This window comes from Ambystoma mexicanum, chromosome 9 (genome assembly GCF_040938575.1).
Source record: "Ambystoma mexicanum isolate Mex_15411 chromosome 9, UKY_AmexF1_1, whole genome shotgun sequence".
In the NCBI taxonomy this organism is placed as follows: domain Eukaryota; kingdom Metazoa; phylum Chordata; class Amphibia; order Caudata; family Ambystomatidae; genus Ambystoma; species Ambystoma mexicanum.
Genome location: NC_090931.1, coordinates 540241176 through 540313264, shown reverse-complemented (window position 1 = coordinate 540313264; position 72089 = coordinate 540241176).

Below are 72089 nucleotides of genomic sequence, written 5' to 3'. Positions count from 1 at the left end.
GTCTAGAGCATTGATACTGTCCAGATTACTCTCTTCCTAGGCTCTACTAATCACAACCTGAAGAGACTTCAGGTCTTACAGAACAATGGCCTTAGATGTGCCCTTAACCTTCCTCGCAAGGCCCACATCTCTACCTTCAGTAAGGAAGTTCACTGGCTCTCTATCCGGGATAGAAGCAAACTAAGATCGCTAGTCATCACACACAAATACCTCTCACTGACTGCTCCACATTACCTATCAAGTAAATATTACGGCGCCTGGCGGTGCCCTGACATACCCAGGTGGGTACACATGTAAATATAAAAAAAGTCAGGATGAGAGATCCTATAAGCGGTTGTGTGGTTCTGAACATATACATTTATTTCAAAACACACATTTTGTTGAAGATGAATTCTCAATTATTTTACAAAACGTTCGATAAGCACGAAAGTGAGTGACAACGGACAGGTATGATTATATACAGTGGAAATACAGGGTAAGTATCAACCTCTATGATGTTGAGGTACAAACTCCACAAAGGGCATAGTCACCTATGACAGGATAGCAGTGGTGATGTTGTGTGTAGACAATCCTTGATCGGATGCTGGATTGTAGGTGCGAAATGCACTCTGGGTTAGCCGTGGGTTCCTGATGGCTGAATCTTTCTCAGGATCCCGGGGGATGGAAGTGGGCCTGAATAGGTCCCAGATCGCGATCCGCAGGGTACAAGCGTCACCGAGGGATCCACAGCATGCTCGGTGAAGGTAAAAACTTGGCTCACATCTCAGTAAGAATATGATACTTACATGCAGATACTGCAATCTGTAACCGTGTTGCGGACCACATTGTAACCCGGTCCTCGTACTACTTAATGTATTATCCTCTTATGTATTTCGTATGTGCAACCTTCTGTAACCTATGTTGCTCCTCAAGTGTAATGCACCCAGTTACCCCAGGGTTTGGCTGCGCTATATAAATAAACAAACTAAACTAAACTAAATCAATAACTTTGATTTTGCGCCATTCATTAATAGAATATTGTACACAGCATACTCCATTTTTTTTCTGAAGACCTAGTGGGTGTGGTCAAAAAGAAGCAAATCATCTGCATATGTCAGCCAGTATAGTTTCAGGCTAGCCCCACCTTACTGGGAGAGCTCCTGAATTGGCCCACAATGTGTCTATGTCTGATAAATAACGATTAAAGAGCATTGGTGCTAATATACATCCTGTCTTGGTCCCAGGGATGTATTAATTGCTCTTGTGACATGACCTTCCGCGGATAACCTGACTCTGTTTTTTCTGTCAGAGTATTTGTATGATCAAGCCAATTAATGTCTCTGGTAAGCCCCATGATCTGATTTTTTGCTACAGTCTTTGCAAAACTGCTCTATCGAATGCACTAGAGAGATCGAAACTCACCATGTAGATTGGAAATGCACCAGGGCGTTTAGTTTGTGCATTCAAATGTGTTAAAATAATACTGTTTAAAGATGTTCCTAATCCCTTGCAAATTCCCACCTGGAATCTTGATATCATTTTTAAGTCTGTCACCCAATTATCCAGTTGTTCAAGGATAATTGCGGCAAAGACCTTACTAGGAGCGTCCAGGATCTAAAGGGGACAATCATTAGCTGGGACAGATCAATCCCCTTTTTTACATATTGGTATTATCAATGACTCATGCCACGTAGGCGGGAGGAGATGTTTTGCAACTATTTCAAGCAACAGACCATGTAATAGGTTCGACCATGGAGTGGGATTATACTTCAATGTAACAGGTGCTAATTTATCAGGTACAGGGGCCCTTGAGGGATTCAATTCCTTGATCACCTCATACACCTTTGATGTCGAAAAGAGATCATCCCAGTTAAAATCACGTGCAGATCCTCGGGTAGAATCACAAATGGACACTTGATTCAAAGTATATATTGAGTGTAATAGTCCATCCATTCTTCCTCGGTTATCACGTTCGTGTGGGCGTTGTTAATATTTACTTTAGCGTTTGTCAGATCCCAGAACCTGTGCGTGTTGTTACTACTCAATGATATGATAGGTTATTTATAACATGCTTAATACCCAGAGGTTTCTAAGCGCGGACCCGGGGATCGAACCTGTGTTGCTCTGTTTCGCCGCTGAGCTATCCTCCTTTCCACATGTTCTGGCTATCAGCATAATAAAATTCACCTTTAAAGCATTTTATGAGGTTTTTGTATGTTTGATGAATCTTTCTCTTTTTAAATGTATATGTATCTGCATTACAAGTATAAGCCTTTACCAAAAGTCTAATAAGGGTTCTCTTCTCTTTTTTCACTTGCGCAATCTTAGTACTATACATATGTCGCATGTAATTATGCGTATTGGTTTGTCCTTTACCAGCTATTGAACAGAAAGATTGACTTATCAGATCAGACTACCCAAAAATGGTAAACCCGGATTGCAGAAGTACACCTTCTTTCCCCTTGCGCATTCGCACAAATGTCTTTGTGACCTTCACAATCAGCATATTCCATTTAACGGCATTCCGACTGTTATTCAGAGATACCAAGCCAGTAGAGGTTTTTGTAATTTATATTAAACTTGTGCGCTATGTGATGAATCCTCCTGAGTTCTCACAAAAACCCTATCTAAAGTCTCCTCCCAGATGGCCAGGGGAAGGCAGCCGCTACCTGATCCTGACCCTCGGGGTGGTATTAGCTGGGGGGGGGGGGGATCACCTGGTAGGAGAAGGTCTCCACGGGAACGGAAGGACTCAGTTGGGAGGGACGCAGTATTTGTCTCCCTTAGAGGAGGAAGTATCAGTGATACCGGAGTCCCTAATGGCTGGTTGTCAGAAGGAGCTTTTCCTTCTTAAAGCTAATTATTTTGAAGATAGTGTCTTTGTGACCTTCACAATCAGCATATTCCATTTAACGGCATTCCGACTGTTATTCAGAGATACCAAGCCAGTAGAGGTTTTTGTAATTTATATTAAACTTGTGCGCTATGTGATGAATCCTCCTGAGTTCTCACAAAAACCCTATCTAAAGTCTCCTCCCAGATGGCCAGGGGAAGGCAGCCGCTACCTGATCCTGACCCTCGGGGTGGTATTAGCTGGGGGGGGGGGGATCACCTGGTAGGAGAAGGTCTCCACGGGAACGGAAGGACTCAGTTGGGAGGGACGCAGTATTTGTCTCCCTTAGAGGAGGAAGTATCAGTGATACCGGAGTCCCTAATGGCTGGTTGTCAGAAGGAGCTTTTCCTTCTTAAAGCTAATTATTTTGAAGATAGTGAAAACTGTGACAAGTCATGTGTTGGAAATGCAAATCCTCCTTCCAAAATCATGTCCATGAATAAAGGTGAAAGCTTGTATGACCAACAGGAGAAGGGTAACAATGAATCTCTAAATATTAACAACTTAGATTCTGAAAACTCTAAATTTCCTTCAAAACAAAACCCTTCATTGGATCCTTATAAAAATCCTTTAGAAAAGATAGTTAAGGATAGAAAGGAATGTTTTTGTAACCCTATTTCCATTAATAAAAGTAAGATGAACATTGGGGACTTCAATGCCCAAAGTACTGGGATGAAGAAAAGGGAGACATAGGCACTGATCTGCAAATTGCAGGTTAATACGGTTATTGACCCATACTTAAGGAGACTCGGAGGCATAAAAGGCCCCCTCAGGTGCAGGCCATAGAGAGTTACAGAGTGAGCCGAAGTGGGAGGTGGAGTGGCTCCACATTGCAGCTGTAACTGAAGGAGAAGAGAGACGCTGGAGTTGCCGGAGTTTGCAGTGCGGATGCCGGCTCTGTGAGGGTCTGTAGAGGAGGAGCCAAGTGCCTCTACTGCAAGTCCCGCCCCCATTTTGCCTACATGTTGTCAACCAGAAATTGCGACATGTATAAAGCCAAAAATGGTACCTATACCGCGAAGAGTCCTTGAAACAAGGCATCCATTGAGAAAACCCTACATGATGTACCCGAGAAAGAAATTAGTCTTCTGAAGGAAATTCCAGAAGAAGTGTGAAGATGAGTGAAAGAGAAGACTGGTGAGGTGACATGAAGCAGAAATGACGCACCCAGACGAGATGCCCATGAAGAAAGTACATAGACCTTATAAAATCTGATGGCGAAGTAAAGGATTGAGCAACATTCCATGAGCAAAATGAAGATTGCACGTGCGGAGAGCACTAGCGAAAATGCAAAGCCGTTTATAATTGTACAGATGCAGTAACGCAAGTAGACTAAGTAATCATAAGGATGGCTATACATAGTGAATAGACTCCAGGCGGTGCCGCCAATTACACGGCCTGCGGTAGCGGCCATGTAGTTATGGTTAAGTTGCTTAACCCATAGAAAAAATACTTTTTGGGCGGCTTATAACTTCGCTCTCCCTGGACGAATCCTCCCCAAACTTAGCAAATAAAGTATATGGCCCACGCTGAATGTCTTTGCAAAGTTTGGTGAGGTTTGGTCAAGGGGGGCAAAGTCATAGGAGGGGTCCCAAAATGTATTTTTTCCCATAGACATAATGGGAAAACATTTCCGTCGCGCCTACAGCCCAAACCGCTGGATGGATTTTCACCATTTGCGGCAGGAGCGGCGACTTGGTCCCGAAAGCGTGCTTTTGTTAATTTGGTGTAAATCCGCCCAGTACTTTTTATTTAAATGAACAAAACGTAAGGCAAAAGAAATTGTGATGTCTTTGTCCACACTGTGGACACACTTCCCTGTTCACTCCGCGGACAGGACACTGATTGGATAATCGGCTTGCGTCATGTCCGCGGACATGCAACGTTTTGTCTGATTGGCTGGTATGAGGCGTGAGGTGCGTCAAATCATTTCGATGCGCCCACCATATTGGATGCATGGACATGCGCTGGAAGTGAGCATAAATCCAATTTTGGGGAGTGTGTTGGTTTGTATGAGTGTTTGGAGAGGGTGGGGGAGTAAGAGATGGGTCAAATGCTGTATTTGTTTAGGTTAGAGAAGGCCGTGATTTGTTCGCAATGTCCGCGGTCACCGCGGTTTTCCGTTAATTGAAGTGGATAGATTTGAGGTGGATGTATTAAGTTTTTGAGTTGTGGTTATTTGGTAGGTGTTTGTTTCTATGGGTGTGTTATGCTGCAGTGGTTGTGGCCAAGGCCTAGAGTCTTGGGTGCATGGCCGAAGTGCCGTAGGCCTTCGGCCATGCAGTCAAGACTCTAGGCCCTGGCTACAACTACTGCAGCATAACACACCTATGTTACCAAAGATTTTGACTGTGGTATGTGGGCTGCTTAGGGGATATGTTTTGAAAAATGTGTGTACTGATTGGTAATAGTGTTTATAGGACAGTGACATGATGTGTCTTAGTTTGTTTGTTGGTTTGTGTTCAGAATGTTGCTATTGAAGACTCTAGGCATTTTGGGTTGTATTTATTGGTGAGGTGTTCGTTTGCATGGCTGTGTTATGTTGTGGTGGTGGTGAGTTTAATTATTATATACTTAGTTTCTTTTGGTGAGGCTGTATGAAGAGTTTTTGCCAGTCCATGCCATCAAGATTGTAGTGTTTGGCAAGAAGCGCTGCAGCATAAGATAGCCATGGAAGCAAACATTTTGGATTGTGGTGTATAGTGAGGTGTTTGCTTGAATGAGTGTGTTATGCTGTGGTGTTTGTGAGTCCACTAATTATATACTTACTGTTTGATTTTTTGTGGTTGTATGCAGGTTTTTCATGCAAATTACCAAGAGAGGTCCTAGGAGTCTCTCTGGTAGACATTAATCCTGGTTAAGAGAGAATTACCCAGAGTCTTTATCTACTATCTTCCACAGAGAAGAAATATCTCAAACATGGAAGTGTTTGTCCTGCCCTGGGGCAGTACAGCTCCGAAATGCTAAGGAATTCTCTTCTGAAGAAGAGTATCAATAGCAATCACAGGACACCCCTTGTTTTTTGCATATTTAAGTAACTTTGGGTCTTACCCTAAGTTACTAGGGGAATCCAGACGTGGACCCCTTGGTCACTATTCTTACAGATGGACAGCTCCACCCTACTGATGAGGTCCAATCAGACCGAAATACGTGTCTGGGGTTGCTGTTGGTACTCTTGTTGAGAGGAGAATTGCCTAGCATTTCGGTGCTGGGCTGCCCTTGGGCAGGACAAAGACTGATATGATTGGTATATTTCTCCTCTGTGAAAGATAGTGAGCTAAAGAATCTGGGTAAGGCACTCGTACCCAGGACTAATGTCTGGCAGAGAGACTCCCAGGAACCCCCTTGTTTTTTGCAGTTTTTTCATGACATGGGTAGTTCGAGCAGACATTTTTTTTCAATCACTGTGATAAAAGAAAAAAAACACGTTAGTGTAGGTAGTTTATAATGAGTATTGCATTGCATAGTAGATATTTCTGTATTTTGTAGACTCTCATAGTTAGCACTTTAGAAGTACTGTAGTTCAAAGTAGTGTACTGTGTAATTTCCGCTCCTTCCAACTCCTTGCCCCCTTACATTGGAACTCTCTCCCTTTCTCTATCCGCTCCATCTCCACTTATTCCTCTTTCCGTTCCTCCTTAAAAACACTCCTCCTTCACCCCCTCCCTGACTTCTCTCCCCTTCCTCCTCTTCTTTCTCCTCCCCACTCCATCTTCCTGTTCCTTTATCTCTTCCTGTCTTCCCCTTTGACTTCCACCCTCCCTTCTAATTCCTCTACTCCCTCTTCCCTTTCCCTTTCCTCCTTCCCATACCTCTCCTCTTCTCTTCCTTCCCAAATGCAAATTGTTCCACATGCTATTTTTCTGGTTTTAATCCTGTACATTTTATGGCTTCTATGTTCCATGTTTAATGTTTTCTGATTGTTATGCTGTAAAGCGCTTTGGTGTAAAGCGCTATATAAATAATAAAATACAAATACTCATACAGTATAACGTAAAAGTATTACTATTACGTATTTACTGTGTGTCTGTATTTGTAAGGTGGCAAGACCCCCACACAGTTCACCTCGCTAGTGACCCAAAGTGGGATAGTACAAAGACAGGTATGCAATTTATAGGCCTCTAACACATAACTACAGTTATGGGTTCAGGGGACAGCGGACTGGCCGGACGGGGTTGCAGCAGGGCTTCCTCAGACATTCTCGTACAAGCACATTTTGTCAGGGCTCGAGATTTGCTGCTTGCGAAAAATGTTCACATGCTTTGCCGTGTGAAGAGGAAATGGGCTGAGCTGAGAGGTGGTGTGGCCTGGCTGTGGGAGTTGCTGGGAGAGTGCGAAGTTCTCCAGGGGAACAAAGCAAATCCGTAGAAATGTGGCCCGCATTGGTAAATGGTAGCAAACAATTCACATTTTTTAAAAAAATATTTCTAATGCCACTATGGTCTGAAGGGCTATTGGCTGCCATTTTGAGTGAAGGTCAGCGACGTTGAAATTTTGTTTCCGAGCTTAGCAAACCCACGCATCGTACACAGTGTAAGGTTCAATTGTTGTTTGACCTTGAAACAAAGGGAGGATTCCAAAAGGAATGCTTGCAGGGAGGGATGTAACACTGTCAAATATGATAAGGTCACCATTCCAAAACTGGACAAAGGAACATGTAACTTCATTTTAAGAAAATTTGTTGACCTAAACAGAGTGTCTGCATTACGCTGAGAGAATGGAAATGCCAAATATTATGTAAGTTTTACTTTCGACGATTTTATAGAGCAATGTGTCAACTTATCATTCGACGACCGTTATTGCTGGGTTACATTGTATGCAGTGATGATTTTTTAGAGCAATGTGTCAATTTATCATTCGACGACTCTTATTGCTGGGTTACATTGTACGCGGTTGTTGTTTGTGTCATATTGGAACGACACGCAAATACAACCTGTGTGTGTACATGGCTTTGTCCCGGACTCCTGGGCAGTGCAGCATCGAGATTTGTGTACTCCACTAGTGGGTTGCCCCAGGTTCCACAAACGTGTAATTCAACGCTAATATTCTTACATTTGTGATGTCATCTTTGATGTCCTGGTTGTCAGTCTTAGCAGTGCACGGTGGTCGCGCGAGTTATGGTAGCTTAGCTTACCATAACTGGCGAATTTCAGGTTTTTTTTCAGTTTTACTTGGAACCATAACATTCATAGATTTTAGTAGTTCAACTTAACTATAACGTCCCTTTTAACAACATTTTTTTATTGAATTTCATAGGTTTTTAGTAGCACAACTTAACAATAACGTCCCTTTAACAAAGTTTTTTTTACTGAATATATATATTTCTGAGGCTTGTGGAATCTGCTTAGATCACATGCTGTGCATAGGCCGACATCTAGTGGAAGCTGCGGAGTATTACAGTTTGTTTTTCGAAACTCGAAAATGGGCGTCGACACAGGGCGTGCCAGTAATACTATCCCTAGTGTGACGTCCACTGTACCCAAGATCCCTCACGCGTCTAGGATCCTCAGATTGTTTTTTTCCGCCATACTGGTCGGAAGCATTTTGCGGAGTCCCCTGGCCTTAGCCATACTTTTGCTAGATTTTAAAATAATATTCTATTGACATCCTTTCCCACCCCAACGTCGAACTTCGACACTCGACGCTGGCTGGAGAAGAAATCGACCATCGGCTGCTGCACGACGGATTTGGGCCTCGGAAGGCCGCTGGCCTCGGCCCGGGCCTGGTAGGCCGCTGGCCTCGGCCCTGCAAGTAGGGAGAGTGGGGGGTGGTACATACTCTACACTCTTGGTATATAGGTACACCTTATACATTTCCTACACTTAACAGTCCGCTGCCTCAAGGTGCGTATGGAGGGTACCCCTTTTCAATTCTGCCCCAAGTGCAATCGCAAATACCCTTGGGTCGACAGGCACGCCACGTGCAATCTCTGCTTGCCGAGGGACCACCCCGAAGCGAACTGCAGAGCGTGTAGTAGGTTTAAACCTAAGACACTTAAGGACCGTTCGACGAAGCGTTGGGCCCACCACGCCAGGCAGGCGGCCATGGCAGCGGAGGGCGCCTTCAGCGATGGCAGCGACGCCATACTTTCGGACGGCGAGGGCATTACGGCGTCGAAAGACAGCCGAGCGCAGGTCCCCGACCTCGGAAGGTCGTCCGGCAGGGCGGCTATGGGGAAGACCCCCGGCGACACAAGCGCTTCACATACTACACACACTAAACACACTAAGTCCAACCGAGACTCGATGACGTCGAGTTCTCGGAAAGAGGCACAGACAGAACGGTCCGATTCAAGATCGCCGCATGACTCCAGGCAATCATCCACTCTTGCCAAGAGTGCCTTGCTCCCTAGGCTAACAGAAGTTCGATCGTCGGAAGACGAAGACGACTTCCACCCCCAGGCCGCGCTCCAGGAGTCAGAGCCCGCAATTAAAGCCAGCGAGGTCCCACGCTCGAAGGACAGGGACACCTCTCCCGATCCTCGACGCCAGGCGTCGAAAAACTCCAGAGCCACTAAGGGACAGGGAAAACATTTTTCTACGCACGGGGAGGGTGGAAAACAGCAGAAGAAACTACCTGTACATTCTTCCACACCTGTGAAACACTCCACCCCCCCTAAACGGACAGACAAGCCCAGGTCTGCTGATAGGTCCACAACCAGCAAAGCTACTCAAGATAAATCCCATACACTTGCTGAGAGAGTCATTCCCAGTTCCAAAAAATGGTCCAGTGAAGACATAGATAGGGTCATGTCAAGAATGCCTTTTTATGATAAAAATCCAGAACATTTCCTCTCGTATGATCCACAAGGGGCCACATCCTCAGGCTCTACTGATCCTATCCCCCCGAGTAAGAAGGCCCGGTTTGAAACTCCAATGAGGTCCGAACCCTTCGAGGTACAACCTTACGCAAGACCATACTTACGGTATCAAGGAGAGGCTTCCTTTTGTGAAGACCAAGAATTTGGGTTGATATAAGCGCAAACCGGGACGGGCTACTATGGGGATGATGAGGACCAGGAGGAAGAAGAGGATGACCCGGAAACATACAGAGTAGATTCCCCGGTAGAGAACGAAGCCCCGGTTACCGACTCCCCGGTCGATAACCAACCCCTCCTAAATGAGGTTCTCGCTCACGCAGCAGAACATTTCCACATTGACATCCACGGTGTACAGGAGGAAAGGGACTTCGCAGAAGAGTTAGTGGAAGAAAGGAGGCCTGTTGCCCAGACCATCCCTATCCTTAAATCCATTCAGCAGAGAATAGATCCATCCCTGGTGAACCCAAACCTCACCAGAGCAGTCAATCCCAGGGTTGAAAAACTTTTCAGGGCAGCTCAGTCTGACCCTCTCTATATAAGAGGACATCTGAAGCCAGACTCCCTAGTTGTCACCAACACTCGTAAGAGGCTGGGACACCCTTGTCTTCGTCAGAAGCTCCTCCCGACAAGGAGAGCAAAAAACTATACGGTTTCGGCAGGAAGGTAGCCTCAACGTCCGCCTATCAAGCAAGGATTGCTAACTCCACCACCCTGTTGGCCAGCTACAACTGCCATCAGTGGGAAGAAGTCGCGGCTCTCATAGCCTCTGCTCCTCAACCGTTAAAGGGCCAATTAGCTTGGATTTCCGCAGAGGGTAGAGCCGTGTCTGGTTGCATTTTGAAAGCAACCTTCGACGCCGCGGACAACGCAGGCAGATTGATAGCAGAAGGTACTGTTATCAAGAGACATGCGTGGTTACGGCAGTCTGGTTTTAAGGCAGAAACTCCGGCATCATTGTTAGACAAACCGGTGGAAGCCGATCTGTTGTTTGGTAAGGCGGTCGAAGACGCACTGAAAAATGCCAAGGACGAATACGAGACACTCAAATCCCTTGGCCAGTTAACCAATAAACCCCCTAACCAGAGAGGGAATAGTAATTTTCGTCGCCCACGCGGCCAAAATTCCCAGAGAGGATCTAACTATTCCCAGGGGCAGGGTACACAGTGGAACAACAACCAACAGTCTACCCAGGATTACGGCAGAGGTAATAGGAGAGGTCGTGGTAAAGGCAGAGGCAGCCCCAGCAAGGGAGGCGGCACGCCTCCACCAAAGCAGTGACGCTCAGTTCAGGGTCCCTTCTCACGCAACCCCAGTAGGGGGACGCATTTCAAACTTCACCCAGGCTTGGGAAGGGATCACATCAGACAGATGGGTGCTGTCAACAGTATCCACGGGCTATTGTATAGAGCTACTGCAGCGTCGCCGGAACCATCCTCCACGACAAAGAGTACACTCCTTAGAACATCAGAAGATTCTCCTCGAGGAGATTGCCATTCTTCTACAAAAGGACGCAATAGAACTCGTCCCGGGACACCAGGTAAACAAGGGTATTTATTCAACTTACTTCCTTGTGCCAAACAAAGGCTTGACAATGCGCCCAGTATTGGACTTACGGCCTGCCAACAAGTATGTCAAGCCCCAAAAATTTCGTATGACCACGCTACAAGAGGTAATCCCCGTCCTAAAAAAGGGGGATTACATGGCAACCTTGGATATGAAAGATGCTTATTTTCATATTTCCATGTTCCCAGCGCACAGAAAGTACTTGCGCTTCAAGGTGGACAGTCGGCACTACCAATTCAAGGTACTGCCCTTCGGGATAGCTTCAGCACCAAGGGTATTCACCAAGGTACTGGCGGTGGCGGCTGCACACCTACGCAGGGAGGCAATCCCAGTGTACCCTTATCTGGACGACTGGCTCATAACGGGGGAAACCCCAGGAATTTGCAGGACAAACATTCAAAGGACTATCGACCTCCTCCACGAGTTAGGCTTCTCAATCAACGAGAAGAAGTCAAGCCTGATGCCAAGCACCTCAAAAAATTCCTAGGAGCAATCCTGGATACCAAGGAGGGGTTGACCTTTCCTTCAGAAGAAAGAATTTGGAATATACTACTGCAAATTCCGCATTATCAGTCCGGTCAACAAATAACGGTACGCAAAGCAATGCGTTTACTGGGCATGATGGCGTCATGCATTTACCTGGTCCCCCACGCGCGCCTGCGCATGCGTCCCATGCAGGAATGGTTGGCGAAACAGTGGTCTCAGGCAAGTGGTCAGTGGTCGTTTCGCCAACACTGCTACAAAGCCTTCACTGGTGGACAAGAGAAAATCTCGCACAGGGGAAACCCTTTTACGATCCCGAAGTACAGGCAGTAGTCACTACAGATGCATGTCTGACGGGGTGGGGAGCTCACCATCTCCACCACACAGCTCAGGGTCTCAGGTCTCACTCAGTGGCCAAGAACCACATCAACCTGCTAGAGCTTCTGGCGGTATTCAGAGCGCTTCAGGCTTTCCAGCCCCACCTACTAAACATGTCAGCAGTGCAAATCCGGACGGACAGCACTACAGCCATGTTCTACCTGAACAAGCAAGGAGGGACTCGCTCGCCAAACCTGTCCAAGCTTGCCCAGAAAATCTGGATATGGGCACTCAGACGGAACATCTTCCTGTCATCACAACATGTTCCAGGGGAGCTCAATTCCCTAGCGGATGCTCTGAGCAGAGACTCCCTCCCAGAGGAACACGAATGGGTTCTTCACAGAGAGGTCGTAGAAGATCTCTTCTCTCAGTGGGGTTTCCCCACTATAGACTTATTCGCCACAAGCGAAAACAGACAATGCCCAGGATTTGCATCCAGGTTCCCCCAACCAGACTCCCAGGGGAACGCCTTGTGGATGAACTGGTCAGGGATGTTTGCGTACGCTTTTCCACCAACTCCTCTCATCAGGAAAGTGGTGAACAAGATGAACAGGGAGTCGATGACGTTCGTCCTAGTTGCTCCCATGTGGGCAAGACAACCGTGGTTCCCACACCTACGCAGGATGGCGGTGTGCGAGCCCATCAAACTTCCAGCCTGGTACAACCTACTGTCCCAGCACCAAGGTCAAACATGCACCAGCAACCCAACTCAATGAACCTGGCAGCATGGCTCCTGAGGTCATAGAGTTTGGACACCTCAATTTACCACAGAGGTGTATGGACATCCTAAAGGAATCTAGGAAACCAAGCACAAGGCACTGTTACTTTGACAAGTGGAAGAGGTTCGTTATCTGGTGCTAGAGTAGACAAATCAACCCAGTTGATTGCACTCCTTCCACTATTGTTACATACATGCTCCACCTGCTAGATGCAGGATTGGTTTTTAACTCACTGAAAGTACACCTGGCAGCCCTCTCAGCTTACACCACTTCCCATAGCAAGGTTTTGTGGTGGAAAGTACCAGTAGTTAAAGCCTTCATGGAAGGAGTAAAGAGACTTCACCCTCCTATTTCAAACCCACCACCAGGGTGGGACCTTAATGTGGTGCTAGCCAAGCTCATGGGCCCCCCTTTCGAACCCATGCATAAAAGCAGTCTCAAACACCTGACTTACAAAACGGCCTTCTTAGTAGCTATTACTTCTATAAGAAGGGTCAGTGAAATTCAGGCTCTGTCAGTGCAGGATCCCTTCTTTACTATCCATAAAGACAAACTGGTTTTATGCACACACCCTAGGTTCTCGCCTAAATTTATATCAAAATTCCATGTAAACCAGTCCATCGAGCTTCCGGCTTTCTTCCAGAACCCGCAAAGCTCGGCTGAGGTGAAACTACACACCCTAGATGTGCGTAGGGCGGTCCTCTACTATGTAAATAAAACCAGACCGCTAAGGAAAACAGATCAACTGTTTGTCTCCGTAGCTACAGGCAGAGAGGGGGATCGCGTCTCTAAAGGTGCCATCTCGAAGTGGATTATTAACTGTATCCAGCTGTGTTACTCACTCTCTGAAAAGACTCTGCCTTTTACGCCAAGGGCCCACTCTACTAGAGGCATTGGGGCCACTCTGGCTTTCATTGCAAATGTACCCCTTGACACCATTTGCAAAGCAGCTACTTGGAGCTCTATTCACACTTTTACTCAGCATTACTGCATTGACACCCATTCCAAGGCAGATACACAAGTGGGACAAGCGGTTCTAAGACACTTATTTGCTCATGACCCTTCTCACATCCCACCTCCTTCTTCTGGTACTGCTCGCTAATCTATGCACAGCATGTGATCTAAGCAGATTCCACAAGCCTCAGAAGGGATACATTACTCACCGTAATCGTATTTCTGATGCTTGTATCTGCTTAGATTCACATGCGACCCACCCTTCCTCCCCTCGGAGAGAAGGCGCATGATTGCTTGTAGTCTTACCTTTCTGTCTATCTGCCTGGATTATCTGTACTCACGCTACTCCTCATGCTACCTCATGTCAGAAAAAATACAATCTGAGGATCCTAGACGCGTGAGGGATCTTGGGTACAGTGGACGTCACACTAGGGATAGTATTACTGGCACACCCTGTGTCGACGCCCATTTTCGAGTTTCGAAAAACAAACTGTAATACTCCGCAGCTTCCACTAGATGTCGGCCTATGCACAGCATGTGAATCTAAGCAGATACAAGCATCAGAAATACGATTACGGTGAGTAATGTATCCCATATATATATATATGTGTGTGTATAGAATCTAGATGTTCCATGACGCATTTTAGCAAACTTAGACCCCATGAATAGAAGGGCTGAAAGTGTGGGGCAGTTGAAGAAAACAGCTGATGGTGAAGGAAGATTCAAGAAGGCTTGTCTGGCCCAGTGTCAAGGGTTGGGGCAGCCAAGAAACTGGTTATCTATTCGAGGTGATAAAATGAACGTGAGAAGCAAGACGGGCTCCTGTTGAGGTGTAATGGAAAAACACTAGAAGTGCTAGGTTTTATTCATTTAATAGTATTAAATACAACGAAGGAGCTTAAAACGTGGTCTGCTGTCACATGGTCAGATGAGAATAGACTTTGGGCAAGCTACACCGAGACCAGAAGATAAGGCCATGCTCACACTCCCTTTTATTCTCAGGCACAGTGATCCTTTGCAAGGCCGAGTTCAAAGGTCTAATTGAATGACAGACAGTAGGGAGTGATGATGGATGTTGGGCTAATTGGGTGGGGAGGTATGGTCAAGTACAACCCTCCAGCACCTGGGGTACGAGCTTGCATGCTGCTAGCGAGTGGAATATTCCAGAAGGGTACAAGAGTGCCAACCAATTGTAGAAGGCCACGTAGCAAAGAGCCCTATAATTTGAAAGCCAATGAAACGTGTATTAGTATGACACAGAAGATGACTTGCACCAGGGGTGGGCTTAGCTTTCCACCTGACTGTAGAGATCCAATCACAATCCGTCCATATATAGAAAGTTTACTTAGATGTTCCCCCTAAGCCTATCACAATTCCAAGTGGGATTTCTTACTTTGCCATGTAGTGTGGCGTCAATGATAATGAGTTTTTGCTATAAAGCTGTATTTTTTCATGTGAATCATTGAGAGAATGCTTGTGTGGCCTCTGTTGATGCCCATTGTACTCCCTATTTTAGATAATTGTTAATAGAACAGCGACAGTTTTGCCAACTTCCTGAGTCGGTCTGATTATTGGTGCGAGAGTAAGAGCTGCATCCCCATCCATCCATAGAGTGCTACCTCGATTTAAAGGGTCTACGGGTTCAGGTCTCTTCCTTCACAGTCTTTGGTTGCAGAGATTGTGCAGCGGGAAGAGAGCCTTCGCACTGAGGATCATTGTTGCAGAGTTAGCACGATGGGAAGCATAAAAGTGAGAAGCTTTCCGCCTGTTAAGGCGGGCTCTGGTGTTATGCAAGTATAAGAGAGCCTTTGAAACAAGCAACGCTCCTTTTCTGACCAGCACAGGCCAAGGAAGACAGAACAAAACAGTTTTCTGTGTTGCCTGAGCAGAAGAAGCAGACAATCCAAAGGCAGCAAAGTCAGTGGACGTGCATGCCAAACCCGTGAGTTCGCTAGTATACTGTAACCCCTGAGCACTCCATAACTGCCCAGTGGGCAAGACCAGCCAAGTAGTAGTTTTGCTACTCTTGGCAGGTGACTACACCAGAACAAGGGGCCTTGGAGTATAGGCCTGACAGGTGAGTGGACCAGGCAGAAGTAATTGGATTCCTAAGGGACAGAGAAATACCATATCTCTTAGTCCCAAAATATAATTCCCCCTTTGGCCAATATTCCCCCTGACAAACAAAAGACCCTTGAAGTAGAAGGGGAAGAGCAGAGAATCCTTTGATAGAAAAGGAGAGTGAAGATTAACTTGATCCCTCATGGCAGGAATTGTGATTCCCTGTTGGATACCGACCCCCAGAACAGGCAGAGGGACACCTGTAACCAAGCTTCATATTACCATTTTAGGAAAGGCGATATCAGGATTAGTGGCAGTAATACCCAAACTTCCCACTCCAATTATCCTGGGTAGTGAGGTTCCCCCATTTTGATGAGTGGATTTTTTGAGTGGCACAGGTTAAGATGAAACCTGTTACACATCTTGATAAACAATCTAGGAAAATGCCTCCTTTTTATTCGCCACAGGAATCCTGGGTACAAAAGAAAACACTCTCAGAAGATCCAGTATGGGAATGGAAAATAGATGTACCTTCTATAGATGCAGGGAAGACTGGTGGTGTAGGAAGTGGAAAAGAACCTGGACAGGGAGGTCAGGTCTTTAGGAGATGGGTATATGATGAAACCTACAGAGTCTTCACAAAAACTCTACCTAAAGTCTCTACCTAAGTGGTATGGGGAAGGCAGCCACTACCTGATCCTGACCTTGCGGGTGGTATTAGCCAGGAGGTTCACCTGGGAGGAGAAGGTCTCCAGGGGAAGGGGAGGACTCCATTGGTAGAGACGTAGTATTTATCTTCCTCAGAAGGGAGGAAGTATCAATGAGCTTTTTTTCTTAAAGCTAATTATCTTGAAGATAGTGAAAACTATTACAAGTCATATGTTGGGAATAACAATTACAGAAGTATCCTGACAGAAGTGTTTTTGTTGATTTTGATGAACTGAGGAAGTATACTTATTTTGTGAAGACAGGTTGTGTAGAACTCTTTGCTCCAAGTGGAGGGACCAAAGATGTGTTGAACATATTGAACTGTTGGTTAATTGCAATTGAGAGACTGATTGGAACTATATTGGAACTTTGTTGCAAGACAGGATTTCCTTATTCTTTTGAACTGTTATTTGAAATCCTGATTGATACGGGGAAGGGAGACTCGGCCAGGTTACAAGGAGAAACAGTTAACTGGTCATTAATATAACTGTTAATTTTGTTGCATCTGAATTGCCATATATAACCTTGTTGAGATTATTGAATGGACACGTGATGGACAGAATCCTTTTGTTAAAGTGTTTCCTTTAGTTTATTTTAGGTAGGGAAATCCTCGTCAGGGTAAGGATAGTGAGGTGTTTGAGTTTAATAAAATGGCATCTTGGAAAAACCTTCACAAAGTTGTCTGCCTTCCATTTCTGATCCCTCAAATATGGTGTCAGGTGTGGGATTGGAATTAGTTGATACAAACTGGGGATCCAACATGAATATGATGGATCCTACCTCCACAGTTGTGATATCAGAGAAGGAGTGGATCATCTCTCCCAGTGGAATGTCCAGTCCCATAACATTTGTATCTGACGAAAGATCTAAACAGATCAGTTTTTCTTCCCCTGGGACAGGACCTCTAGAGAGAAATTGTGAACCCCTGGTCTATTCACATTCTACGTGGGGTTCATTTTTCAGCGTCTGACTAACCAAGCCATTATTCCTACTATGAAACAAGTAGAGGGTAACACATGCAACCTTTTCTTTCCCCAGTCTTATGAAATGCCAAGTAGGGTCAAAATCATCATCTCCCTAGATCTCAAGGTGGAAGTTGTATTTGGCTCAGTAACCTGTTCTATAACCCTGGATGGAAGAGACGAAGCAGGAGGTTAAGGGTGTTTCCTGTTCTGTTGAGTGTAAAAGAAAAAAAGATCACCCTTTTGAATTTTTCATATAAACCAATACAAATTCAAAGGGGCAAGCTGGTAGGACTCTTGGTACATGAAACCCCATTGGAATCTGTGTCCCATTCTGACATTGGGCAGGAAGATGAAGGGGACCTGGCAAAGCATTTGGTGGCAAATGGGAGCCAGATTTTTCTTTTGCATGACTTGACATGGGAGGCAGAGAAGGGCTCTGACTTTAGTTACGAACAGACAGCCTTATCACGAGTTTGGTGGTAACCCTTAAATGCAGCAGTAATGCTATTACCACTGCTTTTAAGGGTCTGCCAAATCACGGGTTTGGCAGCATTTACCCCCAGCTCTGAGCTGGAGGTAAATGTGCCAGGAATTTGCCGATTTTTCGGTGCAATTACCGTGTGGTAATACTGCCGATGGTAATCATGCCGAAAATTCCCCATTGGGTCCAATGGGGAATGGGGAATTCCCCAATGGGCCTAATGAGGAATGGGGAATTACCGTTCTGCCAAAACCGTGATCCGGCACTAATAGCGCCGGGGGTTTGCCGGGAACGCTATTAGCCCTGGCGCTATCCTGGCGGTAATACCGCCGGGATACCGGCCAACTCGTGATGAGGCCCAGAGTCTGAACCAATAAGGGAAGAGAGCAAAGATCCATACACCCTAATAATACAGGAGATACCTCTTCCTGGGAAAACAGGAAATTGTAATACTCTTGAGACTAAGGTCAATCCATCATATTCATCAGAGAATAATAGATTGAATGAACAGTTAGTAGAGGTTTCTTTTGTAGGGATACCCGATGAGGAAAATAACAGCTTTCCTGACTACCCACTACCTAGAAATGTTTCTTGTACCTAAAGGACAGAGAACTACCATATCTCTCAGTCCCAAAATATCATTCTCCCTTTGGACAATATTCCGCTGACAAAGAAAAGACCCTTGAAGTAGGAGGGGAAGATCAGAGAATCCTTTGATATAAGAGGATAGTGAAGATTAACTTGATTCCTCATGGCAGGAATTGTGATTCCCTGTTGGATACCAACCCCCAGAACAGGAGTGTTTTGCTTGTGGGAAAATGGGTCATCCCACAAAACATTGTCCGTTAAAAAAACTGGAAAGCTCTACCTTACCATCAGCGTGAAGAGACAACCAAACCCCCGGTTTTCCTATGCCAACATTACGTATACCCATTCTAGTGAAAGTACCTTCTCTTTTTTTCTTAAAGCTAATTATTTTGAAAATAGTGAAACTGTTACAAGTCATATGTTGGGAAAATAAATCCGCCTTCCAAAATCATGTCCATGTATAAAGGTGAAAACTACTAAGTTCAACAGGAGAAGGGTAAAAATTAATTTCTAAATTAAATTTTAAATATTAACATCTTAAATTCTGAAAACTCTACATTTCCTTTAAAACAAACCCCTTCATTAGATACTTATAACAGTCCTTTAGAAAAAGGTAGTTGTGGATAGAAAGGCATTTTTTGTAACCCTATTTCCATTAATAAAAGTAAGTTGAACATTGGGGATTTCAAGTCCTGCAATGATCAAAATACTGGGACGAAGAAAAGGGAGGCAGAGGCACTGATCTGCAAGTTGCAGGTTAATAGACTTAATGACCCACACCTGAGGGAGACTGGGAGGTATAAAAGACCCCTCCAGGTGTAGGCCATAGAGAGTAGCAGAGAGAGCCACAGTGGGAGCTGGAGTGGTTGCTGTAACTCCACATTGCAGCTGAAACTGAGAGAGAAGGGAGACTCCGGAGTCGCCAGAGTTTGTAGTGTGGATGCCGGCTCTGGAAGGGTATCTTCCTTCAGAGACTTTGGTTGCAGAGATCGTGCAGTGGGAAGCCTTACCTGTGAGAGCCGTCCCCCTGAAGATCATTGTTGCAGAGGTAGTGCGGCGAGAAGCATAACAGTGAGAAGCTTTCACCACTTTAAGGTGGCCTCTAGTGGCAGGCAAGCACCAGAAAGCCTTTGGAGCAAGGAACGCTGTTTTCTGACTAGCGCAGGCCGAGGAAGACATAACGAAGCCATTTTCTGTGTCGCACACAGCAGAAGAAGCAGACACGCAAGTGCCAGATTAAAGCCTGTAGAGGCCACTAGGCAGTCGAAATGTCACCCCCCATCGAAAATTATCTCCTAATATGTTATGTTTTATATTTTCTGCACTGCTTCATTTTAATCTGTTGTCGTCTGGCCCTGAAACGGAGTGCGGCCCATAGACTGGTGCCTACTTGGCCTAATGGATAATCCAGCACTGAGACAAGCCGAAGGCAGCGGAGTGAGCGGGCATGCAAGTCAAACCCAGTGAGTTCACTAGTATACCGTAACCCTGGAGCGATCCACACCGCCCGGTGGCTAAAACAGCGAGTTTTGAATATAAAACGAATTAAAGAAGAGCGAAGTGGCAGAAATACAAATATTATGTAGGTCAAACTGATGTGAAGCAGAAATATATTCATTCTAAATACCAAGCTGATAAGAATTGGAGGAAGTGGCACTGTACGAACTTGGTGAACAGGCCAGCCAAGTGTCACTGTAATTCTGATGGTCCGAATAACAACCAACAACACGAGAGGGCAATATTGTTAAAAACTGATATAAACATCTGTTGCCAAAGCCAAAAGAGTGCAATAACAAATTCAGTTAAAAAGAATCAACTTTGCTAAAGCAAAGGGAGGGCAATTAAGAAACCAGTTGTTTATAGACCCTATTGTCATAGCTAGGAAGAAGCAATAGGGGGAACCAACCTAAGAAAGCATTGCCTAAGCCAAAGAAGATCAAGTAAGAAGCAACGATTATCAGTACTTGGTTGATGAAAGAGTGGGAAAGAAAGAGTGGCAGGAAGGCTGCCCTTCTGGCACAAGATGTTCAGAAGGAGAGGAGTATAACCTTCATTGCATGGGGCAACTAATAGTATGGAACAAACAGCATCAATGTGTCTCATGTTTCCCCCAAAGAAGTAGTCAACCTTTTGAGCAAATCATAAGACTTTCTGAGTTGTGCAAAGAAAAACTAAACCACAGAATTACTTGTAGAAGTAGGAGTAGTTTTGCTAGTCCTTGCAGTACCTGACTGATTTGCATACAGCTGGACCCCTTTTGTAATGGCGCAGATGGGCTAAATGTCGGAGAGCAACTTGGTGGCAAATGGGACCCAGAATAGTTTTTGCATGACTTGACATGGAAGGCAGAGAAAGGCTCTGACTATAGTTACAAAAAGACAGAGTGTGAACCAATAAGGAAAGAGAGCAAAGCTCCAGATACCCCAATAATACAGGAGATCCCTCTTCTTGGGAAAACAGGAAATTGTAATACTCTTGAGACTATGGTCGATCCATCATATTCTTCAGAGAATAATAGAACTTATGAACATTTAGTAGAGGTTATCTGACAAGGAAAATAACAGCTTTCCTGACATCCCACTGCTTAGAAAAATGTCTTGTTCCTTAGAGACATAGAACTACCATATCCCTCAGTCACATATCCCTCAGTCACAAAATATAATTCTCCCTTTGGACAATATTCCCCCTGACAAAGAAAAGACACTCAAAGTAGGAGAAGAAGATGTAGAAAATCCTTTCATAGAAGAGGAAAGTGAAGATTAACTTGATCCCTCATGGCAGGAGTTGGGATTCCCTGTTGGATACCCCCAGAACAGGAGTGTTTTGCTTGTGCGAAAATGGGTATTCCCACAAAACATTGTCCGTAAAAAAAAAAAACTAAAACGCTCTTCCTTACCATCAGAATAGAAATTAGAGCAAAGAGACAACTAAAGCCCAGGTTTTCCTATGCCAACATTATGTATACCCATTCTAGTGAAAGTACCATCTCTTATCGTTCTACAAGAACAATGTCTGACGAAAAACCCAATGTGATGTTATGTACCGGAGAAAAGAATAGTTATCGGGTCACCGTAATACTACAAAGGAAAACAAGCTAGGCTCAGTTAGACACAGGGAATAAGGGCTCTGCTGTACAAGCTGACGTTCTTCCAACAAATTGGGAACCCATAGGTCAACAGAAAATAGGCTGTGTTCGTGGACAGGCAGAGGAAAATCTTGTAACTAAGCTTAATATTACCATTTTGGGAAAGGCTATTAGTGGCAGTAATATGATATGATATAAGTCATTTATAACGCACCTGTCCAAAAGTGTTTCTAGGTGTGACAAGACAAGGAAAGGTAGACAAGAGGGAGGACAAAACAAACGATCTTACTAGGCCTTGTGTCATTCAGATTGTGTAAGTGCGAGGGGAGGGAAGAGGAGAAGTGCCAGGGAGAGGGTGGGGGGAGTGCAGTGGCAAGATGCAGTAAGTGCTGCCAGGGTGGTAGCTCAACTAAGTGCAGAGAGGCAGGGGATTGTAGGGTTACAGATACAGTCCCTAACTGGGTGGGACGCCCAGAGGCAGTGCAAGGGGCTACTGGTCATGCAGGAGTCTGATGCCCGTGAGGTTCAGTGGGTGGCCAGGTAACCAGTTAGCGCAGCAGACAGGAGCATCAACAGAGGAGAAAGAGAGAGAAAGCAGAAGCAAAAAAGGAAGGTCTTGAGTTGCTTCTGGAATTTTAGGTGGTCCTGCTCAAGTTTGAGAGAAGTAGAGAGGATGTTCCAGAGGGAGGCCCCAGTTGAGAACAGAGATCTACCCCCCCCCACTCCCTGGATGGAGAAGCATCTGACCCTCAGAGAGTTGGAGGTGGATGAGCAGAGAGCTTGAGAAGGAAGATGCTTAGGAAGAGACAGCTGGATGTATTGCAGTCCCTGGCCCCAGAAAGCCTTGTGGACGATGCAGAGGGTCTTGAACTTGATTCTTGCAGCCACCACGAGTCAGTGGAGAGATTTCAGGGCTGGAGCGATACGATCCCTGAGCTTGAGGCCAAGGACAAGTCTTGCGGTCCTGTTCTGAATTAGTTGCAAAGGGCGAAGAGAAGAGGCAGGCAGATTTAGAAAGAGGCTGTTGCAGTAGTCCAGCCTAGAGAGAACCAGGGCTCTGGAGACAGTGAGCTTCTGGGGGAAATTGAGAAAAGGAAGAATACCTCTGAGGAGGTGCAGCTGGTAGTGTGATTTAGGAGAGGGTTGAGTGAAAAATGACACCAAGGTTCTTCGCCTCACAGGAAGTTGCAGGTGGAGAACCCAGGGTGGGTGGCCAGAGTGAAAGAGGGAAAGCGGGAGCAGGGGTCCCAGTGAGAAGCATCACAGTCTTACTGCCATTAAGGCAGAGATCGTTGGAGGCACACCATTCGTGAATCAGGGATAGACAGGAATGAGCGAGAGAGCAGAGGAGGCTGACGGAGGGCTGAGTGTCATCCGCATAACACTGAAATTTATAACAGAAGGTAGAGATGAGGTGGGCCAGACCTTCCCATCCTAATGATTCTGGGTAGTGAGGTTCCCCATTTTGATGAGTGGATTTTTCGAGTGGAATAGGTTAAGATGAAACCTGTTAAACATTGGTCTTGCACGGAGGTGGCGCTGTGGAGCAGCCCAAGATGGCTGCTTAGCCTTTGAGCTCTGTGTGGCTCCGGCGCATTTCTGCCTGCATCTGCGGTTAACCTGGGCTTGAACACCCCTTCTTCAGCTGAAGTGTTGCCTCCTAACGTTGGGTTGCCTCCTGCGATATTTCGTCCTGATTCGGACCTTGGGGGCCCATCGGTGGGTCCTTTTCTGAGGAGGCCTGTTGCCTTGCTGGGGCTGCAGCCTGCGCCCAGCCTTAGCCCTCTCCTCTTTGAGCTCCTGATCGCCGGTGCTGCGGTGCACCTTGGGTCGCGACGCCCGGGTGCTCCGCCTCTTTCCCTGAGGGCCCTGCTGGGTTGTCTGCGGCCCGCCCGGAGTGCGGTGAATACATAATCAGCCGCGGCGCCCCCCCCCGGGTATGCCACCGTGCGAGTGATCTGCTGCTGGGGCCTGCGCGGGAGCACGCCCGGCCTCTACGCTTGCCTCCGGTGCCGGGGCCTTCAACGCCGGACCACATTGAGCGGCTGGGCCGTGACCTAGCTGCCGCCCTGGAGCAGGGGAGTTCGGGTGGACGCGGAGGCCTGCGCTAGTCAGGTGAGGTGCGGGGGGCCCCGCTTTGGTGGGGTTGCGGCGCCCCCTAACCTTCCATTGGCCCGCTGCACTGCTGATCACTGAGGGCCCTGGGGCTCCCTCCTTCGCCTGTCCTGGGCCATAATCATCAGCCCACACACTTTGGAGAGCGCGCCCTGAGGAACTTTGAGGGCTCCGGGCACATCCTCATCCGTGGCAGTCGGGGCACAGGCCGCACCATAGCCCCTTTTGCGGGCAACATCCACGGCTCAGAGGCCACTGGGGGCACGGGGCGCTGGGCCCCCATTTGGCCCGGTATTGCAGCGATTGGACTCCTGGTGGGGCAAGGCCTGTCGTGCGGTCCCTGCGCCTCTCAACCCTCCAGGGGATCGTGCCCCTGCATCACAACTACGACAGCTGCCCGATACCTGCTGGTCTCTATGGACTCACATCCTCTCTTTAATGGCCCCAGGAGTGGCCCAACGCCTCCCAGCCGGCTGAGACCACCTTGCCCCTGCGGCTGTCAGAGCCCTGCTACCCTACGACCACAGGAATAGTACCTGCTGTCCTCCTGTCCTCCAATCCTCTGGCCATTCACTCTCCTCCAGTCACTGCACCTCTGGCCCTCGCCACTCCTGGAGGAAAACTAACAATGTCAAACAGATCCAGGGGGACCTCCAAGGGGGGTGCCATGGATAAATTAACCAAATCAGTCCCAAGGGGCTAGATGGGGCATGCATCGTCCCTGCAAGAGGAGCCGGCGGCTGACCTACACCCTAGTGCAACAGCCCCTGATCTGACTACACTCATGGAATCTATGGCCAAAACATTTGCCTCCTTTCACGTGAAGCTGGATGACATCAACGCTAATGTCGCCTCCCTAAAAACACGAGTGGATCAGGCAGGGACCAGAATCACTGATGCCAAAAACAGGATATCAGCAAATGAGGATGAGATGCATGTATTGCAGAACACTGTTGCCTCCTTATCGCACGATATGAAGAGTGTGCGGGCAAAATGTGATGACCTCGAATCACGCTCCCGCAGAAATAACCTGCGCGGGGTCCCTGAGAACGCCCTTAAGGGGCGCATGGAGGACGCTGTTGAAGCCTTACTCAAAGGCCTGCTAGGCAACCCGGCCCTGTCACCCTACTTCACAGATGAACACGCCCACCGAGCTCTGTCACCTCGCCCCAAGCCAGGCGATATTTCAAGGCCCATCATACCCCGGATCCTTAATTACCGGGACAGAGACCTCATCCTCCGCCTGTCACAGGAGAAGGGAGACCTACGACTTGAGTCCCACACCGTCAGGTTCTTCCCGGATTTTTCGATAGCGGTTCAGCAGGAGAGGCGCCAGTTTATTGGAGTTAAGAAGCTCCTTAGGGAACGCAATGTCCCGTACGCCATCCTATTCCCGGCACGCCTCAAAATTACCCACAATGGCAAACTATACTTCTTCACTGTCCCGGACGAGGCAGTGAAATTAATCGAGGCGTACATACCACTTCATAATCCAGCGGGGGAACTAGCCAACGATGACTAACCGAAAATGATATGGTCCGGCGCTAACTAATCTATACAGTAAATCTTTGGTCGGAATGTGTTGATGGCAATAGTGTACTGCAAATTCAGCTAACCAGGCTCCCTCCGCGCTGGACCGGGCCACGGCTCGACCCAGGCGCGGGATACACTGATTCCCTTTGCACGCGTGGGGAGTTGAACTGGCCATGAGCCCTAGTTACCTCTTCAGTGTCATCTCACTTACAACGGCCGGCTGGCTTTGGGGGTCTGACATAGGGTCCGTCTTCCGCAGAACTCTTCTTTGACAGCCTCTCTGACATACATGATACTTGAAGAGCCGACCACACGGCAACAGCACACCTCACTGCAATTGCAACGCTTATGTTATGTTGGCTGTCACTGCTTGTTGGCCCCGGTTGGGCACTTACTGGGCCTTCTCCCTGTTGGATCTAGCCCTCCGACCTCTCCATTTCAGGGAGTGTCAGCTCAATTGGTGACACCTGCACTGGGGGGTGGGGGAAATCCACTGCAAGTTGGGGGTGGGCAGTGAGGGTAAAGGGTGGTCATGTTGGGGTTTGGGGAAATGTTACAGTAAACGGCAGGGGCGGATTGGCAGACCGCATGAAATCGGGGCACCCGCATTGGAGAGGGCGTTGCCCTACAGTTGGGCTACAACAACAGTGGTGGGATGTACACTAGACTTTTGAAATGCCTATAACTGTTGTGTCCAGGTACGTTCTGGTTTTGGGTGGCCGGCCCAAGGCTCCGAGAATCATGGTGTATGTCAGTGGTCATGGATACATAATTTTGCTGGAGACACACCCCGCGGGCTCCTTGGGGGGGGGGGGGCAGCTCCCGCCCTGGACTCGCTCTATGACAACGGTGGTGGGATTTTACCTAGATCATTGAAATGCCGGTGACGGCGATGTCTTGGCGCAAAATTGTGGCGTACGCCAGCAGATATGGCTGTAAAATTCTGCTCCTGCAGGAGACACATTCAACGGGCCCTCTGTCCAAAAATATAGCGCCAACCTGGGGTTCGCACAGATATTTCACCTCATATTCCACACGTGCCAGAGGGGTTCTGACGCTGATCCATAAATCACTTAAATTTGTTCTACACAAGAGCCATATAGACCCCGAGGGGGGATACACTGTGTTGTATTGCACCATTGCCAACAGGGATGATTTGCTGGTGAACACATATGGCCCTAATGTTGACTCTCCCAAATTTGTCGACCGTGTGGTATCCATATTACTGGGGTACGTGGGGGTGCAGATCATTTGGGGTGGGTATATGAACTTCATACTTGACGCGACGATGGATAGGACTGGCACGGCCCCTAGGCCCCTATCTGGCGCAGCGCATAGACTACTGACCCACAGTGCGACACTTGACATTCACGATGCATGGAGGGCACTTCACCCGCAAACGCGGGAGTTCACTTACTACTCCTCAGTACACGACAGTTCCTCCAGGATTGACATGTTCCTGGTGTCCGGCTCCATGCTGGGTAGGGTTGTGGAGACGCGGATACTAGCGCGCACACTGTCCGATCACTCACCGATTCTAATGGCCCTGGAACTGGGAATACCTTCTCCTACCATTAACACATGGCGATTCAAATTGGCCGATCTGCGTGACATTGTGTTTAAGGAAGATATTCTTGCCGATATTCAGTCTTATTTTGAGCACAATGAGCCACAATCCACCACCGTGCGGATCCGTTGGGATGCTTTTAAAGCTTTCATCAGGGGAGCCTCCATTTCTAGAGAGTCGGGCATCCTCAAAACTAGAAGAGCCGCTTTATCCCGCACCGAGACTAAACTCCGGGAGCTGGAACGAGCCCATCCGGACTCGGTCGACCCGGGCGTTCTCTCCCAGATCAGCGAGGAGCTGAAAATCTTTAACGAACAAGCCACTAGGGAGGTCCAGTTCTTCAGCCGTCCGCAGGATGCGCGGAAATATGGCGAGGGGGACAGACCCGGCAAAACGCTGGCCGCACTGGCGAGGGGCGAGTGGGGCCAATCCCAAATTAACTGTGTTATGGACAATCAGGGGATAATACAGTGGTCCGACCAGCGTATCCTTGATGTCTTCACAGGCTTCTACACCGAACTATACTCTCAAACCCCCGAGCACAGTGACACTCAGATGCGGGAGCTCTTGGAGCGAATAACCACCACCATTATCTCCGATGTAACGAGCGACCAATTAGACTCCCCTATTACATTAGATGAAATTGTAGAAGCTATATCTAGTCTCCCTAAGGGAAAGGCACCGGGCCCCGATGGGCTAACGGCTGAATTTTATCAGGGGCATGTAGCTATATTGGCCCCCGAACTGCTCAGGGTTTGGCATGAGTCACTCCAGCTGGGATATTTCCCATCTGTGAAAGGCACAGTGAGTAAAAGCAGTGGCTGCGAACTCTCAAGTGGTTAATAACCACTGAACAGGTTATCATGTCTGTTCTTGCGAGAGAGGGGCGCCCGCTACCTTTGTAAAACCAGCTGGGATCTCTTCCCCCAACATTGCGCGAGACAGTCATTACGGTCCTGCTCAAGCCTGGTAAGCCTAGCGATGACTCTGGGTCATACTGGCCCCTTTCACTAATGAACTTAGATACTAAAATCTTTGCCAAGGTGATCGCTAACCTTCTTACCTGTTATGCCATATATGGTGCACGATGACCAATTAGGCTTTGTGCCCAGGAGATCCATGTCCCATAATATCAGAAGGCTCCTCAACATCAATCAGGCTGTGAGCGCAGTTGCGGTCACCCTGGATGCTCTGAAGGCCTTCGACATGGTGTCCTGGAGGTACATGTGGCTCGTCCTCGAGAACATAGGGGTTGGGCCCAGGATGATTGCATACATTAAGCTGCTGTACACCTCCTCGGTTGCCAGGGTTCGTGTCATTTCGCAAACGTCCGCTCTGTTCTCTCTCTTCAGAGGCACCCGCCAGGGATGCCCGTTCTCCCCGATCCTATTCGCCCTAGCTATCAAGCCCATGGCGGACTACGTAAGGGAGCGCCACTCACACAAAGGGATACGTCTACAGGATACCCCCGAAATTATCTCACTCTACGCAGACGATGTGCTGCTGTTCGTCAGAGACCCAAATGTCCACCTTGACCCAATCCTGCGGGACATCACCCGCATTGGTGCATACTCTGGTTTCATCATCAATTATACTAAATCCGAACTCTTCCCTCTCACTAGCTCCACAAGACAACCTGCCACGGAATATCCGCTCCGTTGGTCCCCTGATGGGATTAAATACCTGGATATCCAGGTGTCCCTGACCAAGGACGCCCTCCTAGCTAACAACTACTTGGCCGCGGCAGAACAGGCGGGCACTAAGATAGAGCGCTGGCGCTCTCTCCCGCTATCACTAGCGGGGAGACTATCACTGGTGAAAATTATATTGCTCCCTAAGCTGCTATACATATTCACGAACGTACCTGTATGGCCTGGCGGGAAGTACTTTGCAGATCTTCACAAGATGTGTGCCCAGTTTCTGTGGCACTCGGGAGCAGTGCGTAAAAAATGGCTTGCAATGATACGCCCCTACGAAAAAGGTGGGTTCACCAGGCCCTTCAGTGATAGAGCACAATGTAGAAAAGACCAGAAACCCAAACCCTTCTTTTCCTCCCGAAGTAGAGGAAGGGTTGAGGCTGGTGACAAGGAGACCACCAACAGAATAACACAGATGTGTGAGCGAGCTAGCTCAAGCACGCATTAAACATAGATCTTAACGCAGTAGGCGGGAGATTAACAAAGAATGTCGAATTTTAGCATACTATATCGAAAGATGGGGGTTTCACATAGATTTTTATACGACACCAAAGCAGACAACTCTACCAAATCGTATATGCTTAAGCGTAGAAGAGCAGCAGTTGCTAGAATCAGAACTGAGAGGCTTAGAGCGCAAAGCGGCCATAATTCAGGTGACAGACTCCTCGATAGGGTTCATAAGCAATGTGTTCCTGGTCAAATGTGTCATGATGCCTACCCCCGGTGAACCAGACCAGGTCCAGCAACCCCAGAAGCAGGCATCAAGTTATTTTGAGCAAGCCCAAAAACCCCTGCTAGGGGCTGTTTGGGTGCGGTCCTGGCGCCTATGGCGCCAGGCTCATATGGAGAGTCAGTCCTGGCGCCATAGGCGCCAGACTCATAGAGTAGAATTTACCTGATGCAGACCATGCTGCAAACTTACCTGATGCAGACCATGCTGCAGAGCTCCAAGCCAAATGAGGCTTGGAAGGGACTATTTTACCTAGGGACTATTTTTTACTCGGGTGGGGCTGGGGAGGAATACTTACCTGGGACTACTTTGGAGGCTATTTAAACCACGCCTGAAGAGCAGCACATGCTTTGCGTTATTCTACATCCATCAGCGTAACGCTCACCGTGTCTGCAAGCCTGCATCCAGTCTTCTGCCACGCCCGCCTCGAGTCTGCAGCTTCTAGAAAAAGGGAGGAACAGAAGGAGAAGAGGTTAGAATAAGAGCAAAACCTTCGATCCTTACCTGAATTCTGGATCCACCGCGCCTTCGAGCTGGAAGAACAAAGCATTTTACGCACGCCGCCTCGCCTGCTGCAGCGCCGCGCTGAACTCACCGGCCTTCGCAGCATCCTCACGATCCACTGCATCCTTCTGCACGTTCCCGCCGCATTCTGGCACCTAAGGGGAACACAAGAACAGCAAAGGTGAGCCAAGGGAATAAACAGAGGCAATAGTAACTACCCCCATAGACTTACCTGATTACTGCCGGGGGTACAATTCCTCTTCGTGGGTCGGCGCAGTCTCCATTGCATCCTCGCCGTACCCCGGCCCCTAAGGGGAACAAAAGGACAACAAGGTGAGACGAAGGGACAAACAAGGGGAACTCTTCTCACCACAGTAGACTTACCTAATTTTACCGCCGGAGGCATTATTCCCCGAACTTCATATTTTCTCTCCACACCTGAATAAGGGAGCAAGCCACAGGTTACATTCTGGCCTTATTTTATTGAACTGTGTAGGATAAGCCAAATTCTTACCTGAACTTCGTCAGCTACCACGAGGAACTCTTCGCTGGGGTCAAGCTGCAAACTGCAAGGAATCGGACAAGAGTGAAAGTCAGACATGTGAACTCTTAGAAACTACATACTTTTCGGAGTCAATATTGTTCTGGAACTCACCAATTCCTTCGAGCTAGTGAAGCAACTGGTTATCAACGCGCCCCTGCGCTCAATGCAGGATGGAGAGCTCATCTTTTCAAACCATCAGGTGAGACTGTAAGAGGGGACATCAAAGGTGATCTGTGCGGAGAACAGCGGGGGTGGGGGGATTTACGCTCAACCCCACGGGTGGTTAATTCCCTTTCTCCATTTACAGAAGAATATTCCTAGGGGCCAAGCAAACAAAGCTAGGTGGGCCAGTCCAGTCCGTCATCTCAGCCCTATGCGCCAAACTGGTGGAGACCGCAGCTGTCCAGTTCAGATCGACGCCTCTGTGGGAGCCAGGTGAGCGTAACAAAATGGAAACACAAGCTGGGGCCAATTATCAACTTCAGAGAGTTGAACACATTTTGTGACTTACCAACATTTCAAAATGGAGGGGATTCACCTCCTAAGGGACATTTTACAACAGGGAGATTGGCTGGCCAGGGTAGACCTCAAAGATGCATATCTGATGGTGCCCATTGGGCTAGAGCACCAGAGTTTTTTCTGGGAGGGGAATCAACATGGGCATTTTGTTGCCTTTGGCTTGGCGTTGGCACCATGGTGTTTCACCAAGCTGATGAAAACCATAGTTACACATCTCAGATAACAGGGCATCCGACTTACAATATACCTGGCTTACATTTGCATTATGTGCCAGAACAAGGAAATGCTCAAAGTTCAAGTGAATACCACACTAGAACTACTCGATCGACTGTGGGTTCTGATAAAATGGGAGAAATCCAGTGTTCAACCATATTAGTCCATGGAATTCCTGGAGTTTGTGGTAGACACAATCCAAGGATCACTCAGTTTACCAATAGCCAACGTGAACGACATCAAGAAGTAGATCAGACACACGCTGATGAGGAGAGAGATATTGTTATGAGAAATTGCCAGGCTGATGTGAAGGGGCCCCTGAGGGACCCTCGGATGTGGACACAAGGCACAATCACCACACACAAACTGATACGGCAGACACAAGGTTGTATTCCCAAAATCTAGGGTTTATTGCAAAACAAATAGTCCCAGTTGGCCAAATGGTCCCACGCCCCGCGACGTGTGTCTAACAGACCTCGGGGACGCAAGAGAGAGAAAATTGTACATCAGTTACATATATACAAAATTAGCATCTTACAATCAGTAATGACACATTCGATGCTGCCCCTAATTCATTCCCTCTGAATTGGAGGCGATGATTGACCATGGTGACGAATATGACACCCTAGACCCCATATTTAGTAACAGTTTGCAATCTCATATTTACAGACACTATTCATTATTTGAGAGAACACAGCGCTTCTGTTTTCATGGGCAAGCTGTGCGTAGCGGACTGGCACATTCCAGGCCTCACTATCTCCTGGTTTCGATTCATGTTCTAGAGGTCAGCTTGCTCCCTGGGCCTCCCAGTGCTCACAGAAAAGGGGGGCCATAAAGAAGAACATAATTCAAACCTTTTAATATTCGTTTTGTACATTGCTATTCTTTTTAGGAGACTCGCTGGCATCCATGTACTGATTAAAATGCCTTGCTCCCTGCCTTCAAGGACATGTGAGGGAGGGAACCGGGCATTTCTGTCTGGCTCTCCAGTGTAATGTTTCAACATGTCTTTTAGCCTTGGACCATTGAAGCGAAATAATATCTACAGCAAAGCAGTTTTACATGAGGCAAAGTGGCAACGTTAGATAGAGCAGAGAGAAAACAAATTGGCGAATCTGGTCATCTTAAAATGGCCGCACTCTAGTTGAGCTAATAGCTACGTAATAACTAATGAGCATATATTCTTAACACTTTAAATGAGGCAGATGGTCTTCGGCCAACCAATTATCATGCATTGCCTTCCGCTCAAGGGGTGCTTAGTTTTTCTAGACTGACAAACCCTCCTCTTGGCCGTATGCCAAACGCCTCATCCATACATTGCATCCTCCTCCGACCAGGTATTTAGATCAGATTCGGAATCTGATTCGAATTCTGACTCATATACACTCGTTTTCTCCTCCTCATTATTATCAATGTCAATCACCATGAATTCTTTTATGGTTTTGGATTCATTACTATTATGAGTGTTTGATTTAGTAATGTCTTTCCGTTCTACCATGTGTACACATTCCTCACTAATTTCAGTGCATATAATGGGGAGACAATGTATGCAACAACAACATGTCATGAATATTCCTAGAATTGCTACCAAGATTGCAAATAGCTTCCATCCCCAGGACCGCAACACTTCCCAGAACCAACCAGGAGCTTATGTTCAATTCTCAGCCTCCTTCAGAGGGGGTGAAGATCAGAGCTTAATACATGCAATTTTCTTATTGCTTTGAAAATCGTGGGGGAGGAGTCACGTGTTAAGAAAACCTGCGCAGTTCCCTTAGGGACCACTGCAAAAGATTTAGGACTACAGGTGGTTGGCAGAAAACCCAATTGGTAGCAGTCTGTACCACCCAGATTTACCTGGTAGCTGAGGCTGAGCAGTCAGACTTCTCTCAAGATGAGTTAGGCAGTATATAGAGTATACACAATAGGTACAGAGACACAGTAGCACAAGCAAATACTGACCAGAGCTTTGGTGTAAAAGTATATAATTATTTATTTAAAGACACACTTGTAAATTACACTAGCACAAAGAGGTAAGTAAATTCAACACACAGTCACTATTATATATATATATACAACCCTAATTACTTATTAGACAAGTCTTAATGAGAACACCACTTATTTTCAGAGAGAGGTGAGCGCTTAACATAAAATGGCACTCTAATAAGCTATTAAAAAGGGAGGGAAAAAGGCAGAGTTATGAAAGCACACAAATGTCAATACTTTTCAAAGAACCAGAGTGAGGCAGGTTAGGCAAAGTCTACTGGAGAGCAAGGAAGTTCAAATGCCAGGCCCACTCTTAGAGAGAGCAAGCGAAATGTGTCCAGGATCACACAGTGGGGTTATGCCCAAAGAGTCTTTGTAGAAAGTTCACAAAAGATTGAGATCAAGTCAGGAAAAGTTAGTTAACAGGTCCCAGGCTAGCCCAGGTTAGAAAGTCTATGATTTACTGTCACCCCGAACGATCTGTCGCAAGGGAAGCCAGGCGGGACACAGTACCTGAAAGTGGGAAGAACGCTCCAGCGGAGGCAGTTGTTCCTGGCAGCGGGTGCAAGTTGGTGTTTAGTCCAGAGGAAGAGGCGGTCTTGACGTGGAGGAAAGCTGAAGATCGTTGCACTGCCAGGGAAGAAACCAGCCGTGGAGTTTCCCGGTTATAAGGTACCACCCTTTTATTCGCGGTAATGGTAAACCGTGGTATTCCGGTTGCCGAGGTGCTTGGCACGGGCAAGGCGGCCACGAGATGGTCCAGGAAGGCGAAAAGACAGGCAAACTGGTTATCCCCATCAGTCAAAGGAAGAAGACTCTCCGGGCTGGAGATCTCCTCTGTCGTCGGGAAAAGTGGTGAGACGGTTCAGCAGGGCTCCACCGGTGGTGTCGTCGTTGCAGGTCGGCTCGGCTTCTCCCTCCTCGGATTCTTTAGGTCCTGTGGTGACTTCTGAAGTCCCAGTCCCCAAAGCCCTGCTTTTATGCAGAAAACCCCCATTCATTCAGCCTAGCTGTCACTCAAACATGCTAAGTGGTGAGCCGGGCAGCTCACCACTTGGGCCAATCACACAAGAGTGCGACTTGAGTTGCCGAGGCAACTCAGTCCAGGGTGCCTAAACCCCCTCCCACACCCCCTGTGGTACCCAGGCAGAGTGGCACCACTTTTGGGAGGCTTCTGTGGAGAAGCCTGCCAAAAAGTGGAACAAAGGGCTCGACTTGAGTTGGAGTCACAGAAGCGAACACAAATGCCATTTTGGAACCAAGTTTCGGCAAAAAATACCAACCAGTGAATTCATATTAATTTAATAAACCGGCGGTATGTTCGAGGCTATATTAAAAAGTGGTAGCCTCGAACAATGGGAAAATCCCATAGGAATATACTTGCGGTCGAATATAAAAAGTAGTATCCACTGCCACCAGCCAGAACTCGGTCAGGGGGGACTGGACAGTGCCCCCTCGAACAACAGACCCCGGGGCAATCGAATTGCCCCGACCAGTACGTCCACTATATGATGGTTTGTACTGGTTCTGTTCACAATTTAAGACTTGTAAAGCCAATGGTGACTTTACATGCCCTGGGAGACAGTAGTCAGTCCCAGGGTATGGAGTTTATGTTGGGGGGTCGCTACGACACCCCTGGGTTACTGTACGGAGGGTGCTGTGTAACCCACAGATCAAAAACACATGAAACCCTATGGGGTAAAGGACCCCATAGCCCATAGAACACATACAAAGTCAAAGGAACACCTCAAATCATGTCTAAGAGTGGGAGGAAAGAGTCTCACTCTTAGCAGGAGAAAAAAATAAACCCCAAAAATCCAGCAAAGCTGCTGGGGGACTCACTAGGTTTGGGAAATTAGCCTTTACAGAGAATTCTCCCTAACATCACTTACGAATACGCAACACGCTGATCCCACAATTTTGCAAACACCACCGCAATCAACTAAGATTATGTCAAGGGCCATTCTATTCTGTAGTGACATCAATCTAATTCCTTTTTCCTCAAGAGTCATGTTATATAATATGTCGGTTGTTCTGTTTATTGTTTCTTCTAATATTCTGGACAGTCGTCTTATATTATAAGAGTTTATTGCTTGGCCCCAAAATAGTACAAATGATTTTGCTATATCTCCTACAATCAACCCGTCTTCAGTATTCCGGCGAGGTCGTGACCTGGTCAATTTGTCTATGTCTGCTGTTTCCGAAGAAACACCCCAGGAAACAGAAAGCCTAAATAGCAAGTGCCTCCCCAGTGTCTAGGTAACCAAGGATATGCTTTTTCTCCACATATAAAGTACACAGGATCTTCCACATATATTGGTTCCACTTCTTTATCAAGGAATGCTATATTTTTGCATCTAATGAATGTCCCCATCTGAAAGGAGCCCTTTTTCTGTAAACAAAAAGGGACAGAACGTGGATTATAGTTTACTGGGGCTCTGCATCCTTGTTCCCTTCTGGGTTCATATGGAATGTGATCACAGATGATTTATAGGGCACAGACCATCTATCCTGTGGCATTATTGCTGGTGTAATTAATCGTCTTCTATGGAATATGGAACAACCCACTGGTTTCATAATCACTTCCTCAAATTCATTCATGTTTGTTTTGTCTAGCTGATCAGTTTCACTTTCGTTCCATTTCCCATAATATAAGGCACTCAGAGAGACATAACATGCAGAAGTCAATGGCAGGGGCTGTACATACCATCCTATTCCCTTACCACCTTGCTGAGGCAAGTGGGCACAAACCCAACAGTTGTTTTTTCTTAGGATTGAGTGTGTCATGTTCATTATTAATAGCAATGTGTTGTTCCCATACCCTTCTCTATGTCTCTCTTCCATTGGGGACAAGGTATAGGAAATCACATGAACTGGGCTTTCTGTCGTGGAAATGTTCACAATAGGCAAGAGTACCTCTAAAGGGTGCATTTCCTCCAAGTACCATAATACTGATAGGGTCAATATTGGGGCTAATATACTCATTAGACACATTATTATTGTTAGACCCAGCATACAATTCTTCCGACCATGTCCTTTTTTCACCTGTCTATGTACTCCATTTAACTCATTATCAGCATTGGTGCAGGAGGGGGCGTTTGCTGGTTCAGGCATCTTCTCTCATCCTTCTTCTTCTGCTGTGCTCGTCGTGAATATCTCCTGTCGATGCCCTTCTTAGGATGTTAAAGAGTTCAACAAATATCTACAGTTTTTCTATGCCAATTCTTACCAGCCCGGATTTCTTACCCGCTTGGCAAGATTTCCGTGCATTTGCACATTGCTCTAGAGTTTCAGAGCAGCTACCTTTGTACCATGTGCGCCCCGCTTGTTCGCTCGGGTTCCGGACACATGGATTTAGCACCGAGGAGTTACGTTTGTTGAGCTGTCTGGCTTGCACAACTCTCACGCCATTCTCCTATAGGCCTCCAGTTCCTACTTCATCCGAGAATAGGAAACAGAGGCAATAAAATCACAAAAAGATGAAGATGCGATCACTCCTTTTTTCTGCTCCGCAGGTTATACCGATTTGCTTCTCGTATTGTGTGGTCGACAAATAGTGCGGCTGCACTTCCGGTCTCAAGCTTGGCGTCAGCCTGGGGCACAATAGCAGATGATGATGGGTGCCCCGGCGACGATGCAGGCTGTGGCGCAATAGAAGATGGTGGGCGCCACAGAGGTACATGCTTGATGTCGGCCAGCAGTGATGCAGAATCTGCTGGACAACGTTGGGGCACTCTTTGCCCTTCCTTTTTTATGGCAATATCATCAGGCTTTGTTTCAGGATCAGGCAGTTTCTGTGGCAAAGTACTGGCAATTGTATTTCTCGTTTCTGGAACCGCTGTCACTTTTTGGCCATTTTCCTCATCAGTTAAAGTATCAAATGGTGGTGGAACTTTCTTGGCATGCGTGGCATGTATTCATGCCTTCCGTCCATCCACTCATATCGCCGTCTGCGTAGTTAGGAGGATATGGTAGGGCCCAAGCCATCTGGGTGCTAACAATGTTTTCGTTTCAAAAAAATTTACTAACACCCAGTTCCCTGGCTCCAACGCATGTCCTGGGCCAGTGTATCGTATAGGCAGCGCCTCCTGCACCTGCTGATGAATCAAATGCAGTGTTTGCATTTACAGGTCACAATAAATGCCGAGTACAGGATGTTCCAGTTCGCTAAGTTTTTTCGGCTGAGGTGCACACCAAACATTCGCCGGTCTCCCCATTATAATTTTGTACGGGGAGAGCCCAGTTCTTGCTTGCACGGATGTTCGCATACACAGTAACGCGATTGGCAATACAACTACCCAACTTAGCTTGCTACCTGCACAGATCTTGCTAATCTTGGACTTCAAGATTCCGTTGTGGCGCTCAATAAGATCGGCCGACATCAGATGTCTCGAACAATGGAATAGCTTATCAATCTGTAAACCTGCACAAATCTGCAGTATTACTGCACCTACAAAATGCGTTCCATTGTCCGACCATATGACACGGGGCAGACCACAGCGAGAGAAATACTCCTTCAGCATTACTTTCGCTGTGCTCATGGCAGTGCAGTCTTTCAATGGATACGCTTCCACCCACTTGCTGAACGCACATATAACCACCAGAACGTACTTCAAGTTTTGGCATCTCTCCATTTCTATGAAATCAAAATGGATCACTTCAAATGGCATAGAGGGAGGGCCAGAACTGCCTGTTGGAGTCACTGTTCCCTTTCCTACATTGTGTTGTAGGCATGTGATACAGTTCTGCACCAGCCTCTCGGCATTCTTTTTTATGAGTGGATTTTCCCAGACTGTGGCTAGGTGTTGCACTATTTTCTTTGCACAGATATGGGTGGGGCTGTGAGCCATTGTAACCATTGCATTCACAGGCATTTGGCAACATCCAATTCCCCCTTTTCTTGTCCACCCAACAACCCTCCAAATACAATTCTGCAGAGCCCTCAGCCCACCCTTGTATTTCATCGGCAGTGGCTTCCGCCTGCATCTCTTTGACAGTGATAATTCCATTCTCTATCATACAGGGTACTTCCTCCGATTGTACTGTTAACATTCTTGTGTTGAAATCAGTGTCAGTTTGTTTCGCAATTCTGTCTGCAAATGCGTTTCCCTCTCCCACTTTGCATGTCACCTTTTTATGTTCTTCACACTTTACTATCGCCAAGTGCTTTGGACACGTAAGTGCAGACAACAATCGTACAATCAAAGGGCCATGTTGAATTCTAGCCCCATGTGATGTTAGAAAACCTCTCTCGGCCTACAGTCGGCCAAAATTATGAACCACGCCAAAGGCGTGCTGGCTATCAGTATAAATGTTCACGCTTAGATTTTCAGAAATTTCACAAGCTCTCGTTAAGGCATGTATTTCCGCGGCTTGGGCGGAGTTGTAAGGAATTCTTTTACTCTCTACAATGCTTTTTAACGTGGTGATGGCATATGCGGCAGTTGATGTGCCGTCAGGTAATTTAAAGCAGGAACCATCACAAAACAATTCTCCATCTGGTTCTTTTAGTGGGGTATCACTTAAATCAATTCTCCCTTTTGTTTCTTCCTCAGTAACCATTAAGCAATCATGGGGTGGTGATTCATTTCTACCAATGTCTTCCCCGGGCATTGGCATCAATTCTGCTGGATTCAAAGCGCTGCACCTCATAATTTGATTGTGGGGTGTGAACAACACTATTTCATATCTAGTCAATCTAGCAGAGGTGAGGTGTTGCGTCTGTGTTCTATTGAGTAGAACGTCTACGGCATGTGGCACCATCAAAATTAAGGTGTGCCCCAAAACCATCCCATCTGTTTGTTTCACTGACGCAGCAGCCGCTGCAACAGCTCGCAAACATCGTGGTAGTGCCAGTGCTACAGGGTCCAGCGCAGAAGAAAAATAACTGCACAGCCTATTTCTTCCACCTTGTTCCTGTGTTAAAACAGATAACGCGCAGCCATCATTCTCATGCACAAACAACCTAAAAACGTTCTTATAATTTGGCGTACCCAAAGCTGGAGCAGAGCACAGTCCAGTCTTAAGCAAATCAAATGCTTTCTGACATTCTTCATTCCACTGCAACGGCATCACTACATACTTCTTCGTCAACTCTACCATTGGCTTCACAATTAATGCAAAATTCACAATCCACTGACGACAATAAGAAGCCATGCCAATTACAGCTCTCACTCCTTTCTGTGTCTTTGGAATAGGCATACCACAGATGCTCTCTATTCTCTCCGGTGTTAGTCTTCTCCCTTCTTTTGAAAGTAGGTAACCCAAATAAACTACCTCTTTCTGACAATACTGAAATTTCTTTAAGCTCGCTTTATGGCCATGCGCAGCTAGATTTGTCAATAACAATACAGTACCTTCTTTACAAATCTCTTCCGTGTCAGCAGCAATTAATAGATTGTCAATGTACTGGAGCAATACACAACCTGTCGGTAGTTCTAACATGTCTAGCTGTTCTTTCAATGCTCTACTGTATATACTCGGACTTTCAGTGTAGCCTTGTGGAATGCGTGTAAATGTGAACGATCACCCTCCTAACGTGAAGGCAAACAAATATCTGCTTTCCTTGTATACTGGAATGCTGAAGAAAGCATTCTTTAAATCAATAACACTAAAGTATTCTGCTGAAGCAGGAATCATTGTCAAAATTGTGGTAACATCTGGAACTAACAGGAATTGGGGATCTACTACTTTGTTTAATGCACGCAAATCAATTATGAAACGGTACGGTACCTCATTACCCCCTTTCTTATACACCGGAAGAATGGGGCTGTTGCATGTGCTGCCTGTAATCTCTTCAATCACTCCCAATTTCACCAAATCAGATACAATACTTTTCAATCCTCTCTCTCCTACTGTTGAAATCTTATACTGCGGGATACGCGGTAACGTTATTCCTTCTTTTAAAACAATTTTCACTGGCTCTATCTTCAAACATCCCACATCATTGTCATTCATTGCCCAAATACAAGTTGGCACCTTACTCAATTCCCCTGTCAAAGGTTTCATCACAAATTCAGATGTTGGCATATTCTGAGGGAAATAGTCAAGAATACCCCATCTGGTGTACAGTGGATGACTGTGCTTAGTTTTTTCAATAGATTCAAACCCATGAGATTTTACCCACAATTTTCTTTTAAAAGGAATGGACAATGTTCAGTAAAAGGCCCTATTGTCACTGCTACTGATTTGGACTCGGGATTTATTACTGGGGTACCTGCAAACCCTACTGAGATATTTTCCCGCCCTGACAGAGGTATATCTGGAACCAAGTGATGGTCTATCGAGCACTTCTGTGCCCCGGTATCTACGAGGAATCTATGCTGTTCATTCCCGACTTTCATCTCTACCTAGGGTCCTTTCTGATTCACAGGAATAGACACTGGTCTGACCCCTGCCGTGGGCTATACTATTGCGGTAACAACACATCATCCGAAGTGTAGTCACTGCTATTATTGTAATATGCACCCGATTGAGTATCAAAAATGTTCCCACCTCTTCCTCTATTTCCATTTTGCATACCCTGCTGATTTTGACTCTGTGTAAAAGTAGTTTGATTCAGAGCCTGGCCTTGATTCTGTGCACCATTCCCTTGATTATTCTGGTGCTGCTGCATATGATTTCTATTGTGGCCATTCGTTCCTGGGTGCCCTCTATGCTGCCTTCTCTGACCATACCCGCCTCTATTTTGCAGATGTGGGCATTGCGCTCGCCAATGTCCTTCCTCCCTGCAATACGCACATTGATTTAATCCCAAAGGCCCTCCATGCATGTTCGAATTATTCCTGCCCTGTGCATTTCCTCTTCCCCTGTTGTGTCCCGATACTTGCTGGAGTAACACCCCTACTATCGTCCGCAGGGCTTCTATTCTTATTTGCAAAGGGTACTCATTACATATCTCATTTATTTCCCCTACAGAAGACCTAGGGCTTGACATCCATCTCATTGTTTCCCACATACACACTCGCAGTCTTTACCTATCACCTATCTGGCCCAGTGGCGGCAAGGATTTCTGCATATAAGGTCCCGCCGCTTTCTTCCTACCCCTCTCAATAGCCTTCCTCCTATACCCCGATCTAGCAAGAACTTCGGGATATTCCTCATCAAGTTCATTCTTAAGTTCAAACAATCTGCTTACATGTTCTTTTATTTCTTCATCTCTCCCTCTACAACGGGCTAATGCATTCAAATCCAACAATCGTTGCAGTGGTAATTTCCCAATTAACTTTTTCCATTGTGCCGATAAATATTCCCCCATGCATTCCAACAATACCTGTCTTTCATTGTTCCTTCTGAAGTCATACAATGACGCTAGCGTTGATGCCCCATCATTCTCGTCTATATACATTTCCGCCTGTTCTTGCAGCTCACGCTTTCTCTCCCTGCTGATCGCGCTGCGGGTCACTCTCATACATTCGCTTTGTTCAAATTCGCTCATGGGGGCAGTCGGGACAGAGACACCCTCTTGACAGGGAGGTGCGGAGGGGGCAGTGAGAGTGGGAGATGTCTGTTGAGGCTGTGGTAATTGCGAAACACTCGGGGCTGGGGCTAGTTGGCTAGTGGGCAGTGCAGTTACTAATGCAGCCTGTGGCTGTGCTGGGGTTGGGAAGGGATGAGCAACGGGAGGGGATGAGCGGCAGCTACTGACGTAGTCTCTTTAGTCTCACTCCTCGGGCCTTGTTTTGTTAGAGTTAATATTTTGTTTATTAATTCATCTGATGAGTGTATCTCTCTTTGTGGATATATTTTTTCTATAGTCAACTCATTGCGTCGCCTCGCCTTCCTCAAACTATTACTCCACTCCTCATCCTCCTCCTCCTCAACTTTCTCCGCTTTTGACTTATGCCTGCATGCATGTTTCTCTCTACTTCTAAATCGGAGCATTGCTTCCCTCCTCCAGTCCCTAAGGATATCAAGTGCCGCAAGACATGCTTTCTTAAATATCAAAACCTTTTCCAGGTTATCTATCCAGTCCATCTCAAAACTACCATTCCTCGGCCATTGAAGATCTTCCTGCTTCCTGGTTTGCTTATGCCAAATTTCACAAAACATTATTGCTCCCACACCACACTTCACATACATATCATAAGCCAGCGTTCCCCCCGGAGGCGCGACCTGGCCAGTTTCCAAAGATTGTCCGCCGCAGCGGAAAAACCCTGCTAAGGTGGACAATACCCCAGGCATGTTTTAACCTTACCCTTGGCTAATCAAACTTACTCTGGGTGTTTGATTTTGCAAAATCAACTTTCAACCAATATCAGGATCACTTACAAATCGGGGCACGACTCACCTGATTAATCAATTTGTCTTTTCAAGACACAATTCGTCTGTATACTGATGCAACTAATGACGTCGTGTCTGCGTATCTTGGCTCGGCCTCGTTTCGGGACCCTCGCCTCCTTGTTCGCTGGCCGGGGACGTCGATCAGGGATCAGCTGTGTGCAGATCTGCAGCAAGGAATCTCATCACTTATGCAGGGTCGCCCCGAACACCTCTTGATCCCGGCTTGATCGCTCCCGTCCTCGCCGTTTTTACCGCCTTCCTTATTCTGCAACGTACACAATGGAACAAGTGGGGGAGGGTCCCTATTCGGGCCCATCTTGAAGGGGCCCCTGAGGACCCTCAGATGTGGAAACAAGGCACAATCACCACACACGAACTGATACGCCAGACACGAGGTTGTATTCCCAAAATCTAGGGTTTATTGCAAAACAAATAGTCCCAGTTGGCCAAATGGTCCCACGCCCCGCGACGTGTGTCTAACAGACCTCGGGGAACGCAAGAGAGAGAAAATTGTACATCATTTACATATATACAAAATGAGCATCTTACAATCAGTAATGACACATTCGATGCCGCCCCTAATTCATTCCCTTTGCATTGGAGGCGATGTTTGACCATGGTGACGAATATGACACCCTAGACCCCATATTTAGTAACAGTTTGCAATCTCAAATTTACAGACACTATTCTTCATTTGAGAGAACACAGCGCTTCTGTTTTCATGGGCAAGCTGCACGTAGGGGACTGGCACATTCCAGGACTCACTATCTCCTGGTTTCGATTCATGCTCTAGAGGTCAGCTTGCTCTTTGGGCCTCACAGTGCTCACAGAAAAGGGGGGCCGTAAAGAAGAACATAATTCAAACCTTTTAATATTCGTTTTGTACATTGCTATTCTTTTTAGGAGACTCGCTGGCATCCATGTACTGATTAAAATGCCTTGCTCCCTGCCTTCAAGGACATGTGAGGGAGGGAACCGGGCATTTCTGTCTGGCTCTCCAGTGTAATGTTTCAACATGTCTTTTAGCCTTGGACCATTGAAGCGAAATAATATCTACAGCAAAGCTGTTTTACATGAGGCAAAGTGGCAGTGTTAGAGAGAGCAGAGAGAAAACAAAATGGCGATTCTGGTCATCTTAAAATGGCCGCACTCTAGCTGAGCTAATAGCTACGTAATAACTAATGAGCATATATTCTTAACACTTTAAATGAGGCGGTTGGTCTTCGGCCAACCAATTATCATGCATTGCCTTCCGCTCAAGGGGTGCTTAGTTTTTCTAGACTGACAGATGGGACAGTTGGCTTCATCTATCTAAGCCATATTCCCAGGGCCTTTACACTACATAGCCTTGCAAAGGCTAAAGATCCAACACCTCAGCAGGGGCTTATTTTACGAGCAAAGCATCCCGATTTCTCAAGAGGCGAGAGAAGAGTTAGAATGGTGGCTCCAACACATTGATGCATGGAACGGGAGAGCTACATCTGGCTCATCCCGGACCAGATTATAGAATCGGATTGCAGCAGATGGGGTTGGGGAGCCTGATGTGGGGACCTGTCAACAGGGGGCAGGTGGTCGGATCAGGAAACATCATTACACATAAACTGCCTGGAATTGCTGGCAGGGTCCTTTGCTGTGAGATGCTGGGCACAATGTTGTTTGATCCTCAAGATGGACAATGTGCGTTATGTTTCCCCCGCAAGGTAGACAATTTGTCCGCGGTCAGGTATATAAACAGATTGGGTGGCACGAGGTCCAGAATGTTGGCTTAGATGTCAAAGGAGTTCTGGCATGTCTGTCTACAGAGACGAGTCTCAGTGATGACGGAATACCTGCCGAGCTGCCAGAACGAGGTAGCCAACTGGAACTCCAGATTTCTCGGGATTCCAGCGATTGGAAGCTGGTCGAGAAAGTGTTTCAGGACCTGATGGCTCAATGAGGACTGTGTCAGATCGACCTGCTTGCATCAAGGTTGAACAACCAATTACCTTGGTTCTTCAGTTGGAGACCGAACCCGGATGCGGAAGCAACAAATGCCTTCCTCTAGTCATGGGGGCAAGGCGTGAGCTATGCATTCCTCCCTTTTCGATGATCACAAGAAGATTAGCTCAGGTGAGGAGGAAGAAGGCCTCTCTAATTCTGATCACTCTGGATTTGAGGGGCCAAGCTTGGTTCCCCAGTCTCCTGGAGTTAATTCACAACAACGTGGTTGCTCTTCCCAAGCACAGGTTTATTGAGAGGGACCCCAGAGGAGGCAGCCACTCACTGGTGCATACAGGAAAACTCAACCTGATTGCTTGGACGATTTCAGGGGATCTTGGGTTAGGCCAGGCCTATCGAGTGAAGCTGAGCTCATCATCATTGAATCTTGGGTACCAGGGACCCAGAGAGTATATGAATCTGCATGGTCGAACTGGCGTAGTTGGTGTATGGAGAGGGATGTACAACCCAATGGAACACATGTGGTTCCCATAGCCAATTTCTTTAGCTCAAATGGCAGCACAGGGGAAAGCGTTTAGGTCCATTAATACAGCCCGCTCTGCGATCTCGGTGGGCCACCCCAAGTTTGAAGGGGTGCCGATAGGGGAACACTCTCTGATATGCAGACTGTTGAAAGGGGTAAGGATGACTGAACCTCCCAGGGAGAAGTACTCACAGTTGTGGGACGTAGATACTCCGGAGGGTAGCTCAGGGGAAATGCGCTTGTCTTGAAAGAAAGACAATGTGGAGCAACACTGGTTCAATCCCCGGGTCCACGCTTAGAAACCTCTGGGTATTAAGCACGTTATAAATAATCAATTTAATTATAATTACAGTATTGAAACAGTTTTTAGCATGGCCTGATAATTTAGAATTACCTAGGAAAGCTTTATCAGCTAAACTTACTATGCTCTTGTGCCTTCTTTTGTGTCAAAGAACGTCAGATGTCAGGGCGTTAGAAGTGACTAATAAGTCATTATCGCTGACTGGAGTGACTTTCTTCATCTCAAAGGACTAAAACAGGCATAAAATCAGTTTCTTAGGATACATTTCCGACTCAACCCAAACTATGCCCAATTAGATGCTTAGCAGCATACAAAGACATTACAAAGGATGTGAGCCCGGTGGGAATATCACAGTTATTCATAGCCTTATGTAGACCGTATGGAGCTGTGTCATCAGCAACTCTAGCGAGATGGTTAAAATGGGTGATAGTACAGGCCGGTATCGATGTACACTGTTATGGTACATACTCAGTGACAGGAGCAATGGCCACAAAGGCTTATAATACAGGAGCTAGATTGGACGATATCATGAGATCAGCAGATTGGTTGAATGTGGAACCTTTAAGACTTTTTATAGCAAACCAATTGAGAAAATGGCAATGTTGGTGGTAAGTAAACTGTGAACAAGCCCAATCTGAGCCACCGGTCTTGTCATCATTCTATAAAAGACACAGAGACGAAGGATTATCCCGCCCTTGCAATCTTGTTAGTCAATGAATGTATTTGTATCATGATATATTGTGATATTATTGTCATGATATTTGATGTGAGGTCATGACGCAATTTCCCACCCTCTTTGATTCAGTTCACTGAGATATGTTTTTCATCATAGGTACCAATGTGGATAACAAGTATGAGAAACCTGAAGGTGTCTCACCCGCTAGTCCCCGGGCATCAGTCATTCAGGTGGCCAGGACACAGCCATCGATTTTGGATCCAGTTCCTGGGTGTGGACCAGTGCGGGAGGATCACCTGGGTGAGGGGTCCTTGGGCAGCGGAAGTGGTACACCAGATGGTGAGACACAGTATCCCCTTCCCTGTAACACCTTTACCCATCCTAGCATGTAGGATACTAAGGAACTCAAACCCCCCCACCACCTTTCCCAACACAAACACTTTCTCACAGTAAGCTTACTGTGAGAGAAAATTGACTAACATCTGAGCAGTATACCTGTCATGTCCCAATACAATGGGCAGGCAGGGACAGGCAATTACACACCTGACTTCCATCACGCTTCCCCATGCGGATAAAAGGCGGAGCACGAAAGCACACTCTGAGCAAGGCAAAACACACGAGGAAGCTGCAGTTCCAAGATGGCAGTTTAATAGAAGGTGAAAGACGGCAAAACCGAAAAGGATTGCAAGGAGGGAAGTGCCCTTGACCTTTTCAATGAAAGACTGTTACTTTCATGAACCTTCGAGAATAGGAAATGTAAGACCAGAAATCAAGGCTGTAGAATCCTGCATTGTGTGTCGGAGGTACCCAGGGCTCTCTGAGAATCGTTTGCCGCTGGGGTATTGTCCTTGGCTCCTACAGCAAAGCAGTGCCAGTGAAGTCAGCACAGCCGGTGATTTGGGGAGACATGTATCAGACCGGTCTGTGTTGAAGTCAAGGTTGCAAGCGGCAACATTGTACAGTAAAAACTGAAGAGAACAGTGTATGAAATGTATGTGGTAAGCGATGCGAGCACAATTAAACCAGCAGATGAGTGATTGAACATTGAAACGAAGATAAGAGGCCACAGACAGAGTGGTCCGGCACAACGTGGGTGCTCATTCAAAATCTCTGTTAGATATCCAGCTGAAAGGTGGCAAATGTGACAAAGAATTGTGAAATCGAAGTGGTCCTGCAATGGGTCAAGCTAAAGCCCTGTGCACATTCAAAGGTTTTTGATAATTGATGAAATTGTGAAGGAAGATGGTCTGAGCCCGACAGAAGGAGATCAGCTAAACGCTTTTGAAAATAAAGCAAGTTTGTGTTAAAGGGAATCTGAGCCTGATTGAGGGGGTTACGAGATCTGAGCCTGACCGAGGGGGATCCGAGTTTGAGCCTGACTGAGGGGAATCCAGGGTGAACCATGAGTCCCCCGAGAGAGAATACTTTACGAGAAATTGGATGCATGAGTAAAGTACGAACATTGGGCCTCATTACGAGAATGCCGGTAAAACCGTGTTCATTACCGGCATGCCGGAATGAGCGGGTCCGTGCACGTATGAACCCGCTAATAGCGGGTCATTACGAGTGCGCGAGCACGCGCGTTCCCCCATGCCGGTAGTGGCAACACCGCCATGCCGGTAAAGGGCCTCCAAGCCCCCTATACCGTCATCGCGGGGCCCGCCCATTGCGCTACCGCCTCACACTAACCCGTAAATACCGGCACGGTAATACCACCATGGTATTACCGTGTTCGCAAAAAACAGACCCGGAAATTACATCATCGCGCAGGAACGGGAAATGGGCCGGCGGCCATCTTTAAAAACACAATCCATTGCCATCCTCCATTACTACCACTACACCCGTGTTGTTGAGTGCCAAAACAGAACCAGGATGTCAAAGGCCACCGGAAAAGCAAACAAAGCAAACAAAGGAAGAGGAAGCAGCGCTTCTCAGATGCAGAATTGACAATGCTAGCGGACACCCTACAACAGCATGCTGACATTATCCGAAGCACGGACCTGAAGCAATGCGGCCCAAACGCATAAAAAACAGGTGTGGCAGGAGGTTGCGCAGAGGGTAACAGCAGTGGGGGTTACCCCAAGGAGTGGCCGGGATTGCAGAAAGTGCTGGGATGACCTCCGCCTCCGTGTGCGGAAGATCCTTGCGGAGAACCGCAGGGCCGCAATGGCGACAGGCGGTGGCACACACTCCCCTGTTAAGCTCACCACATGGGAGGAGATTGCAAGTGGATTCATCGATCCAGAATCCATCGAGCGGATTGGAGAGCAGGAGTACGTGGCAGCTACTACAACAGAGGAAGGTGAGTGAACCATCACATCCACCTATAACAAAACATGATGTGACACAAGTGAGGTTGGAGTCAGAATAGGCAAGGCAATTCCCATAACCAAGGCAACATCAACTCACCAACAGAATATTGATTGCCACCCCCTGCGCCACACGCATGCTGCGTGAAATCTGTAAACCCATCCATGCTCATGTCCCCCCCACACCTAGACAATCCATTGCCACCAAGCATGCAATCATTGCCAACATGTCCCCTCAGTACACCAAATGCCACACAACAGAAATGAAATCATGCCTGAATGTATCAAGATATAACACTGCCACAAATCACAGCTGCCATTTGGCAATCTCACTGATGACCTGCATCTCTTCTATCCCCCAGGCACTGATGAAGAAGGTGGAACCCAGGACAGGGGGCCAGGCACATCTAGTGCAAGCAAGGGGACCAGGGACACCGCAACCCCCTCCTCCAAAAAATTTCCTCTGACCACTCCCAGTGTGCCACGCAAGGCATCATCTCTGCAGGGGGCACCTGCTGCGACAGTGCCAGCTGTACCGCCGGCCACCACGGACGTCCTGTCCACAGAGGTGGTTGAAGAGGCCAAAGAATTTTCGGGATCGCCCAGCCCAACACCCATTGGCCCCCCCTCCCCCCTGCGGAGACAGAGAGCCTGGATGACCCATGTCTCCATGACTCCGACCTAGGGGACTCGGACATCGGCATATTTGACACGACAGTGCCCAGGAGGGGGGCCCCACGCAGGTGCCTGCCACCACCCAGCCCTCCGCCACCCAGCCCTCCGCCACCCAGCCCTCCACCACCCAGCCCTCCACTGGTACACCTGCCACAGAAACCCCCTTTGAGGTCCGTCTGGCAAGGGTGGAGCCCCGTCAAGACGAGATGCTGCAGATAATGCGGCAACAGGTCCTTGCCGGTAATGAGGCCATGAAGGGCATAGCCACGGCCATTGCCGCAAATACAGCAGCCGTGGAGGCGTCCACGTCTGCATTCAGGCAGTGCATGGGGTCACTGACCGAGGCCCTAATAGCCAACATTAGGCAAGTGCAGCAGCCACACCATGGGTCTGACAGAGGATTGACAATTGACACCTCGACCACGTCAACACCTTCCACCTCTGTCCAATCAAGCCCCGTGCGCTTAACGCGCAGGAGTGCACGGTGCATGGCCATGGCACCCCCAGACCTGAAAGTCGCCAAAAAGTGACTTTTTGAAAAATGGAAGAAATGTGAGGAGTAGGATTGTTGAAGGAAACATTGTTTGTTGCACACATGGGGACATCTGGGATCTGTGGGGTGGGTGAGGGAGTTTGTTGGGCTGTTCACTGGGGTCTGTGGGGTGGGTGAGGGAGTTTGTTGGGGGATCGTGGGAGGGGGGAGTGGGCACAGTTTTGCACTTTCATATAATACACAAGTTTTCTGGAGAACAATCCATGGCTGGACATTGTCATTTTTGGTGTGCATCCATTTAATGTGTTACGGTGTTCAGTCTCAAAATTACAACATTCCCTTTGTGCATTTTCACATTGGCCCAGTGTCTGACTGACAAAAGTCATTCATGGTCCCTGTGTCTTAAAAGTATTTGTCAATTAGTGCTTGGCGTACAGCATGGCCGTTCCGTGCATCACGTACTGGCAGGGGGGCTCCTTCGCCGCCGTCTCCATCCCCTTCATCCTCACCCGGGCCATGCATGTCAATGTCAGGTGGCAGTGGTACATTCCTTCGGACCCACATGTTGTGCAGCATGACACAGGCCATGGTGATCTTTGCCACCTTCTCAGGCCTATATAGGAGTGCCCCACCAGACCTGCATAGGCAGCGGAACCGCGCCTTCAACAGGCCAAAGGTCTGCTCAATCACGACACGGGTACGAGTGTGCACACGATTGTACTCCTCTCCATGGCTGTTCTGCGGGTTCCGCACAGGGGTAAGTAGCCACGGCCTCAAGGGATATCCTCCATCACCTGCAAGCAGATACAAATAGGTGTGTGTCACTCTGAACTGACACCTTCAGGGAGCACGGTCATGGCAGCAGCTATTAGGTGTCAGCATGCACATGTCCCTGTACGTGCACCAAATAGTCACCTATATGGGATGTATACTGGAAAGAGGTGTGGAACACTGGATGGGGTTGAATAGATGATGCAGGGTGTAATCATGCATGCTGAGGCAGATGTGCTGTGGCAGTGCAACAATGTTTAGCCTCCAATTCATGCTGTGTACTCTTTACTTTGCATGGTCACACTGGCCGCATTGGCACAGTTGCCATCCTATTCAGTCATGCATTGCTTGCCATCACCATGGTGCCCCGGTTGTGCCTCTTACTTGTTGTCATCCATTTGCATTATTTGTGATATGTGGCCCAGTGATGTGTCATTTTCCGTTTGGCTGTGCCAGGTGAGGAGTGTTTAGCTCTGCATTCATTCTCCACTCACTGGCTATTGCCACCCAGGTGTACTTTTAACCCCCCCTTTCCCACCCTGGTGAACTATCGTCCCCCTTTCCCACCCAGGTGTACTATCCCCCCCTTCTGCATCCGCACACATGAGTACCCCACAGCATGGCCATGGGCCTGTTGTGCAACTCACCGAGCAGCCAGGCACGTGGTCCAGCATGTTGCTCCATGTGACGGGGTAGTGTGGAGTTGCGCAGTACCATGGCATCATGTGTGGATCCAGGAAATCTGGCGCAGCAATGGGTGATGATTTTGCTGGAGTCACATACCATTTGCACATTGATGGAGTGGTATTGCTTGCGATTGCGGTACACCGCCTCTATGGCATGGGGGACTTCCAATTCCACATGGGTGCAGTCGATGGCACCAACACAATTGGGCATGCCGGCCAGTGCATGGAAGCCTACTTTGGTTTCGGCTATCTCCTGGCCAGTCCGTGGTAGGGATATGTGGGTGCTTGCGTGCTTCAGGAGGGCATCGAGCACTTGGTTCAGCATGCGTGAGAATAGTGGTTGTGAAATGCCATGCAGCTGGCCCACTGTGTGTTGGTAGGTGCCTGGGGCCAGGATGTGTAGCACAGACACCACCTTCAGTAGTGGGGGGATGGCAGTGCGTATTTGTATGTGGCTGGCAATGTCGTCGTGTATCATGTCCACTATGGTGGTGATGGTGTCACGGTCCAACCGGTACAGGGTGTGGATCTGCTCAGGGGTTAGGTTGAATGGGCTGGGTCTGGTGCGAGGGATTGGTGGCTGCTTACGAGGCGCTGGTGGCTGCGCTGGTGGTAATTGCTGGGCCTGTCTCACCCTCCTTCTCCTCCTGCGTCTCCTCTGTGCTGCCTGTTCTTGCTGCTGTAGTTGTTGTTGATTTTGTTGTTGTTGCTGTTGTTGCTGTAGTTGTAGCAGTATAGGCATGTCCACCTGCGCCATGATTGCAAATGCTAGTGGTAGCATTTTGGTGTAGGAAGGGGTGTGGTGTGTAGGTGTGCTCCTTTTGTACTGGGCCACTCTGCATTGCCTACACCTGTGGGGGGTGGGGTTGTGGTGTGTGGGTGTGCTCAGTTCATACTGGCACAGCCTCCTTTGACTCCACCTGTGGGGATTGTGTGCACCTGTGGCAGCTGCCTTGTATCTTGGTTGCTGTTTGCGGGTGGTCCGCGATGCCTGTTTTTCCGGCATCATGCAGCCCGTTATTACCGTGTTCGCGATGCCGGTATTTGCATGTTTGTGTGGGTTGTGATTGCCCCCTATTACCGGCATGCCGGTATTTACTACCTGAGGAGGCGCGTGTACGCGCCTATGCCGCTATTGGCGGCACCGTAAATAACGGTGCCGTTAATACCGGGTTTGTGGGTCAGAATGCTACGGAACGTTAAATGATGCCGGTATTTGCATACCGGCATCATTTTTCCCTTACCGGCATAACTCGTAATGAGGCCCATTGTGTTGAAAGAATCTGAGCCCGGCTGAGGGAGATCTGAGGTGAATAATGAATCGCCTAAGGAATTGAGTACTTTTGATAATCTGGAAAAGGAAAATAACGTATTATTTATTTATTTATTATTTGATTTATTTGATTACACATTTTACAAATTTACAGACAAGAAAAACATTAATCCCATCCACTTTCTTAGTCTTGCTGAGGTCTTTATGGCTTTTTCCGTCTACGTTTTTTTTATTTTTATTTAGACCAGTTCCAAAGCACGGACAACGATGCAGGGGTGACGACAGGATATAAAGAAAAGTAGGGGATAAAAATTGAAACAATGCACGATAAATCTTTACACCATCCTGACAGTGCATTTCGTCCTTCAATCTCATTTTGTTATGCTTCATATTCCATATGTCTCTATTCCCATATGGAAAATGCACTGAATAAATGAGACTGCGGCTATCACCCACGCTGTCCTTTCTCCATTCATCAAGTTCACCCACTGGTCGTCCTCATCATAGGTCTGAAATGTTTTCACCATTGGTGCCAGGTACTTTTCCCTTTCCTTGATTAGTCCATGACAACAACGAAGTAAATGCTTGATGGATTCAACTTCTTCCACAAAATCTACAGGTGTTTCCTTCCGATTTACCCCATATTGCATTGATCTTGTTGGTGGGGAGGAAGTTTAATCGCATTCTTAAGACAGTGGGCCTCATTACACGGAAGGCGGTGGTCCAGGGTGCTATTAGCACCCTGGACCATGCCGGTAAAATACCGGCACCGCCTTGGCGGAAAGGGGATTTTCCGCCCCATTCCAAGGTTGGAGGGGCGGTAAATCCCCTTTCCGCCATTGCCCTTCCCCATTCCCATTTCTGCCCCATAGGGCTCTATGGGACTGGGGAAGGCGCTAATTACGGCGCCGCAATTTTGCGGTGCCGTAATTAGCTCCGAGGTCCCTTAGCGGGTTGGTATTTAACGCCTGCAAAAAGCAGGCGTTAAAACTCCAACCCGCTAAGGGACCCCGTAGTACGGCGGTAAGGGTTAACGGTCACCGTTGCCATTAATGGTGACCGTTAACCCTTACCGCCGTCCGTGTAATGAGGCCCAGTGTCTTGGTAGGATCTGCTTGGGAACTTTGACAAGAAGCCCCGAAGTTGGTTTTGTTTTTTGATGTTTAAAGGTAGGCTGATGGTAAGCTTACAGGAGGGCGCTGAATCCAGAGTGCCGATCCAATCCATGTCCATAAGTTTCCTTTTTACTCTAGTTGGATTTAGCCTGAGATCCAATTCAGAACATCCAAGTTGTTCCAACTTTGATCTGATTTTATTCAGCCACTGAGTTAGTGATTTGCTTGACCCACTCAAGAGTTCCTGATTTATGATTTGAAAAATTGCTGGACTTGAGGGTAAGGTGATTTTCGAGAATAGTGCCAGGCTATTCCAATTCACAGTAGCATGCAGCGAAGGAAGGCTTAATTCTCTCTGTATGATTGATACAGCAGTAGAGTTTGGAAGGTTTAACGTCCTTCTCCAGAATAAGCCTTCCAGCCTAGGCCATAATTTGGATGGGATTTCGGGCAAGGCATCTGCTCCATAAATTAGTGCGGGCACTAACTTAGCCTTGTAGTAGTTGACTACCGGGATCAAGGAAAAACAACCATATCTTTTATCCATTAATTTGGCTTGACTGGCAAAATTTTAGCTTTTTTCAGGAGGACTTCCTGCATAGGGGTCTTGATGGAACTTTTGTTGAGAGTGACTCAGATATTTCAGGTTTTTCACTTGCTCAATCACTTTCTGTCATTGAGACCATTTCACTCTCCGGGTGCTTGATTTTTCAAAGCCACATGACTTTTGTTTTTCCTTGGTTTATCTCCAGATGATTCAGATTGATATATCTCTGGAGACTGTCTAGTTGATGTTGGAGGCCAATTACCGTTTAATCAAACAAAATCAAATCTGCATATAGGGGCCGTGACACTCTTACTCCATCAATACTAGGCGGGAAAGATCTTAAGGATGGATCGAAGTTCTTGATGTCTGACACAAAGATATTGAAGATGGCGGGCACCAGAGGACAACCTTGTTTGACCCCTCTTGATGTTGGGATCGCAGATGACAAAAAGCCTGCATGATTCAGGCGGACTCTCATGGAAGTATTGGAATGTAGGGCTGTCAATGGCTCTGTTATTTCCACTGGACAGTTCCTCCCTGCCAGTTGTTAGGCAGAAACCTGTGCAGTTCCCTCTGGGGCCACTGCAAAAGATTTAGGACTACAGGTGTTTGGCAGTAAACCCACTTGGTAGCAGTCTGTACCACACAGATTCACTTGGTAGCTGTGGCTGAGCAGTCAGACTTCCCTCAAGAAGAGTTAGGCAGTATACAGAGTATTCACAATAGGTCAAGAGCACACAATAGAACAAGTAAACACTGACCACGGCTTGGTGTAAAAGAGATATAATTATTTATTTAAAACCACATCTAGAAAAACACACAGGCACTAATAGTAAGCAATTCAAAAACACGGTCACTAAAAGATATACACTCCCTTAAAAGAATATTAGAAAAGTCTTAAGTAAAGCCCCACTTATTTTCAGACAGCGGTGAGCGCTTAACGCAGATGGCACTCTAATAATTCGTTTTTTTTTTTTAAAGGGAGAGAAAAGCAGAGAACAACTTGAAACAGATCCCAACACTTTTACAAGAACAGAACAAGAGGGGAAGGCAAAGTAAAACCGTGAATTCAGAGTCAGTAGGCCGGATCCACTTTAAGAGGATCGAAACAAAATGTGTCCAAGGTCACACGGTTGCAGTGCACAAAAGTCTTGTAATGGTTCAAAAAGGAGTTGGATCAAAGAAAGGGACCAGTTAGAGGGTCAAGGCGGCCAGCCCAGTCCATAAGGTTAAGGAGTTATTATTACCTTGTTGCAATCTTTAGTAAGGGAGGCCTGGCGGACACAGTACCTTAAAGTGGTGAGAACGCTCCAGCAGGGGCAGTTGTTCCTGGCAGCGGATGCAAGGCGGTGCTTCGTCTGGGGGAAGAGAGGATCTCGTCGTGGAGGAAGACAGGAGTCCGTTGCACTGCCAGGGAAGAAACCGGCCGCGGAGTTTCTCAGGTGCAAGGAGCGGTCCGGTGATTCGTGGTTCAGTGGTGAGTGGCTATCCGGCTGCCAGGGTGCTTGGCACGGGCAGTTCGACCACAAACCAGGCTGGGGTGCGAAGAAAGAAAGGTAAACTGGTTGTGCCCACCAGTCAGGGGAAGAAGCCTCTCCAGCCGGGAGATCTTCTCTGTCGTCGGGAAGTGGTGAGTCGGTTCTGCAGGGCTCCACCGGTGGTGTCGTCGTGGTAGGTTGGCTCAGCTTCTCCCTCGTCGGATTCTCAGGTCCTGTGGCGACTTCTGAAGTTCCAGTCCCCAAAGCCCTGCTTTTATGCAGAAAACCCCCATTCACTCAGCCTAACTGTCACTCAAACATGCTAAGTGGTGAGCCGGCCGGCACACCACTTGGGCCAGTCACACAAGAGTGCGACTTGAGTTACCAAGGTAACTCAGTCCAGGGTGCCTAAACCCCCTCCCACACCCCCTGTGTTACCCAGACAGAGTAGCACCACTTTTGGAGGCTTCTGTGGAGAAGCCCGCCAAAAAGTGGAACAAAGGGCTCGACTTGGGTTGAGTCACAGAAGAGAACACAAACTCCATTTTAGAATCGAGTCTTGGCAAAAAATACCAACCGGAGAATTAATATTAATTAAATAAACCGGCGGTATGTTCGAGGCTATGAGAATTAAATAATTAAAGTTGGTAGCCTCAAACAATGGGAAAATCCCATAGGGAAATATTCGAATATAAAAAGTAGTTTCCACTGCCACCAGCCAAAACTCGATCAGGGGGGATGGAGACGTGCCCCCTCGACTAACAGACCCCGGGGCAATCGAATTGCCCCAACCAGTATGTCCACAATATGATGGTTTGTACTGGTTTCTGTTAATAAATTGGGACTAGTAAAGCCAATGGTGACTTTACATGCCCTGGGAGACAGTATTCAGTCACAGGGTATGGAGTCTATGGTGGGGTGTGACTATGACACCCCTGTGTTACTGCACGGAGGGTGCTGTGTAACACACCTAGGAAAAACACATGAGACCCTATGGAGTAAGGGACCCCATAGCCCATAAAACACATTACCAGTCAAAGGAATACCATAAATCATGTCCAAGAGTGGGAGAAAAAGAGTCTCACTCTTGGCAGGAGGAAAAACCACACTCCAGAAATCCAGCAAAGCTGCTGGGGGACTCACTAGGTTAGGAAATTCAGCCTAAAGAGAGAATTCTCCGTAACACCAGTTTCCTCCACAATAGGTCACGGTCGACCTGGTCAAAGGCTTGAACCAGGTCAACAAATGCAACAAAGATCCTGGGTCTTCCTTCTGGGATCTTACCCTTCAGGATGCTTAAGAGCATGATGTTTGCCGATGTGCCAATGTTTTTGACAAAACCTGTTTGAAACGGGTCAGTCCAACCTGCTCTTCTTGTCCAATCCTGAAATTGTGTCAGCAAGAGGGAACCAGAAATGTTGGGCAGTAGTTTTTTGTGTCTTCTTTCCTCCTCTTCTTGAAAATGGGAACTACTGTTGCGGTCCTACATGAATTCGGAATTACCCGAGTTGAAGATGCTTTTTTAATTACCTCCTGGGCAAAACAGTCCCATTCCTCCGGGTGTTCCTTCAACATGGTATTGGTTAAACCATCGGGGCCTGGTGCTTTCGATGAATTCAGCTTTCAAATTTTCCCTAAAATGGTTTCAACATCATGGGGGACCATCCACTTCTTCACTAGTTTAGACAAAGGGACCGGCGAGAGTGTAGTTAAGAAGTAGAATAATGTGGAGAAGTGTCCCTTCCATGATGTCTCACTAACTTTGTTCTGTTGGGAGTTGATATTTACAGTTGTGGTTGATTTGATCAGTGACCATAATTCTTTAGACTTTCTACCATATACTATGCGAAGCATTTCATCTGAATCTTTTTGTAGCATTGCGTTCCTACAGTTAGCTGCTTGGCACTTTGCTCGCCTCATTTCTCTTCGTTTTTCAACTAAGAGGTTCTCTTATGTGTGTAGTCCCTTGCTTGTTACTTTTCCAGTACCATATTTTTTGATGTTAAAGCATTTTAGGAGAGGTATAATCCACAATGTTGTTCTCATTATCGCCATTTTCGTCTTTTAACGCATTGGTATAATCTCTTGTCAATGCTGTGATGTCTCGACTCCTTAGTCTTAGGCGGTTTCCGCCATTATTTACTTCCACTTCGACCATCATGAATAATTGAGCTGGTTTGGGTGCAGTCATCCATGACGTGGTTATGAGATTATGGTCACTGTTTACTGTCCTGATTACCTCAAACGTTGTTATATACTGCAGGAGTTCCATGGAGACATGGACGTGATACAGATCAGCAAAGTGGGCACCTCTTTCCCAGGTTGGGACCAATGACTAGAGATGGCATTCTTTCCTCTTTAAGGAATGGAGCTCGCAAGAGTCCATCAATATCGACCCTAAGCTTCCTCTTGCTTCCGACAGTGAGGGTTTTTTTTTGGACACCATTCCTCTTAGAGTTTATTAAGCATGTGGCGTTCAAGTCTCTGCAGACAATCATGTATTTCACATTATAGTTGGTGTATGCGTCGCCAATTATGTTCGTTGCAGCGTCCATAAATCTAGAATTTGAGATTGCCTGCGGTTTCCAATAGCAGTTTATAGCCACCATGTTTGACTGTTTTTCCTGGTGCAACAGGGGTGGAGGATTTGACCAGTTTACCAGAACGGCGAGAAAGAAAGGGCTTGAGAATAAGGTTTTAATAAAAGTGAAACCACTGCCTGGTCTGATTGCCGTCAATAGGCCTGAGGTTGGGCAACCTTTGGATCCTCTTGCCGCAGGAGAGATGTTCAGATCGAATCCATCGAGGCTCGGTATCCCCATCAGCCAAGTCTCCTGGAGACAAAAGATGTCATAGACTCCCAGGTTTACATCGCTCTGAGCAATTAGGTGCTAGAAACCCCAGGTGTTCCATGAGGCCATCTTTATAGAACGTATTGTTTGTCTGGAGCATCAGACCCTCTGAATGAAGAGACTTTGAAAGGCAAAGAGACTTGGGCACGGAAGACCCGGATGCTAATGATTGAACTGTATCTTCATGCTAAAGAATCCAGAGACTGTTTTGAGAAACCTGAAGGTGTTTCACTTACTAGTCCCTGAGGATCTGTCATCCAGGTGGCCATGACACAACCATCGCTATTGGATCCAGTTCCTGGGGCTGGGCCAGCGAGCGAGGATCACCTGGATGGGGTGTCCCCATGGAGTGTAGGTGGGACACTGATGGGTGAGGCGCGGTATCCCCCTTCTTCGAACACCTTTTCCCCATCCTGCTATGTAGGATATTCAGATGCTCTACCCCCCTTTTCCGACACGAGCATTTTCTCACAATACAAAAGACAACGGACTAACACCAGAGACGTTTATCTGACATGTCCCAATACAATGGTCAGGCAAAGTCAGGCAACTGACCAGAACCACACACACCTGACAGCCCTTTCCCTTCCACACAGGGATAAAAGGTGGAGCACGAGAGCACAATACGAGCAAAGCAGACCGCACAACGAGAGAGCTATCCATGCACGGCAGTTCAAGAGGAGGAGAAAAGCAGCAAGAACTGATGGGGCGACAAGCAGAGAAGCAACCTTTCCCTTTTCGATCCAGACCGGTGAAGCCTCCGCAGAAGGAAACATAAGACCGTGAACAATAGCCAGAGTGTGTTACAACAGATGTCAACGGTACACAGAGCATGCCTTCTCTGATAAAAAGGACAGCGGGAGACGCCTGCTACCATGGTACCGTCCTTAACTCCAGATACCAGTAAAACCAAGATTGAGCAAAGTACAAGGAACTGTGAACCTGAAGGGAAGACCAGCTGCAGAGGGGTTTGGCAGCACATGGGTGCTTATTCGAGAGACTCTGGTTGATCCCCCGTCTGTAGAAGCTACAGATACCAGAAGGCCATAGGATAGTTGTAGGAGAAAGTCTTTGACCTACACGCAATAGGAAATCTTGAATCCTGCATAGTGAATTCAAGGGAAAGAATTGTGTGAAAGGAAAGAATAGGCAAGAGTGAACTCGATGGAGGGATGCTGATAGAACGGGGCAAAGCCTGAAGTACCAATGAACAGCGTGTTGATGAAAGTGAACCCAGCAGAGGGGTGTCCACAGTGAACTGTTTAAAAAGACATTAAGACTTGTGAATGTCACATGTGAAATTGTACTGAAAATCTGTAGTGAACCCGACGCAGGGAGGCTGAGATTTGAGAAGGGTCGGAGCCCGGAAGAGGGAGATCCAAGAGTGAAGAGCTGGAACCCAAAGAATTGTGAAAGCAAAAGGGGAAAGTGTGCAAATGAGAACCAGAGTGAACCAGACAGAGGGAGGCAAACATTCGAGAAGGGTCTGAGCCCGGAAAAGGGGGTCCAGGTGGTGGAAAACCATCACCCCACCGAAACATGAATGCAACAAAGAAATCTTTGGAATACAAGCCAGAGTGAACCCAACGCAGGGAGGCTAATATTTTGAGAGGGGTCTAGGCCCAGAAGAGGGGGACCCAGGGGTGAAGAATCATCACCCCAAGTCCAATCTGTAAATAACTTTTTGTTTGTTATTTTAACCTATCCGGTGCTCGGAAGCAGGAGAGACAACCTCCGAAGGTCCTGATATTGATAAGAACTGTTTGAGGGTCTGTGCCCGGAAGAGGGTGACCCAAGGGTGACATCATCACCCAACGTATATTTGAAAGGAACTTTTTGTTTGTTATTTTTGGAACCTATCAGGTCCTCGGAGGCAAGATACTTTTTGTAGAAAGGAGACTTTACCACCAGAGGCCCTGCTACCTGAGAACAGAACCGTCGTCTCGTGCTGGGAAAGCTCGAGAGTGTGTTATGCTCATGAGTCCCGCCTTGTCCTGTGCTCAAAACGTGGGGAAGGGAGACCTCAGGCTACAACATCCTGACTTTTTATTTATGAACACTTCTTTCTTTCTTGTGAAAACTATCCCACACTCTTTTTGTATTAGTTGTAAGTATTGGTAATAGGTTGTTCTTAGTATAGACCCTTTTATTTGACACAACGCCACTAGGACTGCCTTATTATTTGATGGTCGTAACTTGCTCCCATTTTAGATTTAGGTTTAGATTAGGTGTTTATCTCACCCATTATAAGATTCAATAAACACCCTTGAACTGTGATCACTTGTGTCTGCCTAATCTTGATACCATGACTTCCTTACATGTGGTGTTCTCTTCAAGGTCTTAACAACAGGGAGCTCGGACAAAGAACAGGCAAATCCACCTCGCATAGGGGAAGGGTATGTGTGAAACCTGAAGGTGTCTCACTTAATTGTCCCCGGGGATCTGTCATCTAGGTGGCCAGGACACAACCATCGCCATTGGATCCAGGTCCTGGGGGTGGACCAGTGAGGGAGGATCACCTTGATGGGTGGTCCTCTGGGAGTGAAAGTGGGGAACTGACCGGTGAGACGTGGTATCCCCCTTCCTCTAACACCTTTTCCCCATCCTACTACGTAGGATATTCAGAAGCTCTCCCCCACCTTTTCTGACACAAACATTTTCACACAATACAAAAGACAACGGACTAACACCAGAGACGTTTACCTGACATGTCCCAATACAAGGGTCAGGCAAAGTCAGGCACTTGACCAGAACCACACACCTGACAGCCCTTCCCCACAGGGATAAAAGGTGGAGCACGAGAGCACGATAGGAACAAGGCAGACCGTACGACGAGAGAGCTATCCAAGCACAGCAGGTCAAGAGGAGAAGAAAAGCAGCGCAAACCAAAGGGGCGACATGGAGAGAAGCGACCTTGCCCTTTTCGATCCAGACCCGAGAAGCCTCGGCAGAAAGAAACATAAGACCGCGAACATTAGTCAGAGTGTGTTGCAACAGATGTCAACGGTATACAGAGCATGCCTACGATCATAAGCAGGGCAGAGGGAGAGGCCTGCTACCGTGGCACCGTCCTTGACTCCAGATACCAGTATAGCCAAGCGGTTCATCACAGCCTGTGAGTCGAGGGGAGAACCAATAAGAAACCGAACTGTGTTGAATGAAAGTCGCAAAGTGGCAGATTAAGCAAAGTACAGGGAACTGTGAACCTGAAGCAAAACCAGCTGCAGAGGGGTCCGGCACCATGTGGGTGCTTATTCAAGAGACTCTGGTTGCCCCCCCGTCTGTACAAACTACAGATACCAGGCCGTAGGAGGGCCATAGGAAAAAGGTCAAAGTGGTCATACAGTGGTCTAGTAAAACCCACTGTACAGTCGAAAGCTTTGACCTACATGCAATAGGAAATCTAAGGGAGGTGAATCCTGCATAGTGAATTCAAGAGAAAGAATTGTGTGAAAGGAAAGAATTGTCAAGAGAGAATCTGACAAAGGGATGCCGATAGAACGGGGCAAAGCCTGTAGTCCCAATGAACAGTGTGTTGACAAAAGTGAACCCGGCAGAGGGGTGTCCACAATTAACTGTTTAAAAAGACATTAAGACCTGTGAATGCCACAGGTGAAATTGTGCTGAAAAGCAGTAGTGAACCCGACGGAGGGAGGCTGAGGTTTGAGAAGGGTCTGAGCCCAGGAGAGGGAGATCCAAGGGTGAAGAGCTGTCACCCAAAGAACTGTGAAAGCAAAAGGGGAAAGTGTGCGAGTGAGAGCCAGAGTGAATCCGTTGGAGGGAGGCTCATATTCAAGAGGGGCCTAGGCCCAGAAGAGGGGGACCCAGGGGTGAAGAATCAACACCCCAAGTGCAACCCGAAGGGAACTTTTTGTTTGTTATCTGGTCCTCGGAAGCAGGAGAGACAACTTCCTGATATTGATAAGAACTGTTTAAGGGGTCTGCGCCCGGAAGAGGGTGACCCAGGGGTGACGTCATCACCCAACATATATTGGAAAGGAACTTTTTGTTTGTTATTTTTGGAACCTATCAGGTCCTCAGAGGCAAGAGACTTTTTGCAGAAAGGAGACTTTATCACCGGAGGCCCTGCTACCTGAGAACAGAACTGTCATCTCGTGCTGGGAAAGCTCGAGAGTGTGTTATGCTCAGGAGTCCCGCCTTGTCCCGTGCTCAAAACGTGGGGAAGGGAGACCTCAGGCTACCACATCCTGACTTTTTATTTATGAACACTTCTTTCTTTCTTGTGAACACTATCCCACACTCTTTTTGTATTACTTGTAAGGATTGGTAATAGGTTATTTTTAATATAGACCCTTTTATTTGATACAACGCCACTAGGACTGCCTTATTATTTGATGGTCGTAACTTGCTCCCATTTTAGATTTAGGTTTAGATTAGGCGTTTATCTCGCCCATTATAAGATTCAATAAACACCCTTGAAGTGTGATCACTTGTGTTTGTGTATTCTTGATACCACCCCTTCCTTATATTTAGTGTCAGGGGTGGGATATGATTCAACTGATACAAATTGAAACCCATGCTTATAATTGTGGTACCACCGGAAGGGGAGAATAAAATAGTTGATAGCCTTGACTCTGACCGCGTATCCACACTGTAAGAGGTGTTCCCTCAATTACATGTCCCACCTCGTCAACAAGATCTGTTCTTCAAAACGGAAATACTGCTCGATACCCTTCCTCTCTCCCATTACCGTATACAACTGTGGGACCGGATAATCCTAAATGTCCTGCCTATTTTTTCCTTTATCAGACCCAGTGCTCTAAGTCCCCCTCCTTCAGAACCTTTTTTTTTCATGGTACCCAGTTAATGGGCCTCATTACACGGTAGGCGGTAAAAATCGCTAATTACCGGCATGGCGTAATAAGCTTGTCCGCCCTTGCAAGAGGCCGCAAATTGCGTGCCATTACGAGATCGCGGGCACGAGCCTACCGCCATGCCGGTAATGAGCCTACCGCCATGCTGCAAAAGTCCCCAAAAAGTCCCTTAACGGCATCGTCGAAAGCGCTGTTAGCACTTCCGACCTGCTGCCACATGCAAATAGCGGTCTCCGCAAATAGCGGTGACCGCCATTAGGGGTCACCGCTAATAGCGGTTACCGTAATTTTGCGGAACCGGAAATAGCGTCATCGCACCGGAACGGGAAAGAGCACGGCAGCCATCTTTAAAAACACAATCCATTGCCATCCTCCTTATCCAGGACACCTTACCATGAACCACGTTGGAAAATACACCAAGGACACCGTTAAGATGCCCAAGGCCGTTAAAAAATCGTCTGAGCGGCAACGCAAGGAGAAATTTAGCAAGGAGGAGCTCCTTATGCTAATGCAGACACTAGCAGACAATGCTCATGTCGTCTTCAATAACGACATGCGTCGGGAGGCCATTGTGAAGAAGAAGGCCATCTGGGAAGAGGTAGCCCACAAGGTCAGCGCGTTAGGCACCACAACCCGCACAGTCAAAGACTGCCGAAAGAGGTGGGATGACCTCCGGCTCCGTGTGCGGAACATTCTATCATTGAACCGCAACCTGGCTACGGGCACAGGAGGAGGCAGTGAATCGCCAATCAAGCTCACCGAGTGGGAGGAGACATGTGCATCAACCATCGGGGTGGAATGCATCGAGGGAGTTGGACAAATGGAGCATGGCGTGGCCGTTTCGTCCGATGGAGGTGAGTGTATGCATCAAACAATGCACAGTGAAGTGTGATGTTCCCCCAATCATGTGTCCATATAAATGCCGTGGCTCCAGCCACAAACAGACATGCATGCATCACCACATACCCGTACAACACAGACCCATTCATGCATGACCACCCAACATCCCCATTACCTGCATCCACACTAAAGAGCCCGGAATGCATAGAACGGCATGACGTATTCATTTTGCTCAAGGCAGGTCGACCCATTACTGATGGTTGTCAACATTTCTCACCCTTACAGGATCACACACTGACACTGAGGAGGCACGCACTTCCACACCTGCTCCCACATCCAGCAAAAAAGCCAGGAGGGATGCCAGAGGGGACACCGCCACATCCACAAAAGCAGCCAGGATGAGTGACCATGACCACAGGGCCAAAGGCAGCCGGGACACCAGTTGCACGCATCCACAGGCCATGGCTGCTCCCGTCGTGGCACCCACGGAAGTGTGTCTCCCAGCAGGTGAGGGCAGCATCGAGGGAATGCACTCTGCTGCCACCAGCTCAACGGGTGAAGCAGCAGCCACGGCCCCACCTTCAGATGAGGAGGACACACCTGCCATTGATGCTGATAGCCAGAGCCCCAGACCAACAAGCCCCTTACTGGCAAGCTCGAGGTACTCTTCAGGTCCGGGTAGTCATGGAGATTCACCCACCCCTGAAGGGATATGGAGCCCCCAGATATCCTCTCCTGATGCAAGTGCAATGGGTCCAGGTGCATCAGCCATCCCACCAGCACCCACCATGCGACATGACCTCTCGACCATCTTCCAGAGGCAGACCGAGATGAGTGGCCTAGTAGGGCAACATGTGGCAGAGACACCCCGCCTGAGGGAGGCATTGCTACACTTGCACAGCAGACAAGGGAGGGCATGGAGGCATGCACCAGCCGAATCTGCAGTGAAATGGCCCAACTGCGGCAGGCCATGAACCGCATAGCAGACGCTATTGAGCGTCGGTGCCCACTCACGGCCCAGGAAGAACCAGGCCCCTCCTCGTCTGGGAGTTCACGCCAGACTAGTCCCCTACGCCGGTCTATGCGGAACCTGCGCCGCACGGCTTCACAACCACCAGATGACGATGCAGGCACTGGCAAATAGGGCCACCAGGATTCGGGTGCCACATGTGGCAATGGACACATTCACGTCATGAGACTCACATGGGAGTGTTGAGGGGGGAGGGGGGTAAGGGTGTATTTGGGTGTGTTGAGGGGGAGGGGGGTAAGGGTGTATTTGGGTGTGTTGAGGGGGGAGGGGGGTAAGGGTGTATTTTGGGAGTTGGGGTAATGCACTTTAGTATCACATTATGTTCAATATACGCTGTTCTGAGTTTGAAACCCAAGCGTGGTCTCCATTATTGTGTATGTGTCATTCATTGTGGACAGGGTCCTTTGTGGGCCTCGAAACATGCACCAGGGCAACAATTCCCATCTACTCCATGCTATTTCACCTTGGTGCATGATGAGATTACAGAATCAGATGCTGATGCACATCGTGTGCCTCCTTGGCACTGCCTGTTTCATGTCCTGCCGGGGCATTCCACCCGCACTCATCCCCAGCCACATCATACTCTTCTGGTGGTTGCATGTCCATTTCAAGTGGCATAGGCACATTCCATCATATGCACATTTTGTGATGCTCTACACATGCCATGGTTGTCTTTGCCACTTTGACACGGCCGTACAGGAGTGCCACACCCAGGCCGCTTAGGCAGCGGAGCACTGTCATTGGAAGGATGTACAATATTGTTGTCCTCTTCCTGATGGTTCTGTGGGTTCCGTACAGGGGTTAGGAGCCACCTCCTCAGTGGATGGCTGTCATCGCCTGTATGGTGTGAGGAATGGGTACCTGTTACGGCTCACCTCTGGTGCTGGCTGTTGTTGTTGGTGCTGCACTGCTATCATGTAGTCAAGGCTGTCATGTCATGCTGCTGCTATTGGGACCATCTTGGTGTGGGGAGGGGTGTGGGTAGGGGTGTGGTGTGCTCTTTTGTGCTGCCTGTCTCCATTGCATGCACCTGTGCTGATTGTGTCCACCGGTAGTTGATGGGTACACTGCTCAGGTCTCTTAACGGGTGCTTTTCGATGCCGTTATTAGCGCCATGCCGGTAAGGGGTTTTTGGGAGTTTTACATGCCGCTAATACCATGTCCGCATGGCTTGTGATGGCCTGGTATTAGCGCCATGGCGCTAATGCCGGCATGGGGGTCGCGCGCCCGCGGCCTTGCCGCTATTATTGGCACCGTAATTAACGGGTGCGCAGATAGCGGTGGGTCCGGGTCTTGATAGGTTTAGGGAATTAACGGTACCGGTAAATCTTTACCGATACCGGTATTCCATTACCGCACAACGTGTAATGAGGCCCAATGTCTGTTGCCGCGCCATCAAGCATAGAGATTAATTTACTGCAGCTTGTTACTTTAACAGATTCAGGTCGGAAGAATCAGACAACTTCAAGACTCTATCCAACGAAATTGAGAGTTGCTTCCTTTCTGACTCGGAAAGGACCCTTGTACCCCTGGAAGAAATGGCTGCCCTAGTCAGTGTCATTGCCCAGCTAGAAAAATATCAGTTGCAAGCTGAGATTAGAATTCCACAGAGTTTGGTTAAGCTAATTGAACTGCAAGCAAGACCTTTACTACCGCAGGGGGTTCTTCAGCCGTATCTTGAAGGCGAACATTTTTTTAAAACTTTGAACGCCTAGCTGCACAACTAGGATGGGGGAGAACCTGAAAAGATGCTCTTTAGCCCCTTTATTGAAAGGCAAACTACAAACCTCCTATCATCTACATAATCCTGCTCAGGGAGACACCTCGCTATCCATCAAACAAGGGCTGTTAAACAGAGTGGGACAAACCTGCAATTTTTATCGTCAGAAGTTGAGGGCCATTAGATTGAACCCAGGAGAACGCCCTTAGAAATGGGTGATTGGGTCAAAAACACTGCGGCCCTCGGAGGCAAGAGACTTTTTGCAGAAAGGAGACTTTACCACCAGAGGCCCTGCTACCTGAGAACAGAACTGGTGTCTCGTGCTGGGAAAGCTCGAGAGTGTGTAATGCTCGGGAGTCCCGCCTTGTCCTGTGCTCAACATGGGGAAGGGAGACCTCTGGCTACCACATTGTGACTTTTTATTTATGAACCCTTCTTTCTTTCTTGTGAACACTATCCCACACTCTTTTTGTATTAGTTGTAAGGATTGGTAATAGGTTATTCTTAATATAGGCTCTTTTATTTGACACAACGCCACTAGGACTGCCTTATTATTTGATGGTCGTAGCTTGCTCTCATTTTAAATTCTGGTTTAGATTAGGCATTTATCTCACCCATTATAAGATTCAATAAACACCCTTGAACTGTGATATCTTGTGTCTGCCTATTCTTGATACCATGCCTTCCTTACACTTACTCCAGTGTACTGCCTTGTTCCGTGCTGAAAACGTGGGAAGGGAGGCCACTGCCCTCAACATCCTGATATATCATTTTGTGAACACTCCTTTCTTTTTCGTAACATTGTTTCCCACACTATTTGTATTTAGAGGTAAAGATCGGCAATAGGTGTATTAGTATAGGCCCTTTTATTTTGACAGGAAACCACTAGGACTCTGTTATTATTATTTAATGGTCGTAGCTTGCTCCCATCTGTAGATTTAGGATTAGATAGGTGTTTTTAAAACCCTTTTTGAAGTTCAATAAACACCCTTGAACTTTGGTCCCTTGTTTCTGTCTTACTGTTGATACCATGCCTTCCTTACACAAGCCAGCTGGCAACTGAGAGCTGGAGGAATTACATTGGAGTTTGCATTTACTGGTTGGGGTGCAACATTGGATCAGCAAAAGAAAGAAGAGGTTTCAAAGGAGTAGCAGTGTTTATGGTATTATATGGATGTGGATTGGTCAGGTTTATCACATGTTTTTTCATGAACCAATAATACCTGGACTACCAAAGACTCTAACTAAAGCATGATCCTTCACCTCTGTGTCTTTATTAGAATTATGACTTTCTGGAACGAATGTGTTGAAAATCTGAATTAACCTAACAGTCCCAAACATCTGGAGAGCTGCAGGCTCCAGATGCTTGGTTTAATTCATGACCGAAACACAACATAGCTCCAATGTGACTTATAGGGCCTCATTACACGGATGGCGGTAATGGTTAACGGTCACCGTTAATGGTAACGGTGACCGTTAACCATTACCGCCTTACTACGAGGTCCCTTAGCGGGTTGGTGCTTTAACGCCTGCTTTTTGCAGGCGTTAAAAACCAACCCGCTAAGGGACCTTGGTGCTAATTACGGCACTGCAAAATTGCGGTGCCGTAATTAGCACCTTCCCCATTCCCATTATGCCCTATGGGGCAAAAATGGGAATGGGGAAGGGCAGTGGTGGAAGGGGGATTTACCGCCCCGCCAACCTTGGAATGGGGCGGTAATTCCCCCTTCCACCAAGGCGGTGCCGGTATTTTACTGGCATGGACCAAGGTGCTAATAGCACCTTGGTCCATGTGCTAATACCGCCATCCGTGTAATGAGGCCCATAATATCCCTTTTACATGTGGTAAGGGGTATTTTATTCATTTTAATATATGGTCACACTGTCATATCCGTTAACATTTGGTCTCTTTGATACTCTTAATTTAGTGCAACATATCTTCCAGTTGTTGAGACATATAATTAATGTAGAAGCTGTTTGGAGGAGAAAGTGCAAGTAGAAGCAGTCTGTGCAGGCTACCGTGGTCTGTTCTTATTGCTCATTGTTTTGGAGTGGGACCCTAATCACTCTACAAAGACTGCTACTGACAGAGCGCAGCAGAGAGTAGCGCGAGTAGAAGCAGTCTGTGCAGTCAGTGCAGACATGCCATTGTGCTGAGGCCCGAGAACTTTGTGCCCGATCTTCCAGGAATGGAGCCTGGATTTGGAAGAGACAAATACATGTAAGTTCGCTTTCCAATGGAACATACGGCTCTATCAGCGGGAGTGTGTGTAAGAGTGTGGTTACACCAAGGCACTGCCAATGGTGCTCCATAACCTGCCATACCCCGTTCTTGAAATTCATTCTGGAGTGCTTTGTTAATTTTGGATCCCAAAGACATTGTGTATGGCTGGATTGTGATCAATCATTACACCATTGGTCCCTTTAAAGTGCACTAGGTTATGTTTGGGGGAGCAGGGACCAGATTGTTTAGCTACCGTCAAAGTAAACATTCAACGTTGGTAATAGACGGGATCCAGGACCATTTCTGTGGCTTTTATATACTATATCAACTGGGCGTTTGTAATAATAATAATGCCAGGTAAAGCATCCACTAAGCCCAGGACCCAGAAACCTAGAAAAAGCAAACCCTACATTAAACAACCATCAAGAGCCAGTGAAAACGAAAACAACGAGGTGCAAGTGCAGACACACTCTACTGCTGCTGGGAATGGTGTGGTTCAAAATAATGCAACTACTGGAAGAATTAGCACCTACTATCAAGCGGTTGACACACAGGATAAATCAGAGGGTCTACAGGAGGTTGTTAGACCTAATACCATGCCTCTGGACTACACAAACACTGACTATGGGGACCTAGATAGCAACTCACTCTTAGCACTGTGCTATAAATTAACCGGAACAGTGTCCAGATGTGTAACACCTATTGCTGCTACCGAAGGATTGCTACCACCTGTTGATACAAACGGGGTAACCAAAGCATGAGTACATGCAAATGCCACTGTCAATGTCGCTGAATCTCTTTCCGGGGACCATCAAGGACACGGTTGACAAAGTGGCAGTCATAACAAATGAGACGTGCCAAAGTAGCACGCCAGATCTCAGCAACAACACCTACCCCGCAGATGGTGTGCTACACTCTGCAGTTAAGATCATGCTTAAATTGTGCAAGGTTATTCTGGAGGAAGTGAAAAAACAGGGAGGGGTTTCGGGACGGTTGAATAATGGTTCCTTAAGCAAGTGCAGGTGCACAAATGGTACCAACCAGATTGAACCAGCTACATCAACTGTGCCTGGATAGGATAACGCTGAACAAGAAATTATTTATTACCTAGGGAAAACTATAAGCAGGAGGTAGCTGGCAAGGCCAATGACCTCTCCATGTACAAAACTTGTAAAGAAAGGCGCCTGGCAAAATGGGGCAAAATGAGAAGACAAGTCGCTGCAAAGAAAACCTCGACTAAGGCCCCCACTGTAACTGCAGAACCTCTAAACTCCACCTCAATCATGCCAGAGCAAGCACAAAATAAGAAAACCAGACAGACCCTTAACAAAAGAAGGGCCTGCAAGCAGAAGCCACCTGGCACACTGACAAGTTGGCTATTGGCAGACGACCCACAAGCCATAAGAAATGATACAGAGACGCCTGTGCCTATAGCAGCTACAAGATGTGAACTGACCTGCTTGCTTGCGGCACATGATCTCTTGGGCACAGAAACGGCATGTTTGGATGCACAGATACAATAAAGGCCTTCGCCAAGTGCACGAAAGATCCAAATATCTTTACTTTGGGCATGTACGGGTAAAAGTCCACTCTGTTACAACCAACTGAGGGTGCATCATTGGTACGCAGGTATCAAAAATCTATCCTGAACATAGGATATGTGGTTGATTATCCGACACATGTACCGATTCCACAGGCAGTATTGGAGAAACCATCTGTGATGGTCGTCCCAAAGGCCGGGGCCACGGGAAAAGAGGTAGTATTGGAAGATGCCATGGTATGGGAATGGTTTAGGATGTTTTTAATGCGACAACTGACCGAAACCAAGTGAAATTTAAAGGTTGTTAGTTGGAACACTAGGGGGCACACCCACTTTATCTTATCGACCCAACAGGTTGCCTCCCCTTACTTAGTGAATTTGATGCCATCTTTCCGCAAGAAACCTGGCTTACTGCCAAGATCCACATAGAGGGCTACCTATTATTCCAGCAAACCGCAACAAAGGGCCCAAAAGGTCGACCATCTGGTGGTTTGATTATAGGCATTAAGCAAGGAATCCACCTGAAGAGCATAAAATTGATCATGAATTCCAAGAACGTATTGGCCATAGAGGCAGTGGTAAACGGGGTGGGTGAGCCTATGATCGTATTGTTTATTAACATTGATGCTCCGCCGAATATTTAGAATTTGGATGAGATTCACGAGACCATAGACCAAATATGCTCGGGCTGGGTTATGGCAGGAGACCGAGGATTTGTACTACTGGGTGATGACCTAAACTCTGGATTTAGAGATAAGGAAAGTTGCCCAAGATATGGTTATGTCAACAACCCTGTGAGTGTTATGAAACCCCCTAGGGGGAATAGAAAAAGGGCAGGTTTGGGTAGATATGTTGAAGGCGTGGGACCTGCTGATGTATAACGGTCAGACTGGGGACGATTTCACAGGTCAGGGCACGTGGTGCATGGGTAAGAAAACCTCAACGTTACACTACTTCTTTGGCACTAACGCCTGCTCTGAAAGAGTGCAGTCTCTGGAATCAAGAAGTACAGGTATAGTTATCATCACATGCTCATACTTACTATCTACTTCGAAATGAAACCGGGTGGTCATGCAGGTGCTAGTGACCTGGAGATCAATCAGGGGAAATACAAGATATGCTGGACACTGCAAAATGTAAGGCATCTAGACATATTAACCAAATCATTACACACAGCATCGAATCCTGGCATTGTCTGAGTGTGAGTGATATTGGCACTAGGTTGGAGCATCTGTCCATTGACACCGTAATATCAGTCTCGGCCAGTTGGCCATTAATGAGGATAAACACTGTAAGATATTTGACATTGAAATGTGCGATGCCAAAAGATTAATGCGCAGACAGTTCGAAAAGTCAGAAGGGAGAGATATCCTAAACCTCTTTTTGAGGCCAAAATGAGAAGAATAAAAAGGGAGTATAAGTGTTGGCTGAACAGAAGAAGGTATATGGCTCTTAATGGGCAATGGCAACATGGGTGCTCTGTAGCAAAAATGTTAAATCGATCTGTCCAAAGCTAAGGGAGACACTCAGGTTTTTTAAAATAAATCCTATACCTGAGTGTGAATGGATAGACCTCATCAAATCTACTTTGGTTACAATAGCAGACAGTGGGATGAAAATAAGACAAGAGGGGCAGTGGCAACTTAACCTAAATGTCGATAACATCTATCCTGCTATAGTAAAATTAAAGGGATCTAGTGCCCCAGGGTCAAATGGGTTATCTAATGCTGTATTGAAAGCCGACCCAAGCTTTTGGGCATATGTGTTGAGTATCCTATATGAAAAGGTGTGCAAAGAAAAAGCGGTCCCTGCTACTTGGCTAAGTGTTATGCTACTTACTGCCAATTTATAAAAAGGGTGATAGAGTTTGCCCGGAGAACTACAGACTATTATCACTAC